At 65.2% G+C, this 68,115-nt stretch overlaps 1 protein-coding gene and 2 long non-coding RNA genes across 5 annotated transcripts; 1 reads left to right on the top strand and 2 right to left on the bottom strand.

The window, feature by feature from the left end:
* Window positions 1–13,173: 13,173 nt before the first annotated feature.
* On the bottom strand, window positions 13,174–23,491 carry LOC124092630 (uncharacterized). Of its 3 annotated transcripts, none has more exons than XR_006851673.2 (3): window positions 23,172–23,491; window positions 15,027–15,166; window positions 13,174–13,733 (listed from the first exon to the last, which is right to left on the bottom strand). It is a non-coding gene; the product is annotated as an uncharacterized LOC124092630 (long non-coding RNA). The 3 variants fall into 3 exon arrangements; XR_006851670.2 differs by having other exon boundaries at window positions 15,027–15,169; window positions 23,172–23,489; XR_006851671.1 differs by lacking the exon at window positions 23,172–23,491 and adding an exon at window positions 15,570–16,036 and having other exon boundaries at window positions 15,027–15,169.
* LOC131424161 (uncharacterized) lies at window positions 23,369–25,907 on the top strand. Its single transcript, XR_009226754.1, has 2 exons — window positions 23,369–23,637; window positions 24,261–25,907. It is a non-coding gene; the product is annotated as an uncharacterized LOC131424161 (long non-coding RNA).
* A 32,326-nt stretch (window positions 25,908–58,233) lies between these two features.
* On the bottom strand, window positions 58,234–59,292 carry Znrf4 (zinc and ring finger 4). Its single transcript, XM_046443765.1, has one exon. The coding sequence runs from the start codon at window positions 59,290–59,292 to the stop codon at window positions 58,234–58,236; it is 1,059 nt and encodes a 352-aa protein (XP_046299721.1).
* Between the last annotated feature and the right edge of the window lie 8,823 nt (window positions 59,293–68,115).

The following is a 68,115-nucleotide window of genomic DNA, read 5'->3' as shown; positions in this document are numbered from 1 at the left end:
CACCAAGCAACTGGGCCAGGCTGCCCGCGGCTGGGTCCCTGCAACGCCTGCCCCGAGGCCCCGGGTGGCTTCCAGAGGAGACCACAGCCCCAGCAAGGAAGCCACTGGCCCCGGTCACGCTGCACGAGGGGCTGGCCAAGTCCCCAGATCCGGCCCCAGAAGGCCAGTTCTCTGCTGGCCACTCCAGCGCCTCCTGTCCCCTCTGGTCAGACGTGGAGGACGTGGTGTGGACATCAGGGCTGGGGGGCTTCGAGTCATCTGTCCCTGCCTCTGTGTACTTTTGGGGTCCCAGGCCCTTTGGGCTTCTTCCCAGGAGGGGGGACATCTTGTGGCTTGGTCCCCAACCCCTTAACACCTGTCCTTGAGGCCAGCTTGAGGTCAACGGCCACCCACCACTGCTCTGCACCAGAAGCCACAGCTGCACAGGGCTCAGAGAGGGCAAGGCTGTGCCTGAGGCCACACAGCACCTCTCCTCGGGCCGGGGTTCCTGGGCGCCCTGCACAGGGACAGCGAGATGGGCCTCAGGTGTGGCCACCGCCTGCAGCCACATGTGTTCCCAGTGCCATCAGAGCAGGGCGAGGGGCGCTGGCCAGGACCTGCCGACTTGGGCCTCCCGCGGCGCCGGCCTGGTGGGCACAAGCAGCCGCTGCCGGGGTGGGGGCTGGGGGCGCCCGAGGGCCAGACGGCGACTGGAGAGAGGCCTGGGGGGTCGGTGGTGGGGACCAGAGGGCTGCGGGGACCCTGTGGCACAGGGGTGACCTGGCAAGGAACGGCAGGGGGATGGCCTGTGCGGCCCGAGTGGACGGGGCAGCGGTGAGAAAATCAGGAGGCGAGGAGCAGAGGAGGACGCGGGGGGCCGTCCAGAGAGGGAGAGCACCTGCCCCAGGGTCACACAGCTCCTCAGCAACAGCTCCCGAAGCAAAGAGGTCAGCTCCCCGACGCTCAGCGGGGCGGGGCCACCCTGACCGCACGCCGCGGGGGCGGGGGACGTCATCAGCCTGTCCCTGCTGCCGCCACCGCACCACTACTGGCCCGGGTGCAAAATGAGGCCGCGGGCTCCTCCCTCAGAAATCCGGAATTCTGCGGCCGGGCCAGGCGGGCCCTGAACAGCCCCCGCGTCCAGCCCCGTGTCCACCCTGCGCTGGGCAAAGGGCAAACGGGCCAAGGTGGCGCCAGCGTCAGGCCGACAGCTGAACTGGACCTGCTGCCGTGCCACGGGCTCCACGGGCACCGAAAAGCCTCCCTGGGCCTGGACAGGGTCCGGCTGCTGTCCCACCGCTGAGCCTCTCCCTGCCTCCGTGTCCCCAACTGCAGGACAGGGCGCCTCAGGAAGGGGGGCCGGGGTGCAGGCAGGCGGCTCCCCCAGGGCCTGGGTCCCCAGCGCCCGGCTGCAGAGAAGAAGGTGTCCCTGCGCCATGACACCAGGGGACCCAGGAGGCCGCAGGCGAGTGTCCCACGTCACAGATGGGGGAACGCGGCTCGGGGAGGCGAGGTGGGTCCCCGTCCCCAGGCCCCACAGCACCGCAAGCCCTGCCCCTGTGTCCTGCGGGGGTGGCCCCAGAGCTGTCCGGGCCGTGCACTCAGCCCAGCTCCTGCAGTCAGCTGGGCACGGGACAGGGACGACTGGCCCCGTGACCGGGTGCCCTGGCCCAGCAAGGGGACACACGGGGGCCACGGTTCCCGGCCCTGTCCGCGGGGCCTGGGCCTCCTCAGGGACTGATGTAACGCAGGTCGAGGCTCTGCCCGCTGACCGCTGCCACCTGGGCCCTGGCCTCAGACTCACTCCCGCGAGCCACCAGGGCCTCAGGCTGCCGAGGAGGTGGCTGGGCTCTGACCCCACTTCACAGCCCAGGACACCGAGGTCCCGAGGACAGTGGAGCCGCCAGGGGCCACGGGCCTGCCGCCGGGAGGGCTGTCCACCACCAGGTGGCCTGGGTGTCCGGCCTCACAACAGCGTCCTGAGGACAGAGAGGCAGGCAGAACCCACCAGTGCTGCCCCTGGGAAGCCCGGCCACAGGCTGCGGGGACACTCGGGGGCGGGGCCGCTGCAGACGGCCTGGTCCCCTGTCCCTGGAGAAAGCGGCCACCCTCACAGACGCGGGGTTCATGTTGCCACGTCTTCCTACCCTGTCGCACCTTCAGGCTGGCGCGAGGTCCCAGCCTGCCCTCCTGAGCCAGGCCTGGGCTGTGCAGGCAAAGCTGTGTGGCTTCAGGAAAGTTCCTCTCCCTCTCTGGGCCTCAGCCAGCTCAACTGGCAGCCTCCACAGCTGATGTGACAGGGGGCCCTGCTGGGCCAGGGGTTGTTAGCCCCGGGGAGGAGGACAGTCCTGTCACCACCAAGCGGGTCGGGCTGTGCGGGGCTGTCACGGTGCAGGAGCCTTCAGTTTAGAAAGCACGTGGGGTGGGGGTTGGTGCTGGGTGGCGGCTGGGTGCGGTGGCCCTGGGCCGGAGCCTCAGTAACACAAAGCTGTGCTCTCGCCACAGCCAAAGGGACGTGTTAGAGATAAATAAACGCAGCTGACGGATGGACAGACAGACGGAGGCTCACCTCCAGAGGAGGGCACCGAGGCAGGGGGTCTGTGTCACCAGGGCAGGAAGGCAGGCCGGGGTCCAAGGCTCAGCTCCCGCGGGGCGGCCGGATCAGGGCCACGACGCGGGGACACCCCAGCTCACCGCGGTGTCATCCCATGGCTCCCGGCACCCACCCTGCAGGGGCCGCAGGGAGCCGCCGCCGGGGTCCCTCTGAGGAGCAAGGAAGCTCCGTGGGGTCCCGCGGGGCAGGAGGGGCACTTGGCACCCACCCCACCGCCCAGGGTAGGTAAGCGAGGACCCTGCGGCAGCCCCAGCACCAGGCTCCAGGCGCCACTCTGAGGACGGCCGCCCACAAGCCTGGGGACGGGCCCAGTCGCCCTCCATTTTACAGATGAGAAGAGCAGACGCCCAGAGAGGCTGAAGCACTCTCCTGAGATCACACAGCCTTGGGCAGAGCCTTGGCCAGGGCCCTCTGAAGGAGGCTGGAGCCCTGCAGTCCCCTCCTGTCGGGCAGAGACCCCTGAGGGTCCAGAGGGCAGGCATCCACCTGGGGTGAGTCCCCACACCGTCGCCTGCGGGCTGTGTGGCCTCGGGCCAGTGCAGACGCCTGTCTGCGGGCGCCTCACTGTCCCTCTCTGAAGCACAGGGCCGGTGGCAGCGACCTCGCTGGCGGGCTGAGGGGCAGGGCAAAGGGCGGCCCTGCTGGCTGAGCGGAGGGCCTGGCCCGGCCGACACCAGGAGCCAGGGCGGCTGTGACCATCCTGACACCCCCTCATTTGCTAATCACGGGGTTAACTAGAAGTGGCACTAAATCACACCCACAGGCGGGTGGCCCTGCATCTCCACCAGCACCCCCTCACCCACAGCGGCCACCCGGCCCTCTCCTCGCAGCCTGCCTCTTCCAGAGCTGTGGCCACTCCAGCCTGCGGGTCCCCAACGGAGACACCAGGAGTCCTGGAAAAGATTCAGCTGACACCGGACGTGCTGAGCGCAGGGAGGCGCTGCCCCCACACCTTCTCAGGTCACCGCTTGCCCAACGCAGGCCGGAAATGTACGATTTTGGAGACGACAGGACACAGAGAGGTCAGGCAACCTGGCCCAGTTTGCACAGCGCAGGTTGTGGCTGTGGAGTTGGTGGCTCAAGTCAGAGCATCGCCCAGGAAACAGAGGGTAACCTCGTTTGGCGAGCAAAGATCCCCGCACAAAGAAATGGAGGGACAGAGGTCACCCGGGGAGGGAGGGAGGAAAGAGAAAACCAGGAGAAACAACTGGAACCTTCAGCGGGGGCAGGTGGCCCACCCGCTTCCCACAAAGACCAGCGGCCAGGAAGAAGAGAAGAGCTTCAAACGCAGCCGGCCACCCGGACATCAAGAGCAGACGGACAGAATCGGCCCCTTCGGGAGGGACATTTGTCAAGGCCAAGGGTGGGGGAGTCACTGTGACCCAGAAACCCGAGCTCCCAGCCCCCCAGCGGGGATCTGTGGGAAGCAGAAGGGACAGGGAGGGACCAACCCGGGTCTATTTTCAGGTGTGGAATCCTCTGGCCTCCGCAGGAGAGCTGCCTGTTGGGGAGCAGGAGATTCCGGGGCCCAGAATAGCAGCAGCCCCCAGGCCCGGCTGGCCAGGCTGGGGGGGGGGGCAGCAGCTCCGAGGAGGAGGGGAGGAGGAGGAGGGGAGAGAGAGAGAGAGAGGGACAAAAATAAGGCGACGTGAAGTCCAGGCGTCCGTGAGTCACCGCGGCCGTCCCGCCGAGCGAGCGAGCCACAGCGCCCCACGCACGCCCCCGCCTGGAGACACCAGCCAGCGCGCCGGCCGCGGGCCTTTCCTGGTCCCTTTTCTCTTTTCCTCGCGGAGCCGCGGATGGGATCGGGACTCTGTGGCCAGGCAGGCGACGCCACCGCCAAGGCAGGGCCCGATTTTTTCTATGGTGCAACAAATGCACAGTTTAATTTCAACTTCATTCTTCTTGTTATTTTAATATCTTTTCTTTCCTTAAAAAGGGGGAGAGTGGAGCCACCGTAGACTCTCAACACCCCTGAATCTCAGGTCCGAGAGAGACCTCAGCTGCCACCTACTTCCTGTGCAACCTGGCGCTCCGACCCGCCCTCTCTGGGCCATCCTTTTCAAAGACAGCTGCAATCTCTTCCCGGGGCGGTCAGCCAGCCTCGCCTCCGAAGCCAGCGGCTCCAGTCATCGCTCCCCTCCCCACAGTCCCCCGCATTCAGCATGTCAAAGTGCCCCCTGGTGATCGAGTAGCCGGCCAAGCCTCAGCCCGCCGGGCCATCCAACAGCTTTTGGATTCGGGTGGAAAAAGACAAAATTAAGACTCTGCGAGGCTGGACCTCGCTGCCCGCACGGGCTTTGTCGCCGGCCTCGGCAGGGCTGCGCACTGGGCGACGCGAGCCTGCCCTCTCTGCGCCAGGGCCACGGCGCTCTGCCAGGAGAGCGGCCGGGGTCCCTTCCAATCCGGACCTGGCCTCTGCCGCAGGGAAGGGCGGCGAAGGGCACCGGGAAGGCTTGGCGAGGGGCTCCAGGCTCCGGGAACGGGGCTCTGCGCGCCCCTGGGAGCACAAGCCCAGGGAGTCCCAGGACGCGGAGGAGGCCCCGCAGGCGCGCCCTGGGCCCCGGACGCCCGGCAGGAGCCGGCACAGGGAGGCCCCGCCACACCCCAGCCGCGCCGGGTCCTCCCTGGCTGCGCCCAACTCCGGAGAGCAGCGCGCTCTGAGCCCCAAACACAGCTTCCCGCGCTCCCTGAACCCGCTGGGTTTATAAATATCCGCCTTTATTTTTAGGGTTCCTCCGCTGCCCCCACCCCGGCTCTACGCCCCCGCCGCCCCCCACGCGGCGGCTGCTACCGACGCAGCCGGTAGGTGAACCCGGGGCCACCAGCCCGCCGCGCTGCGCCACGGCCACAGCACCTCCGCCCAGGGCCCGTCACCTCGCTGACCCTCATTCCGTCCACGCAGCCACCAGGAGAACCAGCGGAGCCACAGGTCTCTGGGCTCCGCGGCGGTGGCTGGAGGAACCCGCTACTCACACACCTGCAGGCCCAGAAGGCGAGAGGGGAAACCGAGTCACTCCAGGGACCGGGCCGAGGGACCCGCCGCCTGCTCCGACCCAGGGCTGGGCTCCCGAAGGAAAGGGGCACCCAGGTGCCGCCAGGGCGCACCCCTGTCAGATGCTACCACTGAGTCCCTGGTTCCAGGAGGCTCCCCTCGCTCCACTGCGTCCCCGAGTGGGGGGAAGGCCTGGTGTCTCCTAGAGGGACGGACAGACAGACAGGAAGAGGCCAGGACTCCGTGGGGAGTGGGATAAAATTGAAGAACCGGAGGCTGCAGCCCTGAGCGGCAGGAGGCAGCGGGAGGGTTAGTTTTGCGCTGGCAGCTCCAGGAGCCTGGGGCCAGGCGCCCACCACCCACCAAGGTCAAAGGCCTGCCAGGGACCCTGGGAGGGGCGATCCCCCAGGGGCCAGCCTCAACCTGGCAGTGCCCTCCAAGGCCACACCGGGCCAGGCCACAATCACCTGTCACCTGCTCCCGCAGGAAGGGGGCTTCAGGCCAGCAGACTACCTCCTGGGACAGCATCTCAGGATGGCCACTGACCCCCGCAAGCCTCTGTCACCCCCTGGGGGACCGATGTCACCAACCCAGCTACACGGCAGGAATAGAAAAGCCATGAGCTCACCAGGCTGGGTCCCCCGCGACCTTCTGTTTGCCTCAGCCCAATTACTCCAACTCTCAGGGCAGCGAGCGCAGCGGGCGCCGGCCCCGGGGGGTTGCTGGGGCTCCCCCCCCAGAAGTGCACCGTCATGATGAAGGTGCCCCCCGGGTATGGGGACAGGGCAGGACAAGCTTTCTGGGGGGAAGAAGGCAGACACCAATGGAAGGGAAGCAGAAGGAGACGTTGGGGGGACACTGGAGCGGGGAGGGGGTCAGCCAGGAAACTCGGCCCCCACTGGGGGCACTAGCATTTGAGGGCGGGAAGCAGCACCCCCATTCCCAGCTGCCTGCCTGCCTTCCTCCGCCAGAGTATCAGCTGGCACAAGAAGAGAAGAGCGAGGGACAGAAGGCAGGCGAGACTGGCAGGGGGAGGGGGCACAAAGGCAGGGGGACCCTGGGAGGGGGAGGGGAGCTATGCAAATGGCAGAATCGACTGAGTCCCTCGGCCATTAATAAAAGCTCCAGCAGTGGCAGCTGGTGTCACAGGAGCAAGGCACAAGCTGACTCCTCTCAGGGCGTGAGGCAGCAGCACTGACGGGGAAAGAGGGCACCCCAAACAAAGAGGGGTCCATACCCCTCACACCCCAGGGACAGCATGGCCAGGGACATGAATACAGCCAGGATCCTGGCAGTCAAAGTCTGGGTGGAGGCAGGGGGCCCAGAGCGGTGGGACCCTGTCCTTGGGACCCTGGGGACCCTCTGGCTTTGTCCCGGCTTCTCCCAAGTCCCTTGCGCACAGATTGGACAGGGCACCCGGGACCCCCCCTCACCAGCAGCCTTGGCCAGGCTGGTTCTGCAGGGGCTGGCCCCACTCCTCGGCTGAGTCGGGGACAGGGGAATCCCAGCTGAGGCTGGAAGGGGGAGGGGAGCCCCCAGAAGACAAGCTGGGGTGGCTTGTTAATTTGGGGGTAGTGAACTCGAAGCAGAATTGCAGAGGAAGGGCACCCTCTAAACCTGGGCATCAGGGGGCCGCGGGAGGAGGAGCTGAGACGGGAAGGGGTAAAAGAGGAAGGAGGTCCCAGATTTGGGGGGGGTGTGGCTGAGAAAGGATTCCAGCTGGTGGGGGGGAGGGTTCCCTGATTTGAGAATTGTGTTGAGAAAGCAGCTAAAGGGGAGTTCCGCAAATTAGAAGGAGGGTTTGGCGTCCTGGCTTTGTGTGTGCGGGACGGGTAAAGGGGACCCTAAATTCAGCCGAGACTCCCATAAAGAGCGGGGAACTTGTCCTCAGCCTGGCCCATCCTTTGCACCTCGGCTGCCGGTACTCTAACCTGAGGGGCTCCCCTCGAGGCACACCCCAGCCCCCTTCCACCCGGTTCTGGCGGCCCCGCCCCCGGTGACGTCACCACCCCTCCCCCCCAAAGCCCCCGAGGGGGCTCCCGGGGCGTGCAGTCCCCGCGGGGCTGGCGGCTGGCTCCAGGAGTGGCTTCCCCTCTCCCGGGATCCCCACGGAGCCCCCAGCGCGAAGGGGAGGTCTGGGTGCCGGTGCGCGCTCCCGTGCGCCAGAGTCCCTGGAGCTGGGGCCGAGGCTCGCCGGGATGCTGGGAGGGGGCGCCCGGCCGCACAAGGGAGGGGCGAGGCCGGGGGCCGGAGGGACGCCCCCTCCCCATGAGCGAGCGACGGGGCCAGGGAGGGTGCGGGGGGGGGAGGCGGCGTTGAATCGGGGGTCTCCCGGGGAGGGGGATCGTGAGAGAGAAGGTGGCTCCGAGCTCGCCAGCCGCTGACCACCTCGCTCCCAGCTGGAGCCACGGGTCCCGGGCTCGTCTCCACTCCGGGCGCCCGCGCGCCCCCACCCCAGGGCCCGCCCGGGGACCCGGGCCGGGCCGGCACCCCCGCGGCACACACGCGCGTCCCCGCCCGCAGCCCGGGGTGGTGCAGCCGGCGGCGCTGGGCAGCTTCCAACGCCGCGCTCCGGGCGATTGCGGCCCAGCCCCCTCCCCGCGGCGGCGCGGCCCCCGCCCGCCGGCCCCGCGGCCCCTGCCCGGCGGCGCAGCCCTCGGGGCTTTGTTCGGACGCAGCGCTCGGGGCCGGCGGCTGGACGTGCGGCCGGCGCAGCGGAGCATCTTCCGAGCACAATGGCCGGGCAGCTTCCCCGGCACAAAGCCGGCGCGCTGCCCACTCCGCGGCTCCGAGACCCCCGCGGAGCGCCGGGGCGTTTTCGTCAGGCGACCGCCCGCCGCCCGTGCCCGTTACCTGGAGGCTGGCTGGGCTGGGCTCCCCCGGCTCTGCCCCGCTTCACATCCTGGCTGTGGCATGGGATCCGAGCGGAGCCCGAGCGCCAGCGGCTCGCGGCGTGCGCGCGCCGGCCGGGCTGCCGGGCGGGCGGCGCGAGGACACTCACTGCGGCTCGCGCTCCCCTCGCGCCGGCTCGCGCGCCCCCCCAGCCGGTGACGTCATCCCTTCCGCCGCCGCCGCCGCCGGCCGGGGGCGGGGCCGGGGAGGGACCGGTCCGCGCGCGTCAATGCGCAGCCGCGCAGCCGCCACGCCCTCCCGCCAATGAGGCAGTGCGACGGGGTCACGTGGTCCCGGGGCCTTTAAAGCTCCGCGGGAGCACGTGGGGCGCAGGGCGCCCGGCTTCGCGGGACACGTGGGCTGCGGCGTTGGCTCTCGGAGCCCCTGCTGCCGCTATCGGCAGAGAACTCCCAGGGCGCTTGGAGCAAAGGCCATGGCACTTGCCATACGCCACTCTAGTCTCTGCCGTGGCTCCCCGGTGCCCTTCCAAGGAGATCCAGCCTCCTCTTGGCGCCTGGCCTGCCCGCTTTGGCTCTCACGGGCCTGTCCCTGAGACCCTGTGCTCCAGACGAAGCAGCTTCGTGCAGCCTGCTCGCTCCTCTGCAGGGCCTTGCCTTCGCCCTTCCTCGGCCGGCCGAAATGCACTGCCCCGAAGGTCTTTGTCCTGCCTTCTTTCCAATTTCTGCTCAAATATTTAGTGCCTGGGAGAAGCTGGCCCCGGTCTACCACCAGTCACCCCAGACTCCTCTCTGTCCCATTGTCCTCTTGATTCTGGTCACACTAGAGTGTGATGGGCACGCATGAGTTGAATGGGTAAGTGCGTGGATGGGCAGTACAGGAGCAGGGCTTCCGACCTGATCCCCAACCCGTGCTGCCGGCGCCAGGACAGACAGCGGGGAGCCCAGCTGCGTGGGGCCCTGGGCTTGCCTTTTCCCACCTGTAAAATGGGCTGGCCTCCTGGGTCTCGGCTCCAACCTGAGAAGCGGAGCCAGGCAGCGCCTCTCACAGGGAGGTCTATGGGTGGATTGCCGCCTGAGCCTGCCCTGATTATAGCTAAAGCTTGAATAAGAAAGAGGGGGGCGGGGAGCTCCCGAGGATCCCAGACACCACCCTTAGCCGTTTTCCAGCGAGTCGGAGCCATTTAGTTCTTGGAGGTGTTCTGGGAGAGGGCTTTGCGCCACTGAGGGTCACCTTTAGAATATAGGGTTTTCCTTCAAAATCCTGGGGTCATTCCAGGGCAAAGATACAGATAAACAAACCGCGTTAACCCAGGTAACAAAACGATGGCGGAAGTCACCAACAGGGAGGAGAGGGGAGAGGAGGAGTCATCAACAAGCAACCTGAATTAAGCTTCGAGGTTCCCAGCAGCCCGTGCAGTGGCCAGGCTGGTAGAGTGATTTGTCCTCCTGGCTGGGTGACCCTGACCTGGCCCTGGACAGTGGCCTCAGTTTTTTTATCCAAGCAATGGGGTCACAGCTCCATCTGGAAGGAGAAACGGGGAGTCGCGCAAACAGCTTGGTTTCCTGTATACACTAAGTGCTCAAGCCTTGCATACCCCTCAGAAGCAGAGTAAAGGCTGCGTTGGACGGGCTGAATGTGGTGTGAGCCCTGTTAGGAGCACAAGCTTGACCCAGCTGCTGGGACGCTGAGCCCAGCCTGCGCCGTCTGTGAAGGGGGGGACCCCTTCTGCCTCTGGGGGTCCTTGTGAGCAGTGAGGAAGACAGCCGTGAGCCACAGTGCAGCGCGTGGCCAGGGCGCAGCCATTCAGCCCGGCGCTCTGGACACAAAAGTAAACCAAGCACTCGACACACGGTAGCCCTGGAGGTGACAGCCCAGCGAGGAGACAGAGTCTCACTGGGCGGGAGCCTGTCGTGCCCACCCGGAGGCCCCGCCGCCCTGCCTGTCCCCTGCCTCCTCCTCTCCCCGCCTGCCCTCTGCTCCAGCCACAGGCTCCTTGCTGGGCCCCCCGCGGGGCTCCCTCTGCCTGGCCAGCCTCCTCCTCTCTTCCCGAGGCCGGTCCTCACCTGCCAGGCCCAGGGCTCTTCCCAGCGCCCCCACCTCATGGGCACGTGGCACTAGGTGACGGTCAGGATTTGCACTGTCTCCTGTCTGTCCCTCACCCTGGCTGTGCCTGTTTCCCTGCCTGCTAATGGGGACGTAACAGTCCCTCCCTGAGGGTCCCCAGGGCAGTGAGACGAACTGCCTGTCACCTGGCACCCAGTACAGGACCAAGAAGGGGTTGCCCGGTACCTGTGGCCACTGTTGATGGGAAACCAGGAAAGGCAAGGTGACCCTGAGGAGCCACCCAAGGAGGGCTGGTGTGACTCAGCCAGGCAGCGCTGGCCTGGTGCGCAGGGGGCCGGCAGGGGCAGGACCTTCTGGCCTGACCTTGTGGCCGGCTCACGGCCCAGGAGGTGCTCAGGACGTGGCTGCCGCCAGCCCAGGCCTTGGGAGGGAAGGGGCGGGCGCGAGGCCTGCGCCCCGAAGGTGCCCACCCAGGAAAGCAGTGGAGTTGGGGTGGTGGGGGCCCAGCTCCCGGGAATGGAGTCTGCACCGAGGGCGCTCACCGAGCGCGTGACTCACTGGTGGGTGAGAAGTGCAGCCGATGAGCATGCCCGGCGTGGGGTGTCGCGCCCCACCTGCTCCTGGCTGTGCCAGTGCCACCTCTGCCTCAGCGACTCTGGGACCTGGTGATTAGCGCCTTTGTGTCTTAGTTGAGATGGCTCCAGGGGAGCCATCAGCCGCCTGTCACCGTCACCGAACACAAACAGGATTCCTCACGGCCAAGGGCAGGGTTGCCCGCGTGGAGCCAGCCTCTGTCCCCGTGAGATGAGGGCCAAGACACGGGCCCTGCGATGTCGCCCCGAGCCAGATTCCACCATCTTTGCGCATCTCTCAAATTAAATGTGGTTCACGTCACCTCGGGTTTTGGGTGTTCTCGGGCTGGGGCCGGGGAGGGCTCGGGGGCAGAGCGCTCGCCTCGCACAGGGAGGCCCTGGGCTCGATCCTCAGCACCACATTAAAAAATAAATGAATAAAATAAAGGTCTGGTGCCCAACCACAACTGAAAACATTTTTAAAGAATTATAAATGTTCTCTCGGTCTCTCTCCTCCTCCTTCCTCTTCCTCTCTGGCTCTCACTGTAACCCGACCTCAAATGTCCAAGACAGGTCGCAGCATCCCCTTGGCTGAGTCCTGCGTGCACTGCCCTCCACTGGGGGTTCCTACGGGGACCCGCTGATTCAGCCTGTTGGGTGATCATTGGGGGCTCCAAGTCAGAGAGCCATAGGTTCAAATCCTGGCCATGACATTAGCGTTCCTTCATGATCAAACTCCAAGAAGCCAGGACCAGAAGGGAGCTTGCCCGACCTGGTGAAGGGCCTCTCCCGCCAGCGGAACACCCGAGAGTGAAAGACGGACGGAATGTTCCCCCCAAGGTCAGGAGAGGAAAAGGACGTCCACTCCCCACCTCTGACCTGCCTGGTGCTGAACGGAGGTTACAACCAGGAAACAGGCAAGAAAATGAAAAGCAGCGTCTGCACCGCAAAGGAAGGGGTTAAGCCACCTCGGCTGTGCGTGACGATGCTCTGCACACTTCAGATAAACAGAAAACCCCACGGAGCCCTAAAGAGCTATTAGAAGTGGTCAATGAATTCAGAAAGCCTACAGGATATGAGATGGATACACAAAAGTCCACTGCATTTCCTATGGAGTGACAACAGACAAGAAAAGTGAATTCAAGAAACCAATTCCATGTGCGTTTGATCAAAAAGAATAAAATATTCAGGAAGTCACTGACCAAAACCAGGACAAAACTGATGCCCTGGATACAGCGGCAACTGTGGACAGGAGCTAATGAGAGCCGTCCCATGTTCATGGACTAGAGAAATCCTATTGCTAAGGTGGCACCGCTCTCCAGTTGACAGACAGGCTCAACACGATCCCTACCAAAATCCCCGTCAGCTCCGGCGCAGAAATTGATAAGAGGGTCCTAAAATGCAGAGGTGAATTCAAGAGTCTGGTCTCAGAACACCAAAGGATCTTGGAGAAGAACAAAGATGTAGGACTCACACCTCTTTGGTTTCAGAACTTATCACAAAGCTATAGTACCCACAAGATATCAGTACCCACAAGACACTAGGAAACCGAAACAGATTGTGGAGCAGAATTGAGAGTCCAGAATAAATCTTCACATCTATGGCTGACGGATTCCATCAAGATGGTCAATTCAATGGGGAAAGAGCAGTCCAATGAAGCAGGACTCCAGGATCTTCACGTGCACAACATACACTCGGATACCTCCTCACACCTTATGCAAAAGTTAATATGGATTGTGATCTTAAAAGAGTTAAAACTCTTTTAAGCATAAAGTTTCAAAACACTGAATTAGTTGATGGCTTGTTTTAGAGGTCTTTTGGGGTGATGAAGATGTTCTAAAATTAGATCGTAGCCATCGGTGATGGTGATAGTGTATGCATGGATGTTGAGTGAATTGTATCTCAATAAAGCCATTATTTTCAAGTCTTGGCTCTGATACCTCTACAATGTGCCACTCTGAGTGAGTTGTGAATGTCACTCTGTGAACCTCAGTTCCTTAGCCTTGAAATCAGGCCTAATGGAACCTACCTCACTCTGCCCATTTGTGAGGATTGACACAGCCACATCACAGGGGATTATATTGGTAATACTTTAATCCCAAATATACAAGTAAAGGGGACTGAATTGACGAGGTACAACTGTACAGGGGAGTATTATACAGCTGTGAAAAGGATCAGTTAGGAGGACTCATGGGAAAGGCTTCCAAAATGCTCTGTGACAAAAAGCAAGGCAAAGACATTACCTATCATATTCTACCTTTAATGCAAGTTTTTGGCTTATTCTTCATTGTTTTAATATAAGTGAGTGCATATATTTGCATATGTATAAGCCCAGGTCATTTACCATAACCCAAATTTGAGAAAGGAGGGTGAGGAGAGAACTCGCTCGCCTCCTCTGCAGGTGCCACAAGGGTGCCCCCTCCCCTGATTCGGCCCTGCAGACCTTGCCTCTGCTCGAACAACTGAATCCTGACTTGGATCCTTCCTGTCCTGCTCCGGCGGCGGCATGGCGCTGCTGTCTTTGCGAGGGCGCTGCTTTCGCAGAAGAGCGTCCTTCGTGGGCCGGATCGTGAGCGTCTGCTGGGGTCCCTCGTGGATGACGGCTCAGCTTCTCGTGGAGAAATGCCCACGAGTGGGGCGGGCAGTCCACACGGTCCTGGAAAAGGGCTTCTTTAGGCCTCGCACTCGGGGCGGCGGCTCCGTACACCCGGAGGAGGCCGCGTGGTGGAGGGCCCCGCGGGGAGTGGGGGGCTGGGGCCCCTGGGTGAGGGGGCAGATGGACATGTGCAGCTCGAGGTCTGCGGCTCCCTTGGCTCCGCGGGCTCCACGCTCACAGGGGACACACACGCCGGGCGCAGGGGACAGGGACAGCTCTGGATTAAGTTTGCCATTTCCCGTGAGCCTGGATCATTGCCTGAGTGTGTGTGTGTGTGTGTGTGTGTGTGTGAGTATGAGTGTGTGATCGTGTGCCCGCGCGCGCTGGACACTGACCCAGGTCAGGGTCCCCAGGGCCTCGCACACGTGAAGCACAACCTCCGCCGCCATGGCGGGCTCGCCGCCGCAAAACAAGCAGATCAGGGAGACCGGACGGTCCCGCTTCCTGCTGGGGCGCTCGGGGCCTTGCCGGGCGCAACCTGCTGGCCGCCGGTCACCTCCGCCTGGCCACAGCCCCCACCAGCCAGGGAGGAGGCCGCGCAGCCTCGCGGGGAGGCACTGCAGTGCCCGCGCTGGGCAGCAGGACAGCACGGCCGGGAGCCCCTGGGGACCCTCTGCTCCTCGCACTGAGTTTTGGCTAGACCCGGATGGTTCCCGGGGTGCCTGTCAGCACCGCCCCCGGCTCGGAGGAGGGTGAATGGACACGTGGGCCTCGCGCCCCCTGGGCCTCGCCCTTGGCCTGCAGACGGCACCTTCCCAGCTCCTCCGGGTGCCTCTCTGTGCCGGGTCCCCTTTGGGTAAGGACACCAGTCATGTGGGACCAGGCCTCGTTTTGACCGCTGACCTCTGAGAACCCTGTCTCCACGCAAGGCCACACTCTGGGGCCCCGGGCGGGGACTGCAGCGCATCTCCTCTGGCGACACCTTTTAACCACAAGAGCTGTCTCTGGAGGTGGCAGGGCTGATGGCTAACAGCGACCCCAAGTGCTCCTGGATGATTACGGGCCGTGGAGTCCCCAAGACACACCGCTGGAGGTGCTGGGCCGGCCCTTAAACCCAGCTTCTGCCTGGAGAGGCACTGCCTGCGGCACCCGGAGACCAGGGCGCTCCGGGGCCTTCCCTGGGGACCCAGTGGTGACAGATCAGGACCTTCTACCTCCTGCCAGCTGTCTGGACTGTCCACTGGGCAGGGCTGTACTGGATGTCACAAGCAGGGCTGAGGCGCAGCTGGCCTTGCCTTCAGGACCACCATGGTGGGGGCTCTGGGCCGCCCCCTGGGGCCTCAAGCTTCTCACCAGGGGGCCAGACGGTCCCAGGCTCCGTGCAGTGGGCAAGCCGGGCGTCACTGTCCACCCAAGCTGTTCATTTCTCAGTCTGCTTCCAGGGAGTCACCAGGTGGGCGCTCTGAGGGTCCCGAGCACCTGATCACCAGCACCTGCTGGCGAGTGAGAGACCCCTGGTGGGCAGCACCACCCCCGGCTGAGCCGGCCTCCCCACTGTCCCCTGTGTCTGTTCATCGAACCCTAGTCTCGGCTTGGAGTCAGTGACACCAGAGGCCGAGGAAGCGACAGAGTGGACAGCCTGAAGTGACATCGTTGCGGAAGCACATTGGTGTCCCCGAGGACTGAAGTCTGGGGAAAGGGTCAATGATCGAGACTGGGTGGCCCTGAGCCAGGGTGGACGTCGGCATGGCTCATCTTACAGAAGAAACTGAGGCTGGGGTGAAGTCACCCGCGGCCAGGGGACACGTTTGGGGCCCAGCTCAGCATGGCTGCGGAAGCGGCCTGCCCCGTCCCCTGGGCCGGCTTGCCCCCTGTGCCCCACCGTGCCCTGGCCACCTCCGCCTGTCCCTGCAGGATGTGCCTCTGTCTCTTGCAGCCCTTGGTCTCCAGTCCCTGAGAGCCGGGGCCTGGGGCCGGCTCAGCCGTCCAGGGGACGGTGGCTGATGCTGGGAGGCGGTGGCCCGAGGGTGACTCTCGGCTCTGCGTGCCTTGCCCCGGTGCATCTTGGGAGTGGACTGCCGCGCGCCAGGCCTGGGGCGTCCTGCAGCCCTGGAAACCAGCGGAAGGGAGTGGCTGCCGGGCAGGTCGGGGACTCAGGCAGGAGAGCGGGGAGGCCATGGGGCCAGGGCCACCCGGACCTCTCCCCGACACACCTGGGGCGCAGGATTGCAGGCAGACTGGGGGCCTGTCCCCGGGGCATCGCAGCGGCCTGAAGGTCACCAGCTGGCCCTGCGCAGCCCGCGGCTCTCAGGCCAGCGCCTGGCACACAGTAGGCACTCGTGTCTAGTACTCAGCAGACAGGATGTCCTGCAGGACAGAGCCGCCCTCCCCCTGCCCTCCCCCACCCTCCCCCTTGCCCTCCCCCGCCCTCCCCCTTGCCCTCCCCCCTCCCCCGCCCTCCCCCTTGCCCTCCCCCGCCCTCCCCCGCCCTCCCCCCGCCCTCCCCCGCCCTCCCCCTTGCCCTCCCCCCTCCCCCGCCCTCCCCCGCCCTCCCCCGCCCTCCCCCCCTCCCCCGCCCTCCCCCGCCCTCCCCCTTGCCCTCCCCCCGCCCTCCCCCCTCCCCCCGCCCTCCCCCTTGCCCTCCCCCCGCCCTCCCCCTTGCCCTCCCCCCGCCCTCCCCCACCCTCCCCCTTGCCCTCCCCGCCCTCCCCCTTGCCCTCCCCCCACCCTCCCCCTTGCCCTCCCCGCCCTCCCCCTTGCCCTCCCCCCACCCTCCCCCTTGCCCTCCCCCGCCCTCCCCCTTGCCCTCCCCCCCTCCCCCTTGCCCTCCCCCCGCCCTCCCCCGCCCTCCCCCTTGCCCTCCCCCGCCGTCCTCGCTGGCTCAGCCATGGTGGCGGGGTGAGTGGGATCAGGTTGGTCCTGGCAGCGGAGATGTTGCCGCGATAAAACGGGAAACAAGTGCCCCAGTTACCCACCGCGGCCGCCTGGGCGCCGGGATGGGAGCTGTTCCCCAGCCACAGACGGACCCCAGCCCACAGGTCCCCAGGGGCTGTCGTGACCTGTGGCTCTGCTACAGGTCAGGCCGGCATGTGGCCGTGGGGCCTTGACCCCAGGGGGGCGGGCGCCACGGGGCTGTGGGCAAGGGAGGCCTGCTTAGTGCCACAGGCGCCCTCTGCTGCAGTGTGGCTGGCTCTGGGGGGCAAGGCTGGGACCTGGGGACAGGAGAGGGGAGATGGGGTGGCCCCCTTGTGGGCCTCCTGGGACAGGCGGCCTGCTGGCCAGGCCACTGCTACCCCGCTGGGCTCTGACCCTGGAGCTGCATCCACCAGGCCGTGGCCCTAGAGTCCTCTGGGACCCCGAGGGTGGCCCGGGTCCCCTGTGCCCAGGCCATGACTTGGGCGCCAGCACCTGCCACACACTGCACAGGGCCACGTGTCCCCTGAGCACCGGAGCAGGAGTCCCCCGGACCATTGGGGACATGAGGAGCTGCCCCAAGCCAACAGGAGCCGCAGGGTGCCCGCCTGGGCACAGCCGCTGATCCAGGGGCTGTCCCTGCCGCCTCCGGTGACCCCTCGCAGTCCTGGGTGTGCGGCTTCCGCCTGTTACAGGAGGGGCACAGAGGCCTGAGGGCCCCCAGGGTCACCCGCAAACTGGGCACACAGGGAGCTCGCTGAGGCCGGCTCTCGGGTTGGGGTCCCTCGTGCCCTGGGGTCCAAGGCCCCTGGAAAGCAGGGGACCTGGGAGCAGACCCGGCCCTGACCCGACTGGCCTGGCCTGGTCCAGGACACAGCGTCCCCTTGTTGGTCGGTGCCAGGAGCTGGGCCGCACCTTCCTCCTCCCTGCTGGCCGCGCCCCTTCAGCCCCGCGTGGGCCGCCCCCCACTTTGGAGGCCGTTTGGAGGCCTCTCCCCTCGGCCTCCCCTCCCCACCCCCCCTTCCCTCCGCCCTCCTCTCCGCCGGGCCCTTAGGACTGGAATTTGGTACAACAGAGGGATCCCTGGGTCCCAGCCAGACACAGCACTCGGCAGCCCTGTGGCCTGGGAGTCCTGTGTCCCTGACCTGTGTCCTCCTCTGTAAGGGGTGGGGAGTGTTCCCCTCCGTGGCTGCCCGGCGGCCCCAGCGCTCAACTGAGGACGCACGCAGCACATGGTCAACATGTGGATGCTGGTCCTTCCTCTCTCCTCTGGCTCCTTGGCCCCTTGGTTGTCCCTTGTGTGCCCCAAATATGGCCCTGCTCAGGACTGCACGGGGCCCCTCACTCCTGGACCCACAAGGACCCGGGTGGGGAGAGCATTCTGGGTAAAGAGAACAGCATGTGCAAAGGTCCTGGGGCAGCAGGGGCTCCGTGCAGGGGAGGATGGAGCAGGCAGGCAGAGAGCGGCACAGCTGAGGAGTCAGCTGAAGTCCTCTTCTGGCCGCCTCTCCCTTGCTGAGTAGCTCGCACTGAAATTGGTAACCATCATGGTTAATCGTGTCACTAACTGGACACCGTCTCCCCACACATTCTCTGTCCCTCAAGGCAGGGATCATTACCTGCTTTGCTCATGTGTGTCGCTTCAGCACCTCGGACAGCACCCAATACACATTGGGTGCTCCATAAATGCTGTGAATGAAAACTAAACAAATGGCATGTGTTACATGTTATACCCTATCCTGAATGCTGCTTCTTTATGCTTCGTTTTTCAGTGTTTTGGAGTTGGACACCCTCCTCCTAGGGAGGCAGCAAGCAGCGAAAGCATGATAATCACCTCCCCTTTTTTGCTCTCCATACTCCTGTTAATACAATCATTTTTTCATTTTTCTTTTTCTTTCCTACTTTCCTCTTTCAGGAGAGGAAAATGTTAAAATGTGGATGTAGTCAGAAATACTTTCAGCCTTCAGACAATTCAGACTTGAGAGTCAAGTGATGGCGGAAGAGCTAAAAAAAAAAATACATTCTTGGTTATTAGGAGGAGAAAGAAAATGCCATTTCAATAAGATCGAGGCTAGTTAATGCCGGAACATAAAGACAGACGCTTCCTGTCCTCGACACGCAGACTGCCCGCAGCTGTGCGTGCCGGGCCCTCGGGAGTGGCTGGGCAGGACGGCCACAAAGACAGTGTGATTGCCCCGGAGCTGAGCCCAGCGCATTGAGGGCACCGTGCCAAGATGGAGCAAGGTCACAGCAAGGTCACGGGGCTGCGCAAGGCAGTGGGGGCAGGTCCCCAGGGGTCTGCCCGCACGGGGTCTTGCTGGGTTGAGGTCCTGCTCGCCTGTCCTCCCGGGCAGGGCCTCCATCCCTCCCGTCCTCCCGGGCCTCGGCTCCCTGTGTCCCCGGTCCCTGTGCTGCCCCGGGCCCGGCTGGACGGGAGGCCCCTGGACCTGGCCCTGAACTCGCTGCTCGAGCGTCAGCCAGGGCTCCAGGCCCTCGGCCCTGCCTGTGGGGAGGGGGGCCAGGCAAGCAGGGACACAGGTGGCCAGCACAGGCTGTGACAGTCACACAGCAGTGAAAACCAGGTCCCTGGGGGTGGCCCTGGGGCCTCGTTGAGCAGGATCCTGAGCCTCGGGGGAGGGGGAGGCCGTGATGCCTGGGGACGGCCCTGGGGGAGTGCTGTCCTCGGCTGGCCATGGGCAGCTGCGGGGGCCACAAGCTCCTGCCCAGGGAGACCCCCGACCCCGTTCCGCAGCGCAGGACGGCAGTGCCACCCGCCCGGGCCCATGCTCCCCTCCCGGGGGCCGTCTTGGAGGTGGCGTGGTCTGGCGGGTGACGCCCTCCTGACCCCTCATGGCAGCGAGTCCAGGGACGCAGGCTTCTGTCCCCACACCTGGGGACGCCCTGGTGGCACCTCACACTGGTTCTGTCCCCCGCACTGCCCCGTGGTGTGCATGGACAAAGGGGCGCAGGGACAGGTCAGCCGGGGTCTCGTGGGCAGGGCTGTCCCCACACCTGGCCCCGCTCAGCTGGCCACCTGCTCCGCCCAGCGCCGGGCCAGGCCCAGGGGACGGTACCACAGCCCCGGCCACCTGCCAGCACCGCCTGGAGTCCCTCCAGCCTCGTCTGACCGCAGGTGGCAGGTCCACTTTGTCACTTGACGTGGGCTGGATGGACCTTGGCGAGTGAGAGGAGGAGGGGACACTTCCAGAGCGCAGAGGTTCCTGGCAGCCGCCTGGCAGCAACAGCTCCTGCACCTGCTCCGCCCGCCCTGGCCTCCCCCTGGCCTCCCACCCTGGCCTCCAGCCCTGGCCTCCAGCCCTGACCTCCAGCCCTGGCTTCCCCCTGGCCTCCAGCCCTGGCCTCCAGCCCTGGCCTCCCCCCTGGCCTCTCCCCTGGCCTGCACTGCCTTCTGGCCCCACTGGAGCCTCAGCCTGGCCTGGCCGGTCCTCCTCCGGCTCCCCGGCCAGGCGGCTCCTCCATCTCAGGCCGCAGCCTCAATGTCACCTCCTCGGGGAGGCCCTCAGGGCCGCCGCCCCCCAGGACCCGGAGGGCCCCTGTCCTGCCTGGGGTTTCCCAGAGCCTGTGTCCCTGCAGGCGCTCGGAGCCCCTCCAGCTCCCAGGGCCCCTGCTCAGGGGGACTGCACAGCCCGGGGCCACTGCAGGGCCTGAGGTCAAGCCCAGCACCCAGGGAGCGATTGCCAAGCCACCTCCCCATGCCCTGTCCCTCTCTGCAGGCAGGAAGGACAAGGGACGGCGGACGAGGGCGCACCCTGCAGTCCAGTCTGCTCCTTCCACCAGGGGAATCGGGGCGGGCCCCGGGGCCGCGCCTGTCGTCCCAGTGGCTCTGGAGGCTGAGGCAGGAGGATCCCGAGTTCAAGGACAGATGGCCTCCTAACGTCCCAGGAACGCCAGCGGGGACATCCGGGCCTGGGCAGAGCCCCGCGACTTAGCCTGGGCATTTGACAGACGGGAGTGGGCGGGCTGTTCCCTCCCGTTTCCAGGCCCCGGTGTCCTCCTGGGCGGGCATCGCCCCTAAAATAACGACCCAACCCGGCGCCCAGCGCCCAGCTCCGTCCCGTCGGAAGGGCTGCAAGGCCGGGCGCTCTGACCCTCCCTGGAGGCCTCGTTAACTGAGCACTCACTGTGCGCTGGGCCCTCCCCGGCCTCACTTTCCAGCCTCCCTCCGGCTACCAGCCTCGCTGTGGTGGGAAACCGAGGCACAGAGAGACCCCGAGGCTCCTGCCACGGCTTTCACGGAGCGGCCTCCGGCGGCCGGGGCCTGCAAGCCGGCCTTCCCGCCAAGCCCCACGGCGTCACAGCAGCGCGGGCATCACCGAAGGGTGGGCACGAGCCAAGGCTCGGTCCACGGGCGGACGGACAGATAACGCGCCCGTCCTCGCCAGGGGACTACTCAGCTGCAGAAATGCGCGGGGTCTGTCCGCCCCCCGGAGGCCGGACCTCGACGCTCCGCAGCGCAAGAGGCCGCGCCGGAGGGACACGGGGGCCTGGCTCCGCCCCGGCAGACGCCCCCGAGTTCTCGGGGCTGGGCGGGCCGGACGCTGGCCACGGGCCACCACGTTGTGGGCACCCTGGGGGCCCTCGGAGGGCGCAGGTCCCTCCCGCAGCGCCCGCAGCCGGGAAGTGCGGATCCTGGCTCCCCGAAGGGATCGGCTGGAAGGCGCAGTGTCCCCGGAGGAGGCCGGACAGTGGCCACCGCCATGGCGTGGAACAGACCGGCGGGCTGTGCCGAGTGAGCTGTCCCTAGAGGGGACACAGGACTGTGGGAATGGCCGCCTCCGGGCAGGGACGCTGGTGGCCTGGGCGGGGGAGGGGGTGGTGTTGCTTTTTCCCTGTGACCCTTTGGACATCGAAAGGCGAGAGGTGGCAGTTAAAAGCCCTGCTCCGCCTTTGACTGGCTGTGTGACCTGGGCCACTCGCTTCACCTCTCTGTGCTTTAGTGTCCCCATCTACAGAGCAGGGGTGGTGACACCAGCTCAGACACTGGGATGAGGCTGCACTGAGCTGGGGCGCGGCCTCCGGAGACTGGCCCCCTCCCTCACACCCAGAGGGACACGGCGGCAGGGACACCACCTGCTGTCACTGTGTGCCTGGCTCCTGGTGCCCCCCCTGGACGGGGCAGGCGCGGTCTCCAGGCTGGAGAACTCACCCAGTCCCCGGGCCCAGGCTCAGAGCAAGTGACGCAGCTGAGGGCACCGGGCGCCTGGGCTGGGCCCCCTTCTCAGGGGAGGTCGAGGAGGGACATGTGTCCTCCCTGCCTCTCGGCATCTCAGAGCCAGCCGCCTGAGGCCAGGAGGACGTCGCTGGGGGCAGAGCCGAGGGTCCGGGAGGGACCCGGTCCCCAGCACAGTGCCGACCCGGGTGATGTCCTGGCTCTGCCCGCCACCCACCTCCTCCCGGGCTGTGAAGGGGCTGGTTGTAAACAGTGGCCTTCCCGGGGGTGGGAGGACGCCGCCCGAGCCTCACTGTCACTTCAACAGGGGACAGTGGCCCTGGGTGCCGTCCCGGGGGGACCCCCAGTCCTTTCCAGGCCCGGAGGGTCCAGGAGCCCCTCAGAGGGGCGTGTCCGGGGCTGGCAGCAGGAATGACAGGTGACCCGCCCTGCTGTCCTCCCAGGGACTGGGGGGGGGTGCAGCCCATTGGACAGACGGGGACACTGAGGCTCGGGGGGACGTGAGCTGTGCAGAACGTGACTTGACACCAGGTGACCAACTCCAGGGTGCTCCAGGCCACAGGAGATGTGGATGGTGGCAGGACGGATGGACAAGTGGATGGAAGGAAGGAAGGACGGTGCATGGTGGACACATGGACAGAGGTGTGTGGTGGGTGGTGGCCGGTCCCTCCTCCTGGGAACACTGTCCTCGCGTGGCTCCTGCTGTCACCTGCACCGCCTTGAGCCCTGGTCCTTCTGTCCCTTTGCTAGGCCCAGCCCCCCAGCATCTCCCGCCCCTTGTCCCGTGGATTAAAGCACCTGCTAACGTCCCTGGCTGCCGGACCTGTCTTCAGGGGCCACCTCTCCTGGACACCTCCACCCGAGCCACCGGGCTGCCCACTCACCAGCCAGAGCAGGATGGCCACCCGCCCCTCCCCAGCTGACCCCTGCTGCCCCTCCTCCAGGTCAGCCGACAGGACCCCCATCTTCAGGGTCAGGGTCCCCTGCCTGCACCACCTACCAGAGCTGCCTTCCTGCCCCATGGCTCTCCTGGGGCCCCGCCGTCTGCCCTCCCTGCAGTAGCCACCGGAGGGCGCCTGTGAGCCGCCGTCAGGTGCTGGCCCTCCCCTGTCCACAGGCCCCAGGGCTCCCACCTGCTGGGGGTCAGAGCTCAAGTCCTCTCCACGGCTCACAAGGTCCTGAGGGACCTGCCGGGTCCCGTCCCCCACTCTGCTCCAGCCACCCGGGCTGGGTCCTGCCCCAGGGCCTTTTCACGGCTGTGCCCTCTGCCTCCCTCCTCTGGCCTCCTGGGTCTCCACTTGAATGTGCTGCTCCGGGCCTACCAGCCACCCGGGCCCCGGCCTCGCCCTTCTGCACCGCTTGGTAGCTCCCGGGCACAGGTCCTACTCGGGTACCTTTTAAACACACATCGGCAGCTCTCGAAAACACAGTTTGTTCCTTGTCCGGGATTGTCCCCCAGCACCTAAAACGGAGTCCGCCGCCCAGTCGGCTTCTGCGGAAGATCCGGTCTCCAAGGGCCGCCCCTGCTGCGCACTCAGCCCCTGTCGCCAGGGAAACTTGTGTGGGAAAGAGCAGGCGGCGGTCAGCCGAGGCCACGCCCAGGCCAGCGCAGGCAGAGTGTCCCCACAGCCTAGCCACAGCCGGGCGGCCCCTCCCTGCCTCGCTGGCCTCCACTCTGGAGCGGCACTTCCTGAGGCTCTGAGGGCCACGCTGGGTCCGGTCCGGGCTTGGCCTCCGCCCGGGCCGGGCCTCTGCTGCCCGCCGCCCCCCAGGGCCTGGCTTGAGGACGCCTCTCCTTCAGGAACGCGCGCGCCTGTCGCGCCCTGGCCCAGCCACACGTGAGCCTGGGAAGACTTAAAGGTCAGCGTCTATAATTGAATTTGCCTCCAGATAAAAATAGCGTCTTTGTAACGTTTAAATGGTTCTGCAGGAGGGGGAGCTGGGCCTCGGGTCTCCTGCGGCAGGTGTGTGCGCAAGGGCTGACTGTGAGTGTGCTGTGAGTGTGCGCCTGTCTGTGAGGCACACGTTTGTGTGCTGGGTGTGCGTGCGTGTGCGTGTGCATGTCAGCGTGTGTGTGCGTTGCATGCGTGCGTGTGCGTGCACACGCGTGTGCCAGAACCTACTTCCTGCGCCCTGCGCGGCTCTACCAGAGCTGCGGCCAGGGCTGAAGCCTGGCATCCCGCCTGAGCCCGCCGGGTGTGTCACCTGCCCGCCAAGCCCGCTCTGCGCGGGGAGCTGCGGAGGGGACCCAGCCCCGGGCTCGGTGCAGAGCGGGAGTTGGGGGCTGGCGGCAGGGGCTGGGGCTGGGCTGAGGGGCAGGGCGTGGAGGGCCCAGCGGGCACCCTGGGCGGTGTCCTCCCCAGGTGCCTCGGTTTCCCCCTCTGCATCCAGGGCTGCATCCGGGTGCCTGTCCCCATGCCCATGCCACTCTGCCTGCTGAGGCCGTGAGGGGACAGGGGCCATCTCAGTTTTCCTCCCTGCAGAATGGGCGAGCAGCGTCCTCGAGCCCCAGCGGAGCCCTGCCCTGGGGAGGTACCCGCTGTGGCCAGACGCGGGAGGACAGAGAGGACAGCCCTGTCGCGGGAAGTGCATGGGTTGGCCTGTGGCACCGGGGACCTCAGCTGGCCTGGCACAAGTGAAATCTCAGAAACCAAGACCCGAGGAGAGGGGACAGTCGCACAGACTGGCAACACACGCGATGGCTAGGAGGTGACGGAGGCGGGGACGCGCCTGCGCGGGGCACTGGCAGATGCGCAGGAAATGACCGCGACCCTCCTGCCCTGCCGGGGCTTGCATTGCCGCTGTTTGGGGGCCTCGAGAGAGGGGCGGCCGTCCACATGCTCGGTAGATCCCAGGTCCCAGTCCAAAGTCACCCCGGGTCACCAGCACCACACTTTTTTTTCTTTTGGTGCCGGGCGCTTAGCCACCGAGCCCCATCGGCAGCCCACTTAGTGTGTGTGGAGACGGGTTCTGCTGCCTTGCTTAGCGCCTCCCTAAGGTCCCCAAGCTGGCTTGACCTTGTGATCCTCCTGCCTCAGCCTCCTGAGCCTCTGGGATGACAGGCGTGGCCACCAGCCCGGGTCACCATACTTGAAGAAGGCATCCCTCGCCATTTTGTAGCATTTCTTTGGGTCAGGTGTGTGCCCCGCGTGGCCCAGGTTTCCCCAACTGTCATGGAGGAGACAGACCAGATGGCTCTGGGGGACTCTCCCCTCCGTCCCCTCTCTGTCCCACCCTGACTTTCCATCAGGTGCAGGGTGACAGCAGGGGACCAGGCCATTTTGGCCAGCGACCCCTACCCACACTCCCAGGTGGCCAAAGTGTCCTGCGGCATCACCGTGCCGCTGAGGAGGAAGGCGACGCCGTCTGCGGCCCAGGAACCAGCCCCACACCCCGGCACCAGCGCCTTCCACAGGCCCAGCTGCGCCTGGCCCAGGGACGCAGCAGACACCAAGACGGCGCAGGCCTCGTCATCGTCCCGTTAGCGATGACTGGAGGTAACTTGTAACGGGGGAAACCAAACCCGATTTGAAGAGAGGTGGGAAGGGGACTCAGCAGCAACAGGGCTTGCGTTTGGCGGTTGAACGGCGGAGCCTGGGTGATGAGCATCAAAATTATCATCAAAAACTTTCTGGTCACCCCGGCCCAGGGATGCTGTAGACCCAGCTGCTCCAGAGGCTGAGGAAGAGGATCTGTTTGAGCCCAGGAGTCCAAGGCAACCTGGGTGACATCAAGAGACCCTGCCTTGCCGGGTGCGGTGGCGCATGCCTCTAAGCCCAGCAGCTCAGGAGGCTGAGGCAGGAGGATCGTGAGCTCAAAGGCAGCCTCAGCAACCGCAAGGGTCTAAGCAACTCAGTGAGACCTGTCTCTAAATAGAATACAAAATAGGGCTGGGGATGCGGCTCAGTGGTCGAGGGCCCCTGAGCTCAGTCCCCGGTACCAAAAAGAAAGAAAGAAACCCTGCCTTGAAAAAAGGAAAACTTTGAAGACTGAGTGGCCCTGGGGCTCAGGGTGCTGCGGGAATGGACATATTAGCAGTCCCCTTAGTGCAGTTTTGATTTTCCCGGGTCCAGTTCCCTGCGGTCAAACATCGCCTGAAATATTAAACGGAAGCTTCCAGAAACAAGTCATTCATAGGCTACTGAGGGCTGTCTGGGTGAGCTTCCCCCATCCCACCCTGGGTGTGAATTATCCCTTTGTCCAGAGGATCCACCGCGTATATGCTACCTGCCCAGCAGTCCCTTGGTAGCCAATTTGGCCATCAGACCCACTGTCAGCATCACGAGGCTGTGCTCAGGAGACCCTTAGTGTTGGTGCGGGCCACTCACTCATGCCAGAGAGACGTCGTCAACTGTGTCACTTAAGTGAAAAGATGAAAAGTGCAAGATATTTTGAGAGAAGGGGGGATGGGAGACCACACCCGGGTCACTTTGGCACACAGGATGTGACAGTCGTTTTACCTTCATATGTGAGGTCGCCGTCTTTGGGCCCCATGCATAAGCTGAACTTCCCCGCAGGCGAGTGTGAACAGGAACCGGCCGGCTGGGCCTCCCCGGGCTCCGCACACTTGGGCTGTCTCCTGAGGGTCGGAGGCGGGGACAGGATCTCAGCCCGGGAATCTGCGCGGAGGAAAACTACCCACAGGGCGCATCCTCCATCCAGAGAACAAGTGACCAACGCAGATTCCCGGGGAGAAAGGGAAAAGGTGGTCCACCCGGGGCAGCCGCGGCCCGACCCCGCGGCCCCTGCTCCCTAAAGGGACAGATGTCAGTGCACTGCTTGGGTGTCAGGGGCCCTCGGCACAGGGAGGTCTCCACCAGATCTCCAAGAAGCAGTTTTAGAGAAGGAAGGAAGGAAGGAGGGAGAGGAGGGGAGGGGGAGGGGAGCACGCCCTGGGACTGGAGGCACCCGGTTCCTAGAGAGCATAATCAGAGGGGAGCGGGACGGTTCCGAGGTGTCACTTCGCCATCTACAGTAGCGACCATCAGATGCGACCTAAATGCTAACGACAGAGGATCAATTAAACACACAGGCTGTTGCCATGAAATAAATCACAGCATGTGGCCTCGTCCGGGGGAGGCCAAGCAGGCGCCGGGGCGGGAGGGGCACAAGCTGCTTTCCTTCTGGGGGTCTTGGGATGCTCCCGATTCTCTGCAGCCACTGGCCTGTTCTGGGCAGCCGCAGGTGCGTGTTCCTGAGGAGGGAAGGGGCCAGGCAGCACCCAGGGCCCCGGCTGCTCTTGCTCGGTGGCTCTCACGGGAAATGACCTGGGTCCTCTCACCTGCAGGTGGGAGGGCAGGGCAGGGGCTGTGCCCACCGCCTGGTCCTCAGCGAGGCCTCAACAAGCCCAGCAGGTGTGGGAGTTGCAGACCCCCACCAGAAGCACCGGCCTCCCGCCTGGGTAGCCTCCTGGCCTCCCTGCCTCCTGACCTCCTGGCCTTCACTCCTGCGCCTGGCTTCCCAATGGGGATTTTAAAAAGAGCACGAAGATGAAGCCTCTTCACCCTCTGCTCACCTTCTGTCTACAGAGCACCGTGGGCTCATTTCCCAACGAGGAGATGGAGGCGGGCAGGGGAGGCTGAGCCCCCTCTGGCCACTGCCATAGTGTGATCTGGAAGGTCTCCAACGGCCCCGTGGGAGGTTTGGTCCCCAGAGCCACTGGGAGGTGCTGGAGCCTTGAAGAGGTGGGGCCTGGGGGGAGGCCTTTAGGTGTTGGGCGTGGCCTCGTGGGGAGGGCGGGGCCTGGCTACTGCCTCCCACAGGCCCACGGTGACAGTGAGGCCGCACACCGGGACCTCTGAAACGCCGGCCCAAACAGGACTTGTGTCCTGGATTACTGCTGAAGGGGACCTACCTGCACTAGGACAACCCTGCCAAGTGGCCTGGGCCGGCTTCCCCTCGGACTCAGCTTTCCTCTTCCACCCAGGCGCTCACTCGCTCCTTGGCTGGGGTCCTCCTTGGCTGGGGTCCTCCTTGGCTGGGGTCCTCGCAGGACCCACAAGCTGCCCGAGCCCCATCCCTCTCCTCTTCCTCTCCCCTCCCCCTGCCTCACTGCCCCTCGAACACTCCCGACTCAGCCCTGCCCCAGGGCCTTTGCACGCTGGGCCCTGCACCCGGAGTGCCGCCGCACCCCAGGTCCACTGTCCTCACTCTGTCCCCTTCAGATCTGTGCTCAGGAGCCACTCCTCAGAGGTGCCCTCCTCGACTGCCGGCCACCCCTCCTGCTCGTGGCCCTCCTGCCCTCCTTCCCGTGGTGACATCCCCGGGGGTAGATACAGTCGACCTGGTGGTCACAGGGCCTCGCTGTGACATCTGACCTGAGGCTTGAGTGATGACAACGTTGGCCGTGAAGACCTCGGGCTTGACTCCGAGGGAGGGCGGCCGTGGAGGCCCGGCCGGCTGTGGGCCCTGGGAGGACCCGGCTGGCTGCTCCCGGACGCCCTCTGGCGGCTGCTTCGGGGAGGAGCGACGCGGGGCGAGAGCGGAGGCGGCCAGGGTGGAGGCCCGAGCTGGTGCCGGGGGCGGTGGTGGCGCGGGACTGCACCAAGGAGGAGGGGGAGAGGGCTCGGCCCCAGCCGGTGGCGCACCCGCAGCACTCCCGCCAGAGCTGTCCCCTGCCGGCGGTGGCCAGTCGCCAGGGATGCCGGGGTGGCCTGGGGCCTTAGCACTCGCGCCCTTCCCAGCCTCCCCGCCTCTTCTGGGCCGAGGCCCGCGTGGTTCTGGTGTGACTGTCGCTGCGGTTGTGCCCAGCGCTCAGCAGCTGGGGCCCACGGGGCGGCGGCGGGAGCCGGTGGCAGCGGCGCCTGCTCTCCTGGTTTGAGCTCTAACTGTCCCTTGTGCCTGGGAGCTCCTCGTCCCCAAGCAAACCCAGAGGGTCAGTCGACTTGCCGTCCATGCCCCGCGGGTCCTCGAGTGGGACCCAGGTCCCGCCTGAGCCGGGTGTGGCAGGGGGAGGCCCGGGGCTTCTCAAGGGCACCTAGTTGCAGGAGGGGTGTTTGGGGTCCTCTTAGACCCTAAAATTCCAAAGGGACCTTGGCACTTCTGCCCAGGATGGGGGGGGGGGAGCACCGGTCTTCTGGGAGGCACCCCGCCCTGCTCTGCAGCCGCCCTGGCCCCAGGCCCCCCGGGGTAGGGCCACCCCTCTGGGCACAGACGCTGGGGCTCCGTGCCCTTGCCCATGGCTCCAGATCTCCCTGCCCCAGGCTCCTTGTCCACACCTCAGACAGTTTCCCTTCCTGGAATGTTCCTCCTGGCCCCCCTTCCTCCAGGAACCCCTCTCACCCCGAACAAGTATTCCTGGGCACGTACCTCAGGGGTCAGCAATCTGTGGCCCACGGGCTAATCTGGCCCCCGGTTTGTGCTTGTAAATAAAGTTTTATCGGCACACCACTGTGTCTGTCTGTCTGCAGGCTGCTCTCCTGCCTAGTTGGGCGGACACTGCGTGGTCTGAGAGACCAAAAATACAACCTGGCCCTTCTCGGAAAGTGCTGGAAAGTGCTGCAGATCCCTGACCCACTAGACGCCCAGCCCAGGGCCAGACACTCGGGAGGCGATGGCGAGGGAGAGGGACACTGTCCCGAGGGCCGTGGTGGGAGGGAGACCCGGCTTCTGGGTTGTCCCGCAAGCCCAGGTGCACGGGGTTCTGGGGCCGGGTCCTGGCGCCCAGTCTACCTGAGGGTTGGGAGCCGCCCTCCTTCCAGAATCTGCTGCCCCCTGACACTGCTCGGGCTCCAGCAGACCCCTGGGAGAGTGACAGTCACCCCGACAGACTGCGCTGAAGAGACGCCTCTGCCAGGTGCCATGCAGCGCCCAGGGCTTCCCCGCGGCCTTGGCCCGAGTCACAGAGGAGGAAAGGGGGCGCGGGAACTGGCCCCACGCAGATCTGAACCAGGACGCGCCTCCAGCTCTGTCCCCCACTGCGGCCAGGCGAGCGCCCCAGCCCAGGACCAGACTGGAGAAGCCACACGCGGGTCCCTGCCGGGAGCACTGGCTGTGCCTCCTGCCCAGGCTCCTCCGTCCCCAGACAGCCAGAGTTCCCCGCGGGGGCCGCTGTGTGGCTTCTCCAGTTTGGTCCCGGGCTGGGGCGCTCGCCTGGGGCGCGGGGACACAGGCCAGGGAAGCAGCCGCTGTCCGGTGTCCATCCCGCCTGGACCGGCTCCAGCCGCGTCCCGGGAACCTCCAAGGCAGCAGGAATCGGCTTCCCCAGCTGCTCCCTGAATCAAGAAGCTCGAGGGTCCAGCAGGTTCCGTGGTAAATCGCCCGTGAGAGCGCAGGGCAAGCCCGGCCGGGGAGGAGGTGTCCACGTGTCCGCGTGTCCACGGAGGGGACGCTCGGGGCCCGGCAGCCGGGCTGTAGGAACTCTGAAGGCAAACGGTGACAGCGACGCGATGGGAGACCCTACGTCCAAACCCACATCAGCCGCTACGCACTGCGAAGACACAGCCCCAGTAATCTGGGCTCTGCCGCGGGCCTGCCGCCCTCCCCAGACTCCGCAAACCCGGACACAGAGGGGCGGCTGGGTCCTTCCCTCCCCCTCCCCCTCCCTCCCCCCTTCCTTCCCCCCTCCTCCTCCTCCTCCTCCTCCTCCTCACTCTGTCCCCGCAGCCCTGCCACGGGCATCTTATTAGTGTTTTTCCTCCTGGGATAAGTTTCTAAGGGCTTGGGGGCTCCCCCATCTCTGAAATGTGAGGGAGGACCAGGTTGGAGCCTGTATTGCTGTGTGGCTGTGGGCCGGGGCCTTGCCTTCTCTGAAGTCTTTGGCAAAGATGCTTCATACACCTGCCCCTGATCTCTGCTCCTGTCTCTGTAGAAAGTCCTTCCTCATCAGGTCTTGCTGTCCCCACGCGTGGTGAAACCGACACCCTTGTAGGCTTCTCCAAGTCCCCTGCCCTGTCCCCTCCCTGCCTCCCTGTCCTCTCCCCCTCTCATTCCCTCTGCTCCAGCCGCCTGGGCTCCTCCCTGGGCCTCCAACAGGCCAGGCTCGTCCGGCCCCAGGGCCTTTGCACAGGCTGCGCCTCCACCTAAAATGTCACCCCCCATTCCTCCCATGGCTGCCTCCGCTTCCTGTTCCAGCTCTCAGCTCAAATGCTGCCACCTCTGTGGTCAGGCTGTCCCTGACCCTTCCAGGCTTCCACTGTGCTGGGCACTTGCCACTCTGCCAATAGCTCCCTTATTCTCTGTGAGCCGGACGCCTGTCCTCTGACCAGCCAGGGCCTCCTGAGCTCAGGTTGTTGTAGCCACTGTCGGGTCCACCTTCCTGGGGCCAGGGACGGGCCAGGTACACAGTAGGAGCTCAATACATACCTGCTGAGGGAGTGACTGGCATGGCATGCTGGGAAAGTGCAGCTGGACACGAGGTTCCGGCCCAGGGTCCAGGTGGACCTCCCTCTGCCCTGCTGGAGGGCTCAGGGCCCGATGGCTCCGCCTGGTCCCGTCTCCCGCGCCACGGTGCCTCCGCGAGGCCGGGGGACAGCTCCTCACGGCCACCCAGCGCCTCCGCACCCCAGGCCTCGCCAGCTGCTGGCACAGATGGCCCCAGAAGGGAACAGCTGGCCGCGTGCTGCCAGCAGCTGGTGGGAGCCGGTGCCGCCGTCCTGCGCGGCTGGTGGCCCAGGCACCCTCCGCCAGCCTCCCAGGGGACCTCTCAGGACAGGGAGGGAGAGGCTGGAGCTGACCTCACCCGACTCCGCCCTCCGCCCGCCCTCCCTCCATCATGGAGGCCTGGGGCCTTAACTCTGCGTCCCACCCTACGTCCCACCCAGACTCGAGCTCTTGGCCCGTCGGCCACCTGGACGGCTGCCTGGCCAGCTGCTGTTCACCTGCCTGGGCCAGTGCAGCGCCACCCCTACCTGCCTGCCCTGCCTCCTCTGCTAGAGCAGATGCCGCCAAGCCCCAGGCCCTTTGCACAACCTCTGCTTGGAGGGCTCCGTACCCAGATCTCCACAGGCCTCTGCTCACATGTCGCCTCCTTGCGGAAGCCTCTCTGATTTCCCTTGCATGGTCATCCTCCATGTCCTCCCTGCCTCCCTCCTCCCTCTTTGCCCCGCCCCTCTGCTCCAGTCTCCAACACTAGGCTCCTGCCTCAGGGCCTTTGAACAGCTGTGCCTTTGGCCCGGAACCCTTCTCTCCTTTACCTGAAATTTCTGCCTGGGCCCAGCTGTCCCCGCACCTGCTGGGGCCCCTGGGTTTAGCAGAGCTGAACAGACACCTCGTCCCCTGAATCCACGGGGTGGGCTGCAGCGTCTGTCTGTCTGGTAGCCGCTGCAGTCGCGGAGACGGTCCTGCCCTGGGTGTGCCCCAGGCCTGCGGGTCCCTGGTGAGGAGGTGGAGGGCCGAGAGCCCGCGAGCAGGCCACTCCCCGCCACGTCCCCTCATCCCAGCCCCTGTCCTGAGGCCACGTGCAGATGCCCAGGAGGGGACGCTCCACGTCCGTGGCACAGAAGAGCCTGGTGGTCAGACCTGGTGCCGCGGAGCCCGAGTCCGAGTCCCTGCCTGCCGCTCACTTCCTTCTGTGTCACCTGTGCCCTGGGCTCCCCTTCCCATCTCTGGAGCGGGGTGGCACGGGGCTTCTTGCCAAAGTGGAGGTGTTCATGGCCAGTTTCGCCTGAGGCAGTATCCGCCACCTGGAACCCCTGCTGGCCATGGTCACTGTCATCAATTCTATTTTTTCTGTCCCCAGGGCTCAGTCCTTCACTCCTGAGTGCAAGGTTCTGGCCCCTGGGGGTCCACAGCTCCTTCTGGGATCCTCTGCTCCCTCCCGGAAGAAGGTTCTAGAAGGGGGAGGGGCTGCCTGGAGCAAGGCTGTGGAGCAAGGCTGTCATGGTCACCTCTGTTCACGCTGAGGACTTCTGGGAAGCAGGCGGAGAGCAGGCAGCCCCGCCCCTGCCAGGTGACTTGGTGGCCCCGGCTTCTCGGGGTGGGGGGCGGGACGAGTTAAAAATCAAGATCGGGTTCCAGACAGCCACTGTGGGCTGGCGGGGACCTTGAAGAAACCCAGCTCTGGCCCCTAGAAGTGACCCTGGGGCTGCCCTTTGCCTGGGCCCAGCTCAGCCAATGGGGAAGCGCCGCGGCGCCTGGAAACCGTTTCCATGACACCCAGGAGCTGGGCCCTGGAAGGGCCTGGTCCGAGGGTGGGGGCTGGGCGATGCTTGCTCGGTAGCCATGGCAACCGAGCAGCTGCGGGGAGACGCTGCCCCAGCCCAGCGCTGGCTGCAGATGGGGACACTGAGGCCCTGCGACACCTGTCATCCTCTGCGGGTGGCCCTCTGTGCCAGTGGGGGGCCTGGCGGGAAGGCCACGCTTCCCGGGCATCAGGGCCACCGCGTGGGACCCACCTGCTCAGCCGTCTAATCGTCCGCCCCCACGACGCTCGAGGCTCTGCTCCCTGTGGCGCGGGGACACTCGCGGGACCTGAATGCCGCCCTGTCCCCGTCCAAGTCCAAGGCTGGCCCCGCGTGCGCCTCGCTCCAAAGAGACGTGAGGGAGGAAGCGTCGCCCTGACGCCCGACGGGTGGTGGGTCGTCCTGTGCGCCCCGCCCCCAAGTCCTCACTTCCCCTGAGAATCCGGACCCGGAAGGGGACGTGGCTTGAGGAGGGAGAGGCCTCCAGGCCCGGAGGGGGGACCCTGAGACTGGAAAGCGTCCTGCGGAATGTCCCCAGGGGAGGAGGTGATTCCAGAAGCCGAGAGCAGCAGGGGGGGCCGGCCCTGAGGTGGGCACCGGGCTTGGCCCCAGCCCCGCGCCCTCTGAGGACATGAGCAGGGCGGGTGGCACTGGCTCTGCCCCCCTCAGGCACACTTCCGTTCCCGAAGCTGCCCAGCCGCGTCCAGATTTGAACCCAAGCTGCTCCGACAGCAGCCAGGTGACCGCAGTCCAGCCCGGCAACCACCGGGGCGCACCCCGTCTCAGAATAACAGAGGCCTGTGGGTGGCTCGGGGCAGAGCACCCCTGGGCTCCGAACCCAACACAGGAGAGGGGGAGGGGACCTTGGGGACTCTAGAGGACAGTGACTGAAGGCCATCTCCAGCCCTGAGAGCACAGAGTTCACACCCTGGTGGCAGGAAGAGCCGTGCTCTGTGGCTCAGTTTTGATGGTGAACAATGGAAAATAAACGGGTTTAAGCCACACACAAAATGATACGAATGGGTAATGACAACTGCTAACTCTGGGATCCAGGCATAGCTGGATCCAGGAGTTGAGATCGTGTTGTTGGGAAGTCTTTTCTGTCACCTTCTCTCCTTGACTCTTTCTGGGTGGGCCTCATTCACAGTCAGGCCTCCCCTGCCCCATTCGTAGGGGACACGCCCAAGTTCAGGCTGATTTCCGTCTTCCCGGTGGACAGCCCACGCAGAAAGGAAACCCTCTCGTCTCCTGGTTCCCGCCAAGCTCCCCCTGTTGGTTCTGATTGGCTAGCCTCAGGTCACATGGCCACCCCTAACCCATCAGCAGGAGCAAGGGATGTGACTTCCCACTAACCACCATAGGGTCACCTGAGCAGGATCACTTGCTCCCCCGTAAGGCAGAGCCAATATTTGTCACCTCACGGTACCCAGCCTGGAGAAAGCAGCCCTAGCTTAAACAGTCAGCTCATCGTGACAAGCTGTGTGATTCTGGGGAGGTGACTTGCCCTCCCTGAGAGTCTCCACTGTCATGAGAGTGAGAGGAACTGCCTGCCGCCTGTGGGGGTACGCCAGCCTCCCGCCACCTCTGTCCCATGTCCTGATGCAGCACAGCATTTCCCACGTCCCACGTGTCCCCAGGTGGCTCCAAACCCGGGGCTGGCCCGGGACTGTCTCAGCCCCAATTTAGGGCTAAGTTCCTAGATGTGTAACCCTGACCCCTCCTGGTGTGCCTCTTGCTAAGAAATAAAATAACCTTTACGACAAAGTCCCGCGTCCTTAGTGTGCAGGGCTCCAGCTGACCATGGCCAGTCCATGGGCCGACACCTGCCATCCGGGCCAGCAGGTGCCTCTGTCCTCCCTGGGCAGGGGGGGAGGTCGTGCCTGTGAGCTCCTGACTCAGGACCCTCCTCTGTCCACAGCCCTCCAAGGCTCCCACTTCCCTTGAGGTCAAAGCCCAAGTCCTCCCTGTGTCCCCAAATGTCCTGCAGGGCCTGCCGGCCCCCTTCCTCCTCTCTCCCCTCCCCTCTGCCCGGCCACACCGGCTCTTGCTGAGCCTCCAACTCACCAGGCTCCTCCGGCCCCAGGCCCTTTGCACAGCCGCGCCCTCTGCCTGGAGCGCTGTCCCCCAGAGCTCCCCGAGGCTGGATTCTCCTTTTCACAGAGGTTGACAGGTGTCGCAGGGCCTCAGTGCCCCCAGCTGCAGCCCAGGCGCTGCTGTGGGGCCCATCCAAGCCCCGCCCTCCTGGGCCCTCCCACCCTGGCTTGCTCATCTCCCCGCAAGCCCCCTGGTTTTCTCCAGGTCACAGGAGACCGGGCCGCCTGGCCGCCCTCTGGTCTGGGAGCCCCGAGGGGCCTGGGAAGTTTCTGGCCTGCGCTTGGCCTCGTGGGCGTGCCAGCGGGTGGGGCGCAGGACTGGGTGCGGGGCGCAGCGCGATGCGGGGTGAGCGTCGGAGTCACGTCTGCGCGGGGGCGCCACAGCGCCACTCCTGGTGCCACGGCTAGGTCACTTTGTGCGGTTCACACAGTTTCCGGCTCCCTCGCTAGCCCTCCCTGGGGGAGCATCGTCTCCATGGTAACCGTGTGGTCGGTCTAACTCGGGCTGAGTGACAGCCTTGGGGGCCAGATGAAGTCACTCACCTCCCAAGCGGGGGGAGGGGCGCCAACTCCAGAGAGGGGGACAGGAGGGTGGGGTCTGCCACCTCCGCCGGCCACCCTGAAGCTCCGTCCTGCCTGGGTGTCTTCGAGGCCTGGCTGGGGACAGACTGCCTGCCCGGGGCTGGCTGGGCGCACACTAGGTGCTCAGTAAACCCTGGGAAGGAGGCCGGAAGGAGGGAGGGGACTGTCCCCAAGCACTGCCTTGTCAGCAGGTCCTTATCGGTGGCCTCTCACTCCCACTGGCTATCTAACTGCACACAGGGTCAGATCGGCTCAGATCCCCAGCACAAGCTGTCCTCCTGGTCAGGGATCTCAGCGGAGGCCGAGCCTGGAGGGCTGGGGTGTGCGGGGCACGGAGGGCCTCCTCTGCCCTCAAGAAGGCTTCCTCTTCCAGACCTGCGGAGCTGGCCAAACCCGGGCGCCTGCCTCCGGGGACAAGGGCCTCCAGGGAGGGAGACAGGAGGTGGGGTCTGCCACCTCCTGTCCTGGCCGGGGACACTGTGTCTGAAGTCGGCGGGGGAGGGACTAGGAGTCCCCTTCCTGATGCTGGCACTCAGTGACCTCACCTCACCAAGCCCAGGTCCAGCAGACCCCACCATCCCGGAGCATCGAGGCCACAGCTGCATGCTGGCCCGGCTGGGAGCTGGGGACACAGAGAGACCAAAACCAACGAAGACCCTGCCCTGGCGGGACAGGTGGCCTCTGCCAGGGAGCAGCCACGGCCACCGCCAGGGTGTCAGCTGTCGGGGGGGGACATGCAATGGGGACTAAGCAGGGGAAGGCTCTGGGGGCTGGGGGGGGGGACTCTGCAGCGGCAACGTGGCATTTTAGCTGAGACCTAAGACAGAGGGGGGCATTTGAGCAGGGTGTCCCTGGCACAGGGAGCTGCCAGGGCAAAGGCTCATGGGCAGGAAGTGCTGGGTGTGTCTGGGGACAGCGAGGAGGTGGAGGAGCGGGCTGGGGGGACCTGCGGAGGAGGCGCCATCTGAGCCCAGGAGCCTGTCCTGTGAAGAGCCCGGGGTTTCCCGTTGGGAGGGGGACATGCAGAGTCCCCGTGGCAGGAAGGGGCCTAGAGGAGACGGAGCCAGGGAGAGGCAGGAGATAAGCAAACAGAGAGCAGACAGACGGACAGACACAGAGACAGGTCCCTCGCTGTGCTACGGGCTGAATCATGTCCCCCCAGACTCATGCGAAGTCCTAGTCCTCGGTACCTGGAATGTGGCCTCGTTGGATCCAGGGTCACTGGCCCTGCACTTAGCTGGGATGAGGTCACAGTGGGGCAGGGCGAGGCCCTCATCCACCTCGCGAGGGTCTTCGTAAAGGGGAGTCCTGCCCCAAGGACACTGCCCCATGAACAGGGGGACAGCTGCTGACCAGCCGCAGGGGCGGGCCTGCCTGACACATCCCACCCGGCAGCCCTCAGGGGCGCCACCCTGCCTACACATCCCTGTTCCAGGTGCTGTCCAACGCTTCGAGGGCCCGCGGGGGCCAGGGGTTCACCGGCACCACGCTGGGTCGTTGGCCACTGCTTTGCGAAGCTCGCTGTCTGCCTGGACAGCCTGCCCTGCAACGGCAGGAGGACACAGGGGGCCGGTTCAGCAGCAGAACCCCACCATGTGCCTCAGGAGGGAGAAGGGCCAAGAGATCATCGTGCCCAGCACCCTCTCCATGCCCCTGTGAGGAAGAGACTCACAGAAGAGGAGCCTGAGGCTCCGAGAGGGCCCCGGGCAGGCAGCCTAGCCGTCCTCGCCAACCCAGCCCCTGCTCTCCTGCCCTCGGAGTCACCCTCCTTGCTCTGAGGAGCAGAACACAGGAGCAGCAATGAGATGTCACTTCCATGATTAGCGTCCCAAAGACCATGACTTTGTCTCACTGAGCCGTGACTTTCCATCCTTGCCACCTGGAGGGAACAAGCTGCCATGGCCCCGGGGACTCTCGGGGCAAGGACCTGAGGCAGCCTCAGCCACAGGCAGCGAGGGACAGAATGCTGCTGGCCGCCATGGGAGCATGGGAGCAGATCCTGCCCGCCCAGCCTTCAGGGAGACTTCATCCCTGGCCGGGTCCCCACAGCCTTGCCGCATCCCTGGTGCACAGAGGCTGGGACACCAGTTGTTCCAACCCCTGCGTTTGGGGTGACTTGTTACACAGCAGCAGCTGACCATGCCACGGGCCTGAGGTCGTGCAGTGGGAATGGCGTGGTCAGAACCTGAACTGGGGATGCCCAGAGACTTCCATCTCTGCTGTCAACACGACTTGAGGCGTCCTGTGTGACCCAGGGTGGACGCTTTCCTCTTGAACACCCCCAAAATAGATCATCCCAAGATGCACTTTTTGGGGGACTCCCACAAACCTGCTTTATGTTCCTTTACTCCATGGAGTTTGGCCTGACGTCAGGGTCTTGATGCCCCCTACCTGGAGCACACCCCATTGCTCTGCGCCCCCATTTTCTTTAGTTTCAGCTCAAATGTCACCTCCCAAGAAAGACCTGTGATCCCCCTAGCTGAAGTCCGTCCCCAGTTGTCACTCTTACAGCACTGGCCCTTGCCTGGCCTGCTGGGGTGAGGGGAGCCTGTCCAGCCACGGAGCGGCCCCAGCCAACCTGGCAGTAAGTGCTCAGTGACCCTCCGGCTGCCTGGGACCCTCGTGCCCTCCCAGCCCTGAGCCTCAGGGCCACCGCGCCCCCTCCGGGAGCCTGCAGCGTCGGGTCGGGAGCCTGGGCGCTGTCCGTGGTACTGAAGGCTCTGCGGCTCCTGGGCTGCGGGTCGGGGAGCCCCGGGGCGCTGTCCGTGGTGCTGAGGGCTCCGCGTTTCCTGGGCTGCTTGTCGGGAGCCGGGGGCGCTGTCCGTGGCACTGAAGGCGCTGCGGCTCCTGGGCTGCAGGTCGGGCGCGCCGGGCGCTGTCCGTGGTGCTGAAGGCTCTGCGGCTCTTGGGCTGCAGGTCTGTCCGGGCTGCGGAACTGTGGCTGCCACGCTTTGCATGTCCACCTCCCACCTCTGGCGGCCTCTGTGGGCAGGAGCCTCTCCCGCGCAGAGGCCTGGCCTCCCAAACCCACTGGCCCGGAGTTCTCTCCACTCTCATGAGAATTCGGGAGCCATGGGTTGTTGGGTTGACAAACCAGCCCCGTGCTGAATCCACTGTCCCCACGTGCACGCGGCTCCCCGTGGCTGTCTCTGCCTCAGTCTTCCTACCTCTGTCCGCCTGTCTGTCTGTCTGTCTGTCCCCATCTGTCCCTGTCTCCCCCTCTGAGAGCTCCCGGCATTCCCTCTGCCTGCCGAGGGCCCAGCCTCCCCAGCCACAGGCCACGGGGGTCAAGGCCGGACGCAGGCCCTCGGCTGCCCGCACACTGGCCACGCAAAGACAGCAGCGCCCCGAGGCCCGACGGCCATCTGGCCTCTCCCCACTGCCCGAGCCTGTGTCCCGGCTGTCCAGGGGTGTGATTGACACCCTCTTGACGCCTCCCCAAGTCCCCGGGGCCGCTGCCTGCTCCACACCTAAAAGGCCTCATTAGCCCGGAGCACCTGGCGCGAGGGAGGTGGATAGCTCACCCTGGGAGTCATCTTAATTGTTATGATAATCGTGATGAGCGTTTGCGTTTGAGGCTGTTGGGCACCGTGAAGGCAGGGCCCGGAGACGGGGTGGCCCCTGCCACCACCGCATCAGGCGGACCTCTCCCAGGAGGGTGCCCGCCGGCCGGGCAGGGGAGAGGCCACCTGGGTCGCGCTGAGGCTGCCAGACGCCCTGAGTGGCCGGGTGGGGGGGGGCGTGGCCGCAGCTCTCTATGTCATCCGCCCGCTGCTCCTCCGCCCCACCTCCGCCCCCCGCCACCCCACTCCTCGGTGCCCTTATTGCTTTAGATTAAGTCCCAGCCCCACCGGGTTCCCAAGGACCTGCCAAGTCCAGCCGCCCCAACACCCGCCAGGGCCCATCCCCACCCAGTAGAGCGCCCAGGCCGCAGCGCAGCCGTGGACTACAACTCCCAGACTCCCTTGCGGCGGGCGCGTCACGAGGTGCACTCCGGCCAATGGGCGCGCGACAGGGCAGGCGGCGAGCGGATGGACACAAAGTGATTCTGGACCGTGACGAGCACGCATGCATGCGGCTCCTGCTGTATACCAGCACCACCCAGGAGCCGTGCCTGACCAATGTCGCCGTGTCGCACCACGACCTCACAGGCGGATTCCACTGTGGGCCCATTTTACAGGCAAGGAAACCCGGCCCGGCCCAAGGTCACTGCCCGGGCCCTAGGCCACTGCCCAGGGCCCGAGGCCACTGCCCGGAGACGGCTGCGAAGCCCCGTGTGTGTGGTTCCTCCCTTTGCAGGGGCAGCGTCCCGCAGTGTCTGCGGCCACGACAGCGCTCGTCCTGCGACACCTTCCGCGCCCCTTCAGAGCTCCGCATCACCCCAGGAAAACAGCCGGGGCCATCAAGCAATCACGCCCCTTTCGGGCTGTGGCCTGCAGAGCAGCGGCCACTTTCTGTCTCTAGAACTTTCCCGTCTTGGTCCCCAGACAGTTTTTAACGACCACTTTAAGATACCAAGAGAACAAACCATGACTGACAGCTGGAGCGAGGAGGCCGGCCCCTGGTGGGGATCAGAGATTATGCAAATCACGAAGCAAGCCAGGCCTGTGCGTGTGTGCGCGTGTGCGCGTGTGTGCGCGCGTGTGTGCGTGTGTGTACGCTGCTGGGGATCGAACCCAGGGCCTGGTGCAGGCTCTCTACCAGCTGAGCTGCATCCCCAGCCCATAAGCAGGGCCTCTGGATAGCTGGAGGGAACAGCTCGTGCAAAGGCCCCGGGGCGGGAATGAATCTGAAGCAGAGGGAGCAGGAGAAGATGAAGGGAGTGCATCAGGTCATTTAAATTTTAGTTTAAAATTAACATACAGTGAAAATGATTTTGGGGAAGTGCAGAGTTCTATGAATTTTTAATGAGCTTTATTGAGATAAAATTCACATACCAACAATTCACCCATTTAAAGTGCACAGTTCAGTGCTCTTTAGTGCAATGAATCTGCAGCCACCAGCTACTCCGCACTCCACCAGCCCCAGGAAGTCACAAACCAGTGAACAGGGACCCTGGCCCCATTCTGCAGCCCCCTGAACCAAAAATGCACCTCCGTCTCCGGGGACTCGCACCTGGACCCGCTGCCTGTGCGCCGGGGTCTGCCCCTCTCGTGCCAGCTGCAGGCTCCTCCCTGCCAGCCCCTGGCCGCGAGCCGGGTGCCCTGTGTGCACATGCGCGAGCCGGGCTCTCGGCTGACGGGCACCGGGCTGTTCTCCAATGTGGATTCTGTCACTGAAGCCGCCAGGAACATCCATCCACAAGAATGAGGCCACACACCTGTGGTGTCCCTTGGCCAGGGCAGGAGTGAGGTGACAGCTACAGCATGGGTGGACCTGGGGACCTCATGCTCAGTGACAGACACCCAAGGCCACAGGGTGTGACCCAGTGACAGGAGAGTCCAGGACAGGGGAGTTCAGGCTCCTCTTGGAGCCTCCTCCTTTTCTTGGTTGAGTAGTATTCCACCATGAGTTCAACTGCCACCACCCATTGCAGGACATCGGGTTGTTCCCAGGGCTTGACTCTTTGGATGGTGCTGCTCATCACATCAGGCCTGCGGGTGGCGAGGTCTTGGCCTCCCTGAGGTGTCCCCTGATGCAGGCGGCTGGGTCCTTGGCCAGTGCGTGTTTGCTTTTGTAAAACAGCAAGCAAAACCGAATCTTCCGGACCCTTTCCTGGGGCACTGCAGGGCTGGTGGCTTTTCTGGGACCGCCAACACCTGCCGTGAGGGCTGCCTGCACAGCTGTGTGGTGACGCCTCAGGGACTGTCCCTGGTGCCTGAGAAGTGGCCTCTTTTCCTGCCGCCTGCACCTCCCCTTCAGAGAAGCGTCCCTGTCCGCCTGCTCGCTGGGTTCCAGAGCCCTGCCTGTCCCCATGTCCCTGTGGCACGCTGATGGCACGTGTTGTCCCCATCCTCTGCCACACTGTGTTGATTCCAGTGAGGTCCAAGGTGGCAGTGTTCCTCCCGCGGGTCCTCCCCGGGGTCCCCTCTCAGGCAGCACGAGGCCATGGAGCTGGTCTCTTCTAGAGGCTCAGGCCTCCACCTGGGCAGGCAGCCCAGGGCCATCAGACCGCTCCTCCGAGGGAGAGGACAGCCCAGGGCATGTCACTGGGGGACCCCAGGGAGCCAGGGAAGGTTCGGGAGTGAGGGTGGGCGGGACGGCCCGGCTGGGAGGGTCGGGCGGCCGCCTGGCTCTGAGCCTCAGTCCCCAGCAGTGGGCAGCCCCCCAGGGCAGAGGCCCTGCAGTCACCAGTAGGGAAAGAGGCTGCGGCCCTGAAGCCCTGTCCCCAGCATTAGGGCAGGGGACAAGCTGCAGCCGCCCCTCCCGCCGTGTGGGCATGGCCCATGGGTGGCTGGGACCCTGGACCCAGGCTGTGCTCCCTGGCCCTTGGTGGCCACAGCAGGCCTTCTTCAATTCCAGTCACTCTCCTTCATACATAAAGTGTACCCAGAGCCACTTTCCCGAAAATCTAAATTGAAAGTAAATAGCACAGGGACAATTCTCGGTGATAAAACCGGCGATTTCGGAGCTTCTGGGGTGATATTTATCCCCCCCCACGGCCCCAGCCGCCTCCCAGGTGATCGAGCATGAGCTGCCCTAACCCAGGCGGCCCCCACCCGGCCCGGCCTGCAGAGGCCCCGGCGCCTGCTCCCCGACAACGATATTAACGGCCGCTGGTTTGCAATCACTGTAAATCAGAGAGCGCGTCGGCAGGACTTGTTTTCTTTATTGAAAATGTTTAAACTTCATGCATCGCAAACACCACTGCCCCCGACTGCACTGAGCTGAGTCTGGAGGAGGACTCTGCGGGGTGCGGCGAAGACCATGCCCAGGAGGAAACTGGGTTCAGAGAGGGAAAGCCACATGCCTGAAGTCACACAGCAGAGCACCAGAGCCCACTGTGTGTTGTTTCTGTTTTGTTTTGAAGTCATGTGCCTCCTGGAGAGACCTGAGGAGAGCTGCCCTCGCTCCCCCTGGGAATATCCTCCACCAAACAGGAGGCGAGGCCCGGCCTCCAGGTTTTCTTCTCTGCTCGAGCGGTCATGGATGTACCGAGGAGGGCAGCCGTGCTGACCCTCATTCCCTGAGCACCCACGTATTTGTCGAGATCTGCTGTGCACTGGGTGCTGTTTCAGGCACTGGGGACACAGCTAGAAATAAAACATGTCCGGGAAGCCGGTCCAGGCAGAGGGAGCCGCAGCCCAGAGGCCCCGGGGCTGGACCACACGGAGTGAGGGCAGTGGGCAGCGGGTGAGCCGGGGCAGGGGGGCGGGGAGCACGCAGGTGGAATCGGGGGGAGGAGGAACTTAAGGTACTTTCCTGTTGTTAGTTTGTGGGGCCAGAGGTGGACAGGGCCGCGCCCCCGGCCGCTGCCTCTCCAGGTGGACTTCAGGTCTGCTGGAGGGCGGGGAGGGCCAGGGCAGACGGGCAACCAACTGGGAGGGCGAGTCCTGGGCTGGGCGTCCCCGGAGGGTCGGAGGCCACCTCAGGGTGGACCTAGCCCCAGCCGTTCCAGTGTGGACGGTGGGGGCCGCGGGAGGAGGTTCTGGAGACCCAGCAAGGGCGACCCCATGGGGCCGAGGCACGTGTGGCAGCGGGGGTGGGGGCTGGCGGAGGCCGTGTGGCCCAGGGGAGCGGGACGGGACGGGACGCGCCAGGCTCCTCCTCCGCTGCCTCCTGTTAGTCCGCCCCACAGTCCAGGTGTGTGTGCAAGGGGTCGCTGTCCGCTGCCTGGCTGTGGCACGGCAGTCCCGTCCCCCAGTCCCTCGGGGAAGTAGACAGCTCAGGAGAGCGGGAGAGGTCCCTGGGAGGCAGGCCCCCCCCCCCACCCCCCCCCACCCCCCCCCGTCAAAGTGCTTCTTCAAAAATAAACAGCCTGATTAGCATAAGGTATGCAAATGTATGCTAATGTGCCGACTATTAAAAGATCCCAAGTGTCATCGAGGGAAAACACACGTCCTGGCTGGAGGGAGGGTGGGGGTGGGGCACAGGACGAGCCCGGACACTCGGGAAGGTGGCGTGTCACACACACAGCTTCTTCCCGTGTCCTCCAGTCCCCGGGGCTGTGGCTGCTGGCCTGAGTGGGAGCCTGGCTCACCCCGAGGCACCCGGCCGGTCCTGGAAGCTCTGCGCAGGGTGACGGTGCCTCCCCGCCCCTCTGCACCCAGGTGTGCCCCACAGACCTTCCTGGAGAAGACACAATGACAGGGTGACGGTCCCCAGACCTTCCCTCCAACAGACACCCCCAGCCTCCCTGCAGGTGGGAGGTGCCCCTCACTTGGGAGAACCGATCCCTCTTCCCAGCTCCGCTTCCCAGGCACAGAGGGGGACCTTTGGCCAGGGTCACAGGCTGTGCCTTCCCGCTGCTCCCCAGAGCCACATGGTGCCGTGAGCCCTGCTGAAAGCCGTTTCCCATCAGAAAACGGAGGGTCAGAGAGGGAGAGCGACCTGCCCCAGGTCACAGAGCACTGAGGCAGGCCGGGCATCTCGTGCCCTCCCAGGCCTCTCTGCCACCAGGTCCTGGCTGTCCCCGTCACACGCCCACTTTGTAAAGTTCTGAATCACTTCAAAGGAGGCTGTTCACCAGGTCGGAAGTGACCACAAAAGCCCGTTACTGACTCCTGAGCCAAGGCAGCCCCGCCGAGGCCTGCCCTGGACTTGGCCCGCCGTCCCAGCAGAGGGCAAGGGTCCAGGAGGGGCCCAACCAGACCTCCTCCCGGAACAGAAGTGAGCCGCCCCGCCAGGCGCAGGTGCTGCGCCATTCACCCACCACGGGAAACCATCTCCTGGCCACCAGGTGTGTCCACCTCCCTGAAGGGTGGGCCGAGCGGGAACAAAGGCCCCACTTGGAGGCGCTTGCTGTCAACAGCACAGCCACAGCAGCACAGCCTGACAAGGGAGGGACGGGCCATCTGCCCACCACCCACCCGCACCCACCCACACCCGCACCCACTACTGGCCCACCCTCCCCCTGCCAGCCACCGTCTGATGACCCATGCAAGAGCGGCCATCTGCGCTCCATCCGGCCACCACCCAACCGTCCCCATCCACCCGCTGCTCACGTCCACCCAGGTCCACCTTCCCGCCCAGGCCCGTCTAGGATGGGCCTCACGGTGACCTGCGCACCTTGTTCTGGTCCCTGGGGTGCCGGTGGGTGAGGAGAGAGGTCACCGGGGAAGGGTGCTGGGAGAGGTGCCCAAGCTCCCCCCCCAGGCCTGACCCCCCGGCTGGGGCTGCTGGCTGGTCCCAGGGCCCTGCACCAGGCCGGGGCTGTCTTGTGAGCGCTGACCCCAGGCCCAGCGCAGCCCTGGCGCCCTGCAGGCCCCTCAGTCTTTGGGTGACTACAAGAAACGGAGGCTTCAGGCAGCTCCTCGGCCGCTGAAGCTGCCCTGGCGGCCATGTCCAGCACAGGGCTCCTGGGCGGGGCAGAGCAGCTGGAAGGGGCCTTCAGGAGCCAGGCCTGGCCAGTGGTGGGACAGCCGGTGGACAAACGCCCCACCTGCCCCACCCGGGAGGCACCGCCAGGCGCGTGCTCTGGGCCCTCTCCCAGGGTCACTGGGAGCTGCCCTCAGCGCAGGGCGCACTGGCCCTTTCCTGCCCCCCGCCGCCCCCAGCCGCTCCTCGCTCCAGGAGCAGCTCCCAGGCCCAGCTCAGACCCTGCGGAGGCAACACCTGCAGGGCCATCGCAGAGCACCGGGGAGGATGGCCGTCCCGGAGGACTCCATGCCTCTGGTTCCCGCCGGCTGCAGGACGCAGGCTGCGACACTTGCAGTGTGTATTAATTGCAGTGTTTTTTTTTCTTCTTCCAGAAATGAGATGCTCCTGCAGTGTGTGTGTGAGTGAGTGCGTGTGTGTTTAATGACTTTCTCATTTTGAGATCGGGCCAGATAGCTTTTTGAAGCAAGTCTGCCCAGCGCCTGGAACATATAGAAAATTCTGCCGGCTTAATAGCACCCCCGCCCGCCCATCCGTCTCAGAGGCAGGCGGGATGACAAACAGGCACATTGATTGGATCTACTTCTAATCGACAGCCTGAGATGCTGTTTGAGATGCGCTATTAGGCGGGAGAGCGGGTGCGGAAGTGGCCGTGTCTCATGTCTCAAGGGCAGGAGTCGGCAGGAGAAGAAAGAGGACCCTGGCCAAGTTCAGCCAGCAGTGTGAGCGATGTCCTGGGCGGGGTGCAGGGACCCGCCAGGGAGACACGTCACCAAGATCACGGTCATGATGGGGACACTCAGGGAGCTCCGGGGTCCAGAGGAGCTTCCTGACTCAGCCTGGGGGATCGGGGCTTCCAGGGGGCGAGGAGCACCGAGAGGTGGAGGCCGAGAGACAGAGGCCGAGAGACAGAGGCCAAGCGGGAGTCAAGGGTTCCAGAGGGGGATGGTGTGTGTAAAGGCCTGGGGCAGGGAGAGTAGCTGGGGTGACTGCAGCGCGGGTGGGTGAGAAGCAGGGAGGGGGTGCAGTTGGTAGTGCTTTAGGGCCGTGGAGGGGGTTGGAGGCCTCCTGCAGACTCCAAGGAGCCGTAGAAGGATTTGGAACAAGGACAAGTGCTATTTGGTGGCGTTGCCTTGTCCTCGCTACTCGGGAAGCTGAGGCAGGAAGATCACAAGTTGGAGGGCAACTAATGGGTCCCTGTCTCAAAAATAAGAAGGGCTGGGGGTGGTCAGTGGGGGCACTTGCCCAGCATGCTCCCGGCCCGGGTCCACTCCCCACACCACAAAAAATATCACCTGCATAGAATTATCAAAGGCACCCCACGCGGCACTCCTAGGCGTGTGCCCATGGTTGACAGAGGGGATTCAGACACAGGGATTTGGGGGATGGTCACATTCCAGCAAGGGTCTAGATACCCTGACGCCATGGTCACCACAGCGACACGACAGCCAACCTGGGGCTACCCCGTGGCAGGTGCAGCTGAGTGGGTCAACCTGAGTGGCCCAGCCGCACAATGGGACGTTATTTAGCCTTCGAAAGAAACCACCACTCTGGGACAGCTGCCCCGGGGCTGTGCGGTGAGGACCTTATGCTCGGGAAAGCAGCCTTGGATTGTGTCCCCACTGTGAGGTCCCAGGGCGGCCAATCCAGGGAACTGAAAGGAGAAGGTGGCCCATGGGCTGCAGGGGGGTGGGAGCCAGTGCTTAAGGGGGGGAGCTTCTGTCGGGGAGGAGGGGGTGGCCAATAGGCGGTGGCCGGACCACGCTGTGAATGGGCCAGACGTCACCCGACGGCACACTTGAAAAGGGTTCAGACGGTGAGTTTCATGTGTGTCGTGCCCTATTTTAAAAAACAAAAAGGTCTGTAACTTGAAGAAAGAAAAAGATTTTGGCTGCTGTGTGAGACCCAGGCTGGAGCAATAATGGGACTTAGACTAGGTGGGTCCTGGGACCAAAAACGAGTCGCATGGGCGGGGCCTGGCGCGGCGGGGGCGAGAAGCAGGATGGAGATCGAGGACGGTGCAGGCGCCTGGGTTCATGTGCCCATTTTCTGGATTCCTGGACACCGAGGTCCACCCCGTGGCCGACCTCTCTGAATCTCCTCCGTTCATGGCCGGGCCTCAGGTGTCCCACAGGGAGCCCCCAGTGGAAATTCGTGTCGCTTCCTCGGTGCAAAGACCAGGCAGCGCTGGATCCAGAGGCTCCGTCCCGCAGCGGCTCTGCCATGTGCGTCCTCTTGCAAGGTGCAGCTGTGACACCTGCGTTTAGATTCAATTAAGGCGACTCCGCTCCCTCCTGGAATACGGCGGGGAAGGGAAGGAGAGCGCAACACAGCCCAGGCCTATTTAGAGACCTCCCTCTAAGTGGATTTTAATTCTCTCGATTTATCACAGGCCGGAGGAGCTGCTGACAGCCGGTGCTCCTTCAGCGGCCGCACACCCCGCAGCCACAGGCGGGGGCCGCAGGGCTGGGCTCCCCCTGACGTCCAAGCCCAGGGGTAGGGAGGTCTGGGGTCACCCGAGAGGTCCGGATCCCAGTTTTGCCCTCAGTGGCTGCGTCACCTGGGGCCAAGTGCCGGACCTTCTCTGGGCTTCAGTCTGTTCATCTGTAAAATGGGGGCAAGGGTTGGGTCTAGCGCCGAGGACCCGTGGACACCGGTCTGGACTGCCCCAGGAGTCTCGGCCCAAGTCTTGGTGCGCAGAGAAGGCTCCACCACCACGAGGGAGTGACGCGCTGCTGTGTGGCGCCTGGGTCACCTTACTGATGCTCCTCTGCAGCCCCTGGCCCGGCCCCTTGGGGAGAGAAAAGGGAGGCGCTGGGCTTGGCCCTGCTTCCAAAGGTCGGGAGGCCGGGAGGGCAGACTGGCCAACGCCAAGCAGCAGATGGCCGGGGACAAAGCAAGGCCTGGCAGGTCAGGGGATCCTGGACGAAGGACAGAATTCAATTCATTCTCAGCAGCCACACCCTCTGTGAGACCTCTCCAGCCAGGTCCCTTGTCACCAGGGAGAGCTGACCAACCCAGCACCCGGACGGCAAAACAGACAGCGGCCAACCTGCTCCCTCTCCTGGAAGCCCCATCTGGCCCTGAACTTCAGGGCAGGAGAAAGCTCCCCTGGCCACTCCCTAGAGGGCCACCCTGGCCCCGCCCAGGACAGCACCTCCGAAATCGCCAGCCCTCAGCACCTTCACAGGCGGGGACCAGGGCTTGGGAAAGAGTCCCCAGGAGGCTGGGCCGGGCGCACACTCTGGCTTTGGTGGCCGTCCATGCCGGGCCTCCATTCTGCCATCTGTGGGAGGGAGTGTGCCCCCCCAAAGGCCCATCTGCAGGCACCAGGTCCCCTGGGAGGGCACGCGTCTTCACAAGGGCCTGGTGGCCAAAACGGGGGCATCTCCAGACCACAGACAGAAAGGGTTGAGGGCCAAGGGGGTTCTGCCTGGGACCCCCTGGGCAGGCCCAGCAGGTCACCGCTGGTTTACGGGAATATCACCGCATCCCCAGGTGGCCTCCCTGGATCCCGGGTACATGTCCCACCTGGCCCTGTCCTGGGAGGCCAGTGTGGCCAGGAGACCTACAGGCCCTCGGTTCCCAAGACCAGAACCCGGCCCAGAGCTGGGGGTCGAGGTCGGAGGCCAAGAGAGAGACGGAAAGGGGGCGGGGGAGGGGCGCGGGCTCCTGGGCGGGGCCTGGCCTGCATCCCGCCTCCGCCAGCCACACCTGGGGACAGGACCCGGCGGGGGACGACAAGGAGGTGGAAATTAGGGGAGACCCAGAAAGACGGAGGAGACCCACACGCAGCAAGAGGAAGAGGGAGGGGGAGAACGAGGAAGCAAGGGAGAAGGCGGGGCTCGGCCGAGGCCGGGGAGGGCCGGGAGGCAGGAGCGTCGCCGTGTCCCTAATTGTAATTACACGGGAACGTTTAGTGTGTAGATGCCGCGAGATGAAGGCCCAGCGCCTGGCCATTAATCTAATGGCTGTTAGTCAATCACGCTTCGAAAGGGGCCCGGCTGCGCGGGGGTGGCCACAGCCTGCAGAGCGCGAGGGAGTCTGCGACTAATGGTGCCCTCGGGGACAGCCGCAGGGGCAGCTCCGGGGAGAACGCTGCTCTGTTCTGTGCCAGGAACTCCAGACCCTGCAGGCAGCTCCCCGCCTAGGAGCCCCGGGGGCGAGGGAGCCTGATCTCAAGGGGCGCCTGCGTGGTCCCGGGGTCCTCCCTAACTGGCCTCCCGCTGGGCCTAGAGGCAAGAACCCGGGGCTCTGAAGGCAGGGAGGGCGGAGGATCGGGGCAGGGCTGCCGGAATCGGGGTGAGTCTCCTGTCTTCTGAGGGCCCAGGCAGCCACGAGGGTCCCCAGCAGACGGCGCAGTTCAGTTGGTGTTGGAGACTGCCCGCCTGAGGCAGGTGGGGCCAAGACCTCTTCCTCACTCCGAACGCCTCCTGGTCCCGGGGTGAGCAAGACACCGGCCACCAAGCCTCCAGGGGAGACCAGGGTGGGAAGGTCTCCTGCAGGCAGGCGAGGCTGGGGCGTGTACTGCCCGTGGTTCCCAGCCGCAGGGCGAGGGGCACACGTGGGGTCCTCCCCCGTGGGAGCACAGGCCGGGACGGGCTGAGTCAGGCCTAATGCACACTTGGCACAGCCTGGAGGCCTGGGGGCGGGGAGCAGGGAGGGGGAGAAGGTGGCCCTGCCACACCACTGCCACCCACTGTGGGCACCACCGCAGGCGAGAACCAGTGACCCCCAACAGGATCCTTCTGGAATACACCTGTCAGCTCCAAAGGACCCTCACTTCTCCACCCCCACCCCTTCCGCGGCTCCACCTTTGATAGGCTGTCGCCTGCGCTTCACTGGGCCAGCTGCTCACTTGCTCCAGGGCTCCCACCCTGCTCCCTGCAGCCTGTCCTCCCTATAGCCACCGCAGGGTACCTCCATCGGCCACAGGGCTCCCACCTTCCTCAGGAGTAAAAGCTCAAGTCCTCCCTGGGGGAAGAGCTCCACGGGTCCTGTCCCCTCCCTTCTCCCCTCCCCTCATCCCCTCTGTCCAGCCACGCAGGCTTCTTGCTGTACCCCCAACACATCAGACTTGGTGCTGCCTCAGGGCCTTTGCACAGGTTGTGTACTTGAACTCCCACATCTCACCGCCTCCTCAGGTGAGCTCTCCTTGATTGTTGCTCCAACTGCCTCCCCACCTGTCTGCCTCTCCGGGCCGTTATTTTCTGCAAGACACAAGGATCTTCCGGAAGGAGCCACCTTTTCCCCAGGGCGCAGGAAGCTGAGCCAGCGGGCTGTGGTCGGGGCGGCCTCAGCCTCAGCACAGGCCGCGCACACAGTAAATGCTCAGTTAGTTACTATCCCCTGCTGGAGGGGATCCTCCCAGCAGCCGCGTGTGGGGACTTCCGTGAACTCCAAGCCACAGAGCAGAAAACGGGGAACAGGCTGAGAGGGAGCCTCCAGCTGCGTGCTGCAGGGACATATGGGTCCCTGCTCCCCAGGACGCTGGGCAGGTGGCCACAGTTCCACCAACTGAGCTGTGTTTGCGCCTCGGTGGGGGCGTCTGGCGGTGCCGCCCTGGGACACTGCGTAGGGAGGGCGGGTTGATGACCGCGCCCTTGGGAGGTGGGTCTCCTAATTTAGACTGGGAGGGGGCCTGTGACTTCCATTCTGATCCCCCCCAAGATCGTCCTGGGGATGGCCAGGCCAGGGGACCCGCGTGGGGGGGACACGGAGCGGAGGACACGCTTCTAGAGGCCCTGCCCACGTGGCGATTCCCCGACCCGCGCTGTCCCCTCCCCCTTCCCCTCTGCTCTTTACCCCTCCTCCTCTCGGGACCCTCCCGCTGGCCTCTGCAGTCCCCTCCCGTCCCGACCGCTCCCGGCTCCCGCCCACCGAGAGCCGCAGCCAATGCCCGCGCCGCCTGGTGAGGTAATGCGCCCCCTCCGCGTCCCCATTGGCCGGCTGCAGGGCTCTCCGCCCCGAGGCCGAGGCCCACGCGGCTGGCTCCGGGCCCAGAGTCCCGGGCCTCACGTGACACCTGCGCCCCTCCATCGCGCTTACTGTAGGCCCCCGCCTGCCTGTGCCCCTCTCTGGGCAGGACCTAGCCAGAAGGGGCGAGCTGGCCCTGGAGACCGCAGCCTCCCGGGGTCGCCGTGTGACCACCGACAGGCAGCACGGGAGACCCGCGCCGCCCCTGCCGGCGACCGCACGTTCCCTGAGCGCCCAGCCGCTGGGGGACACGGGTGGCAAGTCAGCCCCGGCCACTGTCGGCTCAAGAAGGATGGGGACAGGAAGCCCCGCCAGGGCCAGCGGGGCTGCGGTGGGAGGGTGACCGTGTGGTCCCCGCACCCGGCCGTCTCTGACACTCTTCCTTTTCCGAGGGGGCCTCCCGGGCTTTACTTGAAACGTTGGTGTCGGGGTCACCCCGGAATGTTTTGGAACTAAGTTTGAATAATAAAAAAAGTGCTGCAGTCATGTCGCTGGGCCCGAGCTGGGGGCTGGGGGCTTCGGGGCTTTCTAAACTTTTGCACCTAAGATAAGGCCCTGCCTTCCCCTGGCCTCGTGGATTCCCAGCCTCCCCCTCCCCCTCCCCCTCTGCCCTTCCCCCTCTGCCCCAGCGTCACCCCAGCGCCCACACACTTGAAGCAAGCATCCGCCACCCAGCTGCCTCCCAGCCCCGACAGAACTTTCTGCCACCTGGAAGTTCCCTCTCTCCCCACCACTGACTTTCCAGGCCCCAGGGCACCTCCTTTGCCAGTCTGCAGCATGGACTTTGGAATTTGTCACCTCTGGCTCAGCCTCATATCTCTGGGATCCTGAGTCCTGGACCTCTCACCTCTTCTCTCCTTTTGATGGCTGCATCGTATTCCAGTGTGCAGAGGGGCCGCGGTGCACGCCTGGGCATTTGGCGGTTCCTGCGTCTGGCGCTTGGGGAGACAGCTGCGTCCCGTGGACATATGCTTTCTCTCCTCCCGGGTAAACACCTAGGCGTGCGGCAGGCTGAGTGGTAGGTGTGCATTTCACTTCTTAAGAAACTGCCAAGTGGTTTTCCGAGTGACGGAGCCATTTTGCAGGGAGGGGCGCGCGGTCGGTTCTTGGCAGTCCTCCTCCTCCTCCTCCCTCCATCGGCTTCGCCAGGCGCGATTTAAGGATCCAGTCGGACAAGTTTTGACAGATTTGTGAGTAAGCGCTACCCACCAGCGCGAGGCATCGCTCCCCAGAGAACCCCCGGCCTGTGTCTGACTGGGAGAGGCAGCTCTGCGCCTCCCTCCCGGCCTCCCCTCCCGGCCTCCCCTCCCTGGCCACCTTTGCACTTGCCGGGCGGCTCTCGCAGCCATTCTCCAGCACACCCGAGTCTCCTTCAGTCTATTCGATTTTTGGGGGGTGAGTACCAGGGATTGAGCTTGGGCCCTGGACCACCGAGCCCCACCCCAGTCCTTTCTACATTTAGAGACAGGGCCTCACTGAGTTGCTGAGGCTGGCTTTGAACTTGGGATCCTCCTGCCTCAGCCTCCCGAGCTGCTGGGATTCCCGGTGTGCGCCACCCGCCTGGCTGGCTTTTGTGTCTGTTTGGGGCTGGGGACGGACTCCAGGGCGCTTTCCCAGGGGCCGCCCCCCTCCTGAGATGGGGGTCCTGCTCTTACTGGTCTCTCCCAGAGGGTGTGTCCTCCTGTCCCTGGGCGCGACACCGCACCGGTGATGATCCATGTTCAATGTGACACCCAGCTGACAGGCCAAGCCCTGGGGCAGCTGACACAGCCACCTCACTTAACTCCGCCTGGTCCCCGTGAGCTGCCCTTCGCAACGCGGTGGAGGAACAGGGGTGCAGGCGAGTACTGTCACCTGCCCCAGCCCCACGGGCCCTGGACCCTGGCCCTCTGCTCGCCGTGCCCTTGACCACCCAGCGCCCTCCTCGGCTGCCAGGGAAGAGCCTCCCCACAAGGAGGCTGAGGCCCGCCAGGCTCCGGAAGAGGGTCGATGACATCTGGAGGACTCCAGAACTTTCCGGATGCCCTGGTGGACTGGCACCCAGTCCTGCGGCCTCCACCCCTCCCGCTGGCTGCAGCCCTTCCGGGTGCGTGTCTCCTGCACCCCGAGCTCTGGAACATTCCGGAACCCAGCAGCCTGGCCCCATCGGGTGAGCTCTGTTACTGCCCCAGAACCCCCTGGGCACTGGTGGCCCAGGCACACCCGGCCCCCGAGAGGTCCCTGGGTCAGCAGGGGAAGCAGATGGATGCAGCCACCGTGGGAATGACAGCCTACAGGTGCCCCTGCCACAGACTCCGCCAGTCCCTGGGGTCAGAGAGGGAGGGACCTTGCCCTGTGGGCGGGAAGGCCCAGGAGGACCCGTGTGCCCTTCTGCTCCCAGAATACTGTGCAGCCCTGGGGGCAGGGCATGGCAGGAGAGCCCCGACAGGCTGGGCCACCAGAGGGCTTCCTGGAGGAGGTGACGCCCAGCAGAGCCCTGAGGCTGAGAAGGGCTGGCAGGGAGAAGAGGGTGTCCCAGCAGCAGGCATGGCTTGTGCAAAGGCCCTGAGGTGCTCTGTGGGCCTGAGGGGTGCCCCGTGGGCCCCATGTCACCCCAGGGAGGGGAAGGACAGAGCCATGCTGGCCTGCCCGAGCGCCGAGCCCCCTCTCAAGCCATTTCTTGTTTCTGTCCCCCGGAGGTGGGGACACTTGAGCCTCTGCAGACAAGACACATCCTGGTCTCTGCAGCCCTCAGGGCGACAGCACCCTCATCCATGAGGCCAGGGTGACCCTGGGTGACGGGCCAGCAGCCCTGGCTGGGGGGGGGGGTCACTCCACCTGCACAGCTGCCTGGCCCTGGCCGATGGACAGCGAGAGATGGATAAGGCGTCTCTCGGGAAGGCCTCAGCCCCGCGGAGCCCGACACCTCGCTGATCAATGGCCAGAGGACTGGGGTGAGCAGCTCCGCCCGCCCCCTTCCAGACCGCATAGTGGGCACCTCCCTGCCACGTGCACCCCCATCTTAGCCCCCATCCCCACCCAGTGACCAGGGGTCGCCTGGGTCCTCCTCCCCATCCTGTCCTCCCTGCAGCCACCAGAGGGCGCTGTGGGCACCTGGGTCAGGCCCCGCCTCCTCCGCGCGCGGACTGTGGCTCCCTGTCCCTCCTGGGCTCCTGCTGGCCCTCCAACATGCAGCTCATCCTGCCCCTGGGCCTTTGCACAGGCTGTCGGGGGTCATGAGATCCAGGAAGGGGCAGAGTGTGTCAGGGCTGGCCGCGGTCATCCCCAGCACGGTGCTTGGCGCGCGGTGGCACTCAGTAGAGATTCCTTCCCGTGACAGTTACTTCGTGAGACCTGAGCAGACAGCTGCCTTCCTGCTCTGGCCGGGAGCCCTCGGCCCCGGACGGTGATAGAGACGTTAGGGGGACTCCGGGTTTCGGCGCCTCCCCTGCCTTTAATTATTTTGTGACAAGGCTCACAATTCAGCGAGTCAAGGTGGCATTTGAGAGGGACGGTTCCCTTTAGCGTAGCTGACAGCTAATTTGTGGGAAGTTTAATCACAGGCGGCGTTAATTAACTGGCAGAGGAAGGCAGCCATCTGTTCCCGAGAACGTCCTCCCCTCCTGGGTGGGCACGGGAGGACAGGGCTGGGGAGGAGGCGGGACCGGGAGGAGGAGGGCGGAGGACCCAGCCTCCACACCAGCCCCTGATGCAGTCGGTGGGGATCTTCGCAGCCAGCGTCCTGTGGCCTCCTCCAGGGACCACTGGGAACAGCCGGAACAGCCCTGCCTCTCCCTGGTTCTATCACCAGGAGCAGAGGGTGTGGGATAGAGGAGGAGGAGAACACACTGTTCTTGGCCTGCACCATAGAGGACTGGCACCCAGCAAAGCCAGTCGGGAAGAGGAACACGGACAAGATCCAAGGTGAGAGAGGCCCTAGGCCGGGCAGCGGGGGAGGGCGGGCCATCCCCCCCTTTGTCCATTCGCTCCTCCTCCCCTGGCCAGTAGGGATGGTATGGACGAGGCAAACCACCTCGGAGATGGGCATTTTGGATCCACATCCCAGTTTTGTCCCATCTATGCTGTGTGCCCTAAGGAAAAATACCTAACCTCCCTGGGCTTCAGTTCCCTCCTCTAACAAATGGGGTTGGCCAGCCGTGGTGGTGCCTCCTTGTAATCCAGCAACTCAGGAGGCTGAGGCAGGAGGATTATGAGTTTGAGGCCAGCCTCTGCAACTTACTGAGGCTGTCAGCAATTTAGTGAGCAGGGGAGGCAGGAACCCACCGTCCAGGCCGCGCAGCCACGGGAGGGCGCGGGGTGTGGGCCGCCCCAGGACCCGCGGGTGAAAAGGACTGCGGCCCACGCGCGGCCAGCCGCGGCTCAGCGGCCAGTCGGAGGCGCTCTAGGCGCAGGCGCGGCGGCCACAGGCCCGTCAGGACTCAGAGGTCCAAAGGCAGCTGGAACCCCGTGGGCACCACCCACTGCTCCCAGAAGTGACTTCAAACTGGCCTCCGCGGGCGAGATCCTCTGTCCTCAGCCCTCATTTCCCCTCCGACCTCCTCTTTGCCCAAGGACCCCTCACACTCCTGCCCTGCTGCGGCCACCGAAGCTCCTCCTCAGGGCCTTTGCACGGCCTGTTCCCTCCACCTGGATGCTGTTCCCTGCATCTCCCCACTTCTCCGCAGGGCCGAGTCCTTTTCGTGCTCAGGTCTCTGCCCCATGTCACCACCTTGGGGATGCCCTCCATGATCACCCGTCTCCATCACACCCCTGTAACGCCACCCCCTTAACAGCTAAATAGATAGCACACTCTGGGAGTCGGCCAAGGAACTCCCTTGGTCACAATGTCCCCAGTGCAGCACTGAACACATAGTAGGTGCTTCTTAGTGTGGATCCAGAGCCAGTGAGGGAAGAGTGAAGGACAGGAGGCTGGGAACCCAAGTCGGAACCCTGGCATGGCCCTGGCACGCTGTGTGGCCTGCAGCGATTTTCTGAACCTCTCTGTTCTTCACATGGAGGGTGGGATTGACCTGCGTCTCCTGCGGGGTGTGAGGAGGTGTGACGAGGCAGGAGGGAACGGGAGCCAGCGCGGGGCACCCCAAACCCTACAGGTGAAAGGCCACAAGGGGAGGCCCGCTCCAGGGGCGCCCAGGAACGTCGGGGGAGTAGAAGGAACCGTTGCCAAGCGCAGGGCTCAGGCCTGGGGGCGCCGGTGTCCTCCGCCCCCTCCCTTGAGCCCGGCTGCGGCTGCCCCGGTGCCCGGAATCTGCTGCATGGTCTCTGCTCAGCGCACCGGGCGCCCCGCGAGCCCCCTGCCTGCAGCGCCTGCTGGTCCCTAAGTCCCCTCCCCTGGAGCCTCCTCTGAGCCTCCGTTTTGCCACGTGCCGCTCCCCCTTCAGCAGACACGAGGCGCTGGGGACTGGGACAGCTGCCGGGCGGGGGCGCGGGGCTGGCTCGGCGGCCTCTGTCAGCTCCAGTCCTTGGCAGCGCGGCCTCACGGAGGCTGGAGGAGGCTGGGAGAAGCTGGCACCTTCCCCAGAGGCAGAAGGTCCCAAGCGGAGGCAGGGAGCTGTGCGTGCACACAGTAAGCACCTACTGGCTGCGTGCCCGGCAGCGCGGGACCTGGGGGTGCTGCTGCGGGCATCCGGGTGGTTTCTGTACCGCGGCGCGGGGCCTCGCCTCCTGCCCCCGAGGCCCGGGTGTGGAGGGGTCGGGTCCTGCTCTTCCCCACTGCTTCTGGGCAGCTGTGTCCAGCCAGGCTGGGGGCGGGTCCCTCGGGCCCAGACTGTGCCCAGCGCCCTCAGGGAGCCGCCCGGGCGCCTGGCCTCAGTTCCCAGGTGGGAGGCCGAGGCTGCACGGGTTGAGCACGCAGTGGGCCTCCTGGCCAGCGCACAGTAGGGCCTCAGGGAGGGCTTATATCCAGGCACGTGGGCTCCCCCACATCCGCCCGGAGGAGGCCCAAGCTAGAAAGTGGGGAGGCACTCACTCCCAGGAGGTGCCCTTGGGTCTCACGGGGCAGTTGGTCACTCGGCACCATCACTCTCCCAGCCGCCCACCTCCGGGCCCAGGCAGTGTGGACATGGCGCAGTGCGGGGTTTCTGGAGAGCATCCCTAAAGGGGGGTCCTTCCTCATCGCCTGGAATGCACATGTGATAGCTGGGGCTGAAGCAGCTGCATTGCCCCAGGAGGAGGAGCCCACTTGCTGAGGATCTGGGACAAAAGGGTGTAAGAGTCCAGCTCCAGGCGGCCCGGAGCCTGCGAGCCACCTACAGGCCCGCTCACGGCGGGAAGAGCCCAGGTGGCTGTGCTGCTGGGTTGGGTGCTGGAACCCACCCACCCCTGGCTGTTCCGTTCGTCCCTCGCTGCTTCTGTCCCCGTGTCCTCCCGCCTCGGGCCTGCTCTACCAGAGCTGCCCTTGCTTGGTAGCCCTGGCCACCAAGGGCCGTCCCCAGTGGCCAAGGCAGCGAGCCCTGGAAACGGCCTTCCTAGTGGCACTGGACAGGCTGCTGTGAGGTGCTGGGGAGCTGGGTGGTGGGCCCCAGCGTGCAGCCGTGACCTGTGACCACCTCTGTGTCCCTGCCGCACAGGCCAGAGCATGACCAGGGAGAGCCAGGGACACTTACAGGGGACAAGCCACCGTGTTGGCTTCACGCAGCAAGGGAGGGGCGTGAGTGCAGGGGGGAGAGGCCCCAGGGGACGCCGCGGTGGCCCTGGGGGTGCTGGGCGCTCTCCGTGGTCAGGTCTGGGAGGCATCGCGTGGCCTCCTACCTTCCGCTGCCACTCGCCAACCGACAGTCAGACCCTGGGGCTGGGGCGCCGTCGGGTGGCAGTGAGGTGCCCAGCGCGGCCCCTCGGTCCTTGGTCCTCCGGGCGCTGCGGGAACGTGTGGCCGGCGGGAGAGGGGAGCCGAGGTGACGGGGACGCACGTGGGTCCCTCCCAGAGCCAGGTGTCCGGACGCAGACACCCGTGGCGGGGGCCTCTTTCTGGAAACCCAAGGTGATTCCAAAGTAATCGTTTATTTAGGGGGAGGCGCCGAGGCGGGGAGGCCGGACTCCCAGGAGGGCCTCCTGGGCCAGCGGGGCGGGCGGGGTGTCCCTCCTGGTCCCAGCCGAGTGGCCGACAGCAGCGCTGGGCGAAACTCCACATTCAAACCCACTTTATTCTAGAAACACCCGTCGCCATGCCCCCGCCCGGATGGGGTCGATGGGGTCGGACCGGGGGCCCCAGCTCACGGGGGCCCTGGGGGCCTGTCGGGGGGCGCGGCGGTGTCTGCCGACCCCAGGGACGTGGTGCTGCGGTGGCGGCTGGGGCTGGTCCGGGCCAGCAGCTCCAGCCTCCGGGAGCGCAGGTGGGCCTGGATGGCCCAGATGGGCGGCTGGTGGCCCGGCAGGGAGGCGTCCTCGTCGCCGACGCTCTCCACCGTGGAGTCGGAGCCGTCCTCGGTGCTGGCCACCGACTGCTTGCACATGGGGCAGGAGCGCCGGGCGGCCTGCGAGAACCAGGGCTCGATGCAGCTGCAGTGGTAGGTGTGCGAGCAGGGCAGGATCTTGAGCCGGTCGCCCTCCTCGTACTCGTCCAGGCAGATGGCGCACAGGTCGCTGGCCCGCGTGAAGGTGCGCACCTGCGCCTTCTGGCTCGCCTGCGCCTTGGCCGGCGGCGCCCGCGGCCACCAGCTGTGCACCCAGAGCCACAGGCAGCGCAGGATGAAGCAGGTGGAGGCCACCAGCGCCAGGGTGCGGCCCAGCACCCAGGACATGGCCAGCACGGGGTAGCAGTCCAGGTCGGGGCAGGGCCGGGCGTCGGGCAGCAGCAGCACGTGGGCGGACTTGTCGCAGCGCACCATGACGCGCAGGTCCTGCGAGGCGGCCTCGCCCACGAACACGGACGGGATGGCGATCTGGCGCCGCAGGTCCTCGTACACGTGGGCCATGCGCACCAGGTCGTCGGAGCGCACGTTGTGCACGATGGCCGCCTCGAAGCCGGCCCGCTGGGCGTTGAGCACCTTGAGGTCGAAGGTGCAGTCGTAGCGGCGGATCAGCGCGATGGCGCCCAGCGAGCGGTTGCCGGGCCGCGGGCCCTCGATGGGCTGGCAGGCGTTGGCCGGCTTGGCCTCCATCAGGTAGCCCCGCACGCCCCCCGGGGCCAGGGGCACCCCGAACAGGGCCGGCAGGTCGGCGAAGTCCACCGAGCTGCTGTTGCCCTCCAGCACGGCGCGCACCACGGCCCGCGAGGGCCCCAGCAGCGCGGCCAGGACCAGCGCGGCCAGGGCCAGGCCAGGCCACCCCATGGCTCCCGCTGCTCCTGCGGTTCCCGCCTAGGTCCCACCAGGGCAGGGCGCCAGGGGCCCCTGGGGCATCTCGGGGGCCTCTCCGGGGCTCCTGGGCGGGAACGCGGGGCGCTGGGCGGCGGGGGCGGGCCGGCAGGGGCAGGCAACGGGCTGCGGCCTGACGGCCTTAGTCAGAGGCGGCTCCGGGCAGCGCGGCCCGCATGGTGTCTCCCAAGCCTGGTCTCCGGGGTTCCTGCCCCCCAGCCGTTCTGCCAGATGACACTGAGCCAGGAGCCCTCAGGGTTCTAGATGCCTCCAGCCTCTGTGACATCGTCCTGCCACCTCCCGTCCTGGGAGCCCCAGCCGCCTGGGCCTGGGGCTGCTGGGACCTTCCCAGGCCCCCGACCTGGGCCCAGTTGCCTCTGAAAACCCGCTCAAAGCTCAGCGCACCTCGGCTCCCGGCACTCGGGGACCCACAGAGGGACCAGTGTCCCCAACACAGACTCAGTCCTCAAAAGCCCACAGACAAGATGCCATTGTCACCCTCCTCTGAGACTCCAGAGGACCTGGCTTGTTGCCCCCCATGGGTTAAGCTCTTAAGACCCAAAGCCACTCCTCCACCCCTGCCCCCGGCCTCCTCCCCAGCCACAGTTCCCTGCTGGCCTCAGGGCCTTTGCACGACTGCACCTGTGCCTGGAGACCCTCCGTCCTCCAGAGCCCAGTCCCCTGGTCACCTAATGCAGAGCAGCCCCTGCACCCCACCTCGGCGTTCTGACTGCGCGTCCCTCGAGCACCGGGCCTTGACTACTATCTGCTTCCCCCATGGACCACGAGGTCCTGGGGAGAGGCCTTGCCTGTCCTCAGCCTCCAGAAAGCCCCTGGCACATAGTAGGTCCTCGGTATACATCTGTGAAAGAACCAGTGGTCCTCAACCCCCATTTTATGTATGAGACAATAAAATTCAGAATCCAGGCTCGCTGGCAGGGCGCTAAGTCCCCTTCTGTGGGCACTCAGCACCCGCCACCCCAGCCTACTTCTCCTTCAAACTCAGCGTGGGGGGCGGGGGGACAGGTGGAGCTCAAGAAGGCGGGCAGAGCAGACCTCGGGGACATCAGACGCCCCACCCTGGAGCTTCCTCTCTGTAGGGAGTCGGGGAGCTGGAGGTGCCGCACTCCCTTCTCCATCTTTCTGGTCCGTCCACATCTTACCACTGGACTGTCATGGACTTAAGAGAACCCGTCACTTTGTGTCACTAGGAGTTCTGGATTGTGGGCCTCAGGTGCGGCTGGCTCCAGGCACTGGAAATGGCTGATCAGGAAGGTGCTTCTCTCCCTCTTGGATTGCCTCGTCCTGTTTGGGCTGGGCTCTGTCTGGTCAGGCCTGCATCTGGCCAGCTTGGCCACCAGGAGCAAAGCTCCCATTAGGCCTCCTCCAGCTAAGCAGCGGCCGGAGGGTGCAGCGCCTCAGCATCCTGCTGGGTGGGCTCCAAGCCCAGGGAGGCCGTGGGGAGAAGCACCAGGGGTGGGGGACCCCCGCCTTGGCACTGCCAGCCCCGGGGAGGCTGGCTTTGCCATTTTGGCGAGGGGGGGACAGGGCTGCTGCTTTCTCCTGTTTTACGTCAGAGTCTGGACAACGGAGGCCAGCGCGGACCACAGCCTTCCCAAGGGAGGCTCTTCAGGACGCTGCCTCCAGCCGCGGCCTCCCGCTCGCTGCGGATCGCGACGCTCCTCCCGCCCTTGGCTCAGCTTCGCCGGGAGCCCCAGCGTCGCGCGCGGCCCCGTCCCAGCCCTGCTGCCCACTTGCTGCTGACCCGCGGTCTGCGCTGCCCTCTGGGCCCGACTCGCCTCTCGGTGAGGGACGACAATGGTACCACCTACCTCTGGCGACATCTGCTTGGGGCCAGCGGCAGGGCATGTCCGCGGGCTCTACTTGTCTCCCACTCTCGGTGCAAGTGGCCTCTAAGCTTCGAGGCTCAGGGCAGGGCCGCCGGGTGGCGGGGTAGGCACATGACCCAGGTCTGACCAATGAGAGTGTGGCTATCCTCCAAGCCACAGTGATTGGCTCAGGGGAGACATGTGATCCAAGCTGGGCCAGTGAGGGTCCAGCTCCCAAGGGTGCATGGGAAAGAGCAGACCTGCCTGGCTCCTTGCCACATGACCCAGGTCTGACCAATGAGAGCACTGTATTCTCCCAGCCACAGTGATTGGTTCATGGTAGAACATGTGATCCAGCCTGGTCCAATGAGAGCTGGTCCTGGGACTTTTCCCCAGGAACCAGCAGGAGGAAGGCGTCTGCTGCCCGGAACAGTCCTGCTGGCTAGAGCCTGGCTCTCCCTCTCTCTCCTGCCACCCTGTCCCTCCCGCACCGCCTTAGCAGGGGTGGCACCCAGGGCCTGGCCCCACTCGCAGACCTTCACTTACCTTTTTACCATTTCTGTCCTTTTGACCTGCTGTCCCCGCGCCTGCAGCTCGGCCCGGGGCCACTGCTGCCTGCTGGAGCCCTCGGGCCCTGGCAGGGGAGTCCGTCCCACCCAGGGAGCAGCCCTGGCCAGTGGCTGAGGGGAGCTGGCGGCAAGCGCCCCATGGCCCTGGCCCCTCTGCCGCCGCCCGTACTCTACTGTGTGCTCTGTGTCCATCTCCTGTCACCTACATCTGTCCTTGTCTCCTTATGGAAGCGTGCCTGTCACATTGTCCCTGTGTCCTTTGTTTCCCTATCTTCGTCGCTCCGTCTCTGTTTCTCTGTCTGTCTCCCTAGTTCTGTGTCTGTCCGTCTGTCTCCTGCAGCCTGTCGTCCTGTCTCCAGGTGACACAGGATTCAGGCAGCTTGAAGGCCAAATGCCACCTTCCTGGACACAGCTGAGCTGCCCCAGTGAGGCCAGAGAGCTGGCCAGGCCCCACCTTGCCCCTCACTGGGGGGCGACCCAGCTGTGAAGGGACCCCTCCAACACAGCTGCCCCATAAACAGCAAAATGCCAGAGGCCGCAGCTCATCAAGAGAAAAGGTGACTTTGGCCCACAGTTTGGGAGGTTCCAGTCCAGGATTGGTTGGCCCCGTTGCTCGGAGCCTGTGGCGAGGCAGGGGCATGTGGAGAAGCAGACTGTGCACCTCAAGGCCGGGAGCAGAGAGAGAGAGAGGAGGAGGAGACTGGGGTCCCAGTCTCCCTCCAGGCCCGCCTCTTAGAGGCCCCGTCCCTCCCCATGCCTCCAGGCTGGGGCCCCACCTACGCATGCCGCCCTGGGGACTCATCCAAACCGCCGCTCCTGCGCCCCTGTGAGCGGGACCTCGGTTTCCCTGTTCTCCAGAGAGAGCTGAGGGCAGGGGGTGACAACCCCACCCAAAGCCGTAGCTCAGAAGGGCCAGGACCTGCCGCCCAGGCCAGCGCTCCCGCCGTCCCCCCTCCTGTCCTCTCCGAGCCCAGGTGTTATGTGCTGGGACAGTTAAACTTGTGCAGGGGGCGACGACGTGGCAGGGAGACATGTCCTCACAGTTGCCACACCCTGGGCGGCGCACACCACAGCCTGGCCAGCCCTCAGTCCTGCCCACGGCCCTCCAGTGACCAGGGTGGAGCAGAGGAACCCCGCAGGCCACGGGGCTCAGACGTCTGAGCCCCGACAGGCAGGGAGCAGTACTGGGATGGACAGAGGCTTCCTGCCCTGACTGGGAGCTCAAGAGCCAGCAAGTGACGGTGAGGATTTATTAACCACCTACTGCATGCAGGCTCCAAGCTGAGTACCCGGACACGTTACCCGTCTCCTCCTGTCAAGGCCACATGGTGTTGTCCAGCTCTTTCTGTGGATGAGAAGGTGGAGCCCAGAGACTTCAAGTAACCTGCCTCAGGCCACACAGAAAGCAATGGCCAAGTGCAGATGGGCAGCAACCACAGGGCCTCCCAACAAGGACACGGTCCCCTCTCGTGGCTGTGGTTTCCATGTGTGCTGGGCACTGGGAACACAGCCATGCCCGAGACAGCCCTGATCTGACAGAGGTCACGGTCGAGCAGGGGAGAACGAGACTGGTCCAGAGCTCAGTGTGTTCCACAGGAGCCTCCCGGGACAGAATGTGCAGGACGCTTTGGGGACACTAACAGAAAAGATCCAGCAAACGGGAGCTGCCTGTGCGACGGCCCTGAGGTAGGACCAAGCTGGCTGTGTTGAAGGGCAGGGAAGCGGCTGGCGGGGCCCCAGCAAGAGCTCCCTGTGTTCCAGGTGCCGTCAGGACTCCTGGAGACCAGGGATCGACTCACTTCTTGACGTTGCTCTGGCAGAACAGATTGAAGGGTGGTGAGGGTGGCCCTGAGGACCAGGCAGTGGTCCTGCAGGGAGCCATGGTGGAGACTGGAGAATGGGGACAGGAGGAGGGACAGACTGGGCCACTGGGACAGTTTGAGCTCATCTAAGCCTTGTCCGACGCAAAGTCAAAACCTTGCTCCTCGCCCTCCGGGTGGGAGGCGGGGAGGGAAGGGCTCCGTCCCCCTCGTCCCCCCGGAGGCTTCTGTGCCCACGAGGAGCTGTGCGGGGTCCTCTGCGCAGGGACCAACACTGGTGGCCAGGCTCTGGAGGACGCCTGCCTCCCCAGCCTCCCCCGCCTCCGTCCTGGCCTCCACTCCCCCTCGCTGCCTCGCAGTCTGTCTCAGTCGCTTCCTCCCTTTACCCACAATGCACTTCACAGCGGCTCCCGTTGCCCCTGACCTGACCTCGGGGCACCCCTCACCCCAGGGGACCCCTGATTCTGCTCCTGCCCCTGAAACACCCCCAGCCCTTCGGATCAGGACCCACCAAATAGGGCTCACCGTCCATCGCTGGCAGGACAAAAGGATGGCAGCCTGCCTGGGGACAGAGCCGGGGGAAACTGAGTCATACCCGGATGCGCTCCCGTGACTGAAACACCTCGCGGCAGTTCTGCCCAGGGCCAGAAGCCCTTCCCTTTGACTCAGAAATTCCATCTGTGGCCTCTCATCTCGCGGTGACACCGGCTGAGTGCAGTGTGACCGTGACTGGAGACAGAGCAACTGTGTTCCCAGCAAGAGGAAGCGGGCCAGCAGCTCCCAGCCTGGCTAGGTAGAGGAGTACTACGCAGCCCTGAAAAGGAGCGGGGCGCCCCCACGTGCTGACGTGGCGCAGGGGGAGACGGGAAAGGCTGAGCGTGCAGGCGAGGGCACCCGGCACTGTTGGCAAAGCAGGGAGGAGAAGCCCCCATTCGCCTCCTGCACACTGGGCCCTGTGGCCTCCGCGCCCACGCGCTCCACGCCTGCGACTCCAAGCACCAGTTGCGAGCGTGTGGCAGAAACTCTGGTGGGCTGAACGGGCACAGACGGTTCTCTTGTCCCCCCAGCAGCCCAGCGCTCTTGCCTCCCCGTGACCAATAAAAGTGTTGCCATTACGCAGCCCAAGGACCAGCTTCTGAGCACGTTCTTCAGGACCCGGCCTTGGCTCGTGGGATCCTGACATCCCAGTCACATGCCGCGCTTTACCTTCAGTCGCACACATTGGTGCCTAATAATAGCAGGTCCACAGTACACAGTGGGCGCACCATAAAGGCTGCTTCAATGTGGAGAGCCCATAGGTCCTTTGGGGTGGTGCCCCTCTGCTCTGACCCAAGGCCGCTGTGAGAGAGGCATCCCTGTCGGGGACGCAGGTGGCAGAATAGATCTTGAACAAAACACGGGCCTGGGGGACCTGTCCCCACACAGGGACTGCTCCACCCCAGCCTGAGTTCTCTCCTTCACTGGGGCCTGTGCTGAGCGGCTTTAGTGTGGTGGAGGCCAGACTGACCCTTCCCCTCTTGCTCTTGGTGGCTTTCAGTTCCTGCCCCACGGTGCCTGAGACGGTGGCCGCGAGGAGGAAGGGTCGGCTGTGAGGTTGGTGGCCCTGCTCCTGCCTGTGGCGTCAGGCAGGGCCACATGGAGGAAGGGAGACAGGAGGGACCAGCTCCCAGGACACCCGTGAGCCTCGGGACCCTCAGACCTTCCCCTCGGCCCTCAGGGTCCCTGTTGGTGGGGGGCGGAGACCGCGGCCGTCTATGGGCGCAGAGCTCAGAGCGCAACGTCCCGAGTCCCGTGGGAGCCCCGGGCCTCGTCCCTGCTCTGCACCCGGTTCCCAGGGGCCCGCAAAGCCGCTCCCCAAGCTCCTGGGACCCGTGTGGTGTCTTCACTCAGGGTCCCTCGACCGTCACCAGGATGCCTATGTGGGGGCAGGGACCCCCACTGCTGGAGCCACCCGGTCCCCACCCCGGGCTCTGCCGGGAAGAGCGAGGCACCCGTGGCGGGTGGCAGGGGACAGGGGCCGCAGCCGGGCACTGGCCGAGGCGCCCAGGACCCCTTCATTTGGAAAGGAGGGCTGAGGGTCTGGGAGGGAACCTGGCCGGTGCCACCGTGGCCAAGGCCAGGGCCAGCGTCCAGCAGTGAGACGCGGTGGCCTTCTAATCTGAGGGGCCGAGGGTGGCCTGTGGGCAGGAGGCAGGGCCCAGCTGAGCACCAGGCAGCACCGGGCGCCCCCCAGGACCTTCTGCAGAGACCCGCGGGTTCTCCAGGAGCCTGGGTCCCGCAGGGCCACCAAACAGCCCCCGGGAACCCTGGCTGGGGTCCTGGGGACCCAACAGAAGGAAGCCGTCACTGGAGAATCTGGCGGGATGTCCGGAGGCCGACGTGTCACCTCCCAGAGGAGGGACCAGAAGGGCCTCTGGGGCTTGGAGGACCGAGGGCGGCAGAGACCGGCCGTCCAGGGCGCACCGGGCAGGAGGAGCGGCTGTGGGGGTGCTGGGGACGAGGCCGGGGCTCACCCCTGGGCCGCGCCTGGCCCTTGATACTTTTTATTTTGAGACAGGGTCTTGCTGAGTTTCCGAGGCTGGCCTCCGACTTGTGATCCTCCTGCCTCAGCCTCCCAGGCAGCTGGGTGACAGGCGCAGCCACCTCGCCCTGCCAAGAAGGATTTTAAAATCTGGCGGAACTCAGTAAAGTGCGTGGATTGGTTCTTAGTGACCCGGTGACACGCGCACATCCTGGTCTGACGGGCTCTGTGCTGTGTGAGGTGTCGACCTGGGGAAGCTGGGAGACGGGGTGCACAAACCCCGAGCTCTCTGTGCAGTTTTCTGTGAGTTTAAAATTATCTCAAAACAAAACACTTAAAAAAACCACAGAAATCCTTGGGCACTGAACTCACATCCTTAGAGCAGGGAAAAGTCTGAGGCAGAGGCAGCGCCCGTCCTGGGGGGACGGCCTGGGGCCAGGGTGGCCAGGGCAGGGCGGGCAGTGAGCCGGGCAGGGTCTGGGGACCTGGGGCAGCTGCGTTTCACTGCCCTGGGGCTGGGTCCACTCGGGTCCCCCAGAGCAGCCCCTGGGACCAGGATCCGTGACAAGTGACATCAGTGGGAGAGGACCCCAGGAAGCTGGGGCAGGGGCCATTCCTGGTTCCTCTGAGGCTGAGGGGCACCTATGAGTTCGCCAAGGACCAGGAGTCCAGGTGCCGGGGACCCCAGTGCACTGAGGGAGGGACGCAGCAGTGGGGACACGGCAGGCCCAGGACAGCGTAGTGGGTGGCCCCTGGCACCAGTGACCGAGCCGAGCGCCCGTGACTGCTGCGGTCCACCGTCCTTGGATGAGCAGGGCCCTTGGCGCTGCCCACTGTCCCTGCTGAAGTGCGCCTCGCGGTGCCCGGCCTGGCCCCACGTGGGCCTCCTCCGGCACCAAGGTCCTCCCCACTGCTCTGCGCCAGGGGGTGCGGCCCAGGGGCCCGATGGGGAGGCCCGAATGCTGGGGGACAGTGACCGGCGGCAGGCGGCTGGAGGCGCGTGGGGAGGTGCCAGGCTGGAGGTGGCCGGAGGCAGGAGCACGGCCACTGGGATCCCAGCCGGGGGACGTGGTGCCCGAGAGGAGAAGGAAGGACTGGACTCCCCCGCGTGGGCGAGGCCAGGACCTGGCAGGCCGCACCTGTCTGTGTCGTGCGGGGCCCCAGGGCCCGGGGACATCGGGGACATCGAGGGGGTGCCTGGCTGGAGGCTGGATTGTCCCGCCCAGGCCTGGGCAGGCCGGGGCCGGGGCCGGGGCGTTTGGCAACCGCTGGGCCGCGACGCGACTTGTCGGGCAGAAGTGAGTGGCACCCAGGCTGAGGCTCAGCTGTCCCGGGAGCCGCCTCGCCTCCAAGTGGCGCAGGGTGTGTGGCATTGTGTGTGCGTGTGTGAGTGTGCGTGTGAGCGTGCCGTGTGTGTGTGTGTGTGTGTGTGTGTGTGAGGGTGTGTGTGAGTGAGCGCGCGCGTGCGTTTAATTCGGGATTGAATTTAATTCCAACTCCGCGGCTCGGGGGGAACAGCTGTCTACCGAGCCCCCGTGGCTTTAAATAGCCGGCATCTGCGCCGTCTGAGCCAGCCGCGGGGCCACCTCCGCTCTGGGGCTCTGAGCCTCGCGCTGTGGGGTGGGGGTGTGGTACAGAATATGGGGTGGCCGTCCCGAGACCCCTACCGCCAGGCCTCGTGGCCGTGAGCCCCTGGGACCCTGCTGGTGTTTCCCGAGGATGTGGTATCCAGCAGGCGCACCATAACTGCTCAGAGACCCAGAGGAGCGCCTGTGCCCGCTGGAGATGGGGTCTCGCCCTCCCACCCAGGCGCACATGGCTCCGACTGCTTCAGGTCACAGCCTGGGCCGCCCCACAGGACCCTCGAAACAGGCAAGTCACCTCCGCCCCGGGACACGGGCACCTGTCTGTGACAACCAGGGCTTGAGCCAGGTCCTGTGGGGACCGCAGCCAGCCTGGTGGTGAGGGTGTCCCTGGCTGTGTGGCCAGGACCGCCCACACCCTCGTCTCCTCGGGGACAGGGATAAGGTGGGGGAGTCCACGCCACCTGCCCGCGCCTG

This window comes from Marmota monax, unplaced genomic scaffold (assembly GCF_021218885.2).
Source record: "Marmota monax isolate L192 unplaced genomic scaffold, Marmota_monax_Labrador192_F-V1.1 WCK01_AAM20220418_F8-fsc00102, whole genome shotgun sequence".
Taxonomy (NCBI): domain Eukaryota; kingdom Metazoa; phylum Chordata; class Mammalia; order Rodentia; family Sciuridae; genus Marmota; species Marmota monax.
This window is presented reverse-complemented; position numbering and strand designations above follow the sequence as displayed.

Excerpts from the sequence above, each read along its gene's own strand:
- Znrf4 (XM_046443765.1), bottom strand. The coding sequence starts at position 59,292 with ATGGGGTGGCCTGGCCTGGCCCTGGCCGCGCTGGTCCTGGCCGCGCTG.